A 72,089-nucleotide genomic window follows, 5' to 3' on the forward strand; every position below is an offset into this window, starting at 1 on the left:
TTACAAACTTCACCTTCAAACTTGGTGCATGCATAGTCTCACATGAATATTACTCTACCAGGATTATCACAATCATGCTCCCTTCTCCATGCAGACACTTAAATGCATACTGAAAATGTGAAATGGGCTGAAACGAGAAATTTTGCATATGTGTATGCATTGAAGGTTTCATTTTTAAAACAAGCTTATTCATACACACACACACACACACAAGTTCCCTATTGATTTTAAACTAAACAAAAAAGAAGCACATAGCCCTCCTATCAAGACATCCCAGGAGTATTCTCTCTCATTTGTCTATAAATACTTTAATAAGATGGTGAGCTTGATTCATTTGGAGTAAGAAGGTAGGCTGAATCCCAGCCACATGGCCAAAGTCAGTCTTTGAGCCAAAGGTTGGACAGATGGTGTTAAATGCCTGAATCTCTTAAGATGAATGGAGCAACCAATGTTTCTGAAGTTTGAATGCTGTAATCGTTTCATTGTAGCTATCTTGTATCGAGTAAAACTTAAAAGAAAGCAGAGACATCCGAGTTGTTTCAGTCACAGTACTTTCAAATTCCAGCAACAGTTTTGGGAGGGGGGACCCTTTGCTCTGAATAATTTGGCCCTCTGACCTAACATGTAACATCATATGCTGGAACCATATGTAACAAACAGAGACTGCTGAAGCAATTGACTTAGCAGGAAGATAGGAATAAGCTCCAAGAGAGCGCGGGGAATTGTTGACTAATCTCACCATGAAGAGAGGATCATTCCATGAGTTAGTAATTACACTGTATAATGATATAAAAGATAGAGGAGATATTTGAGCCATCACCAGCCCTGCTCTGATCTTGCCCACTCGCGTCCATGCCTTGTTTCATTGAATTACTCCATCTGTAATGTGGTCTTCCTCTTTTCCTACTGTATTCAGTTTTACATTGCTTGATCATCTGCTCTAATAAGTCACGTTGTGTTCAAAGTACAACATCAGTTAAGTCATTCTGGCTTCTAGTAAGAGTTTGTTCATGCTTAATCAAGACCCCCCCCCCCCCCCACATATATCCTGATCTGTCGAACTATCCTCCCGTACCACATTTCAAATGAACTGCTTTTCTTCCTGTCAGTTTTCCTCACATTCAGCTTTCACAATCGTTCTATGAGATGGATGATTATGACTTTAGTATTTAATGATTCATCTTTTACACTTGAGGATCTTGTTTAGCTTCTGCATAGCTGCTCTAGTTAATATGATTTCTTAACTAAAGTTGTTTTTGGTTGCTAACTGAGCCAAGGCGTACAAAATATATATATTTTTTAAATATAATCTTTATTGAAGTTTTACAAATACAATAGCTAAAACAACTGTGGTAGGTATCTAGGGGGATTGGGGGGAGGGGTGAGGGGGGGCTGCTAGAAGTTGGAGGTGGGAGAGGTAGTAGGAAAAGGTACATGGGGTAAGGAGAGGAGGGGGGAGGGGATGATGGTCTTCCTTTATCTTTCATATCGGGTATTAAAGTCATCTATTTAACATTATTCTTTCTATCTTTATTGTGACATATAATTTCTAAGCTTCTCCCAGTTTGTATGCTTGATTCCTTTTCCTCTGGACTCTTTTAACAAGAAAGTTAGATTGTCCATTTCTTGTATTTCCATCAGTTTCTGAAGCCAAATTTCCTTCGATGGAATTTCAGCCATTTTCCAATATTTTGCGAAGACTATTCTTGCAGCTGTGGAGCTATACATAAATAAAATGTCATCATTTTTATCGAATTGTAAGTCTGTGTCTGTTATTCCCAATAGGTAATATTCTGGTTTAATTGGGGATTTTCTCTTTAAAATAATTTGTGTCTCTGCGTGGATCATCTTCCAATATCTTTTGGTTTTCTCGCAAGACCACCAGATATGGTAGAATGAGCCTTCTTGTATTTTACATTTCCAGCAGGTATTATTATAGGATTTGTACATCTGTCCGAGTTTTTTGGGAGACATATACCATCGGTGGAAGATTTTGAGCCAATTCTCTTTTAGTTCCGTTGCATAGGTGTATTTCAGTTTTTTATTCCATATCCGTTCCCAATCCTCTAGCATGATTGGATGTCCGATATTCCTGGCCCAGTTAACCATACAACTTTTAATTGCTATCGTTTCTGTTGACCATTCTAGTAATATATCGTAGATTTTGGAGATAGCCTTCTTTTCAGTTAGCATAATTCTGTCCCACACGGAGTTGGGGTCACTGAAGCCAATTTGAGCATCCTTAATGTATTGTTCCTTGATGACGGCATATTGGAACCAGGACATATTTTTGAATTTTTCCTTTAGCCTTTCTTGTGGTTTCAAGTCATAAGTCCCGTTGCTTTTCACCAATAAATCTTTATAGCGTGGCCAGACTGACCATTGCAAGATGCGACTTTGAGATGATTCAAGAGAAGAGATCCATAGAGGGGTTTTATTATAAAACCTCTTTTTGTATTTTTCCCACACTTTTATTAAAGCAGCTCTGATGAAATGGTTGCCAAAGTTCTTTTCGACCTTTCTTTTGTCGTAGCCCACATACGCGTGCCATCCTCGTCGGAGGTCAAAGCCTTCTAAAGTCAATATGTTGTTATCCTCTAAAGTTGTCCAATCTCTCACCCAATTTAGAACACAGGCCTCGTAGTAGAGTTTTATATTTGGTAAGCCGAAACCCCCTCTTTTTGTTGCATCAGTCATGGTACTATATTTTATTCTCGGCCTTTTGCCTTTCCACACAAACTTTGTGATATCTTTATTCCATTCCTGAAATAATTTTTGTGTCCTTAAGATGGGTAAATTTTGGAATAGATACATTAGTTTCGGGAGCACATTCATTTTAATGACCGCTATTCTTCCTAAGAGGGAAATGTTTAAATTTTGCCAATTCTGTAAATCGGTTTTGATTTCCTTCCATTTACTTTGATAGTTGTTTTTTAATAACTGGGCATTTTTTGCAGTGATCCAAATTCCAAGGTATTTAATTTTCGCAACCGTCTTAAATCCTGTGGAATCCTCCAATTTCCATTGATTTTCCTGTGATATGTTTTTGGTCAGAATTTTTGTTTTTTCCTTGTTTATGAAAAAAACCCGCTACTTTGCCGAATTTTTCCATATTGTTAATCCATTTTGTTATATGTCTGCGGGGATCTTCAATAAAACAAACAATGTCATCAGCAAAGGCGCGGATTTTGTATTCTTGGTTTCTAATTTTAGTGCCTTTTAATTGGTCATCCTTCCGTATGTTCCTAATCAAGATTTCTAAAGCAAATATAAAAATGAGGGGAGAAAGGGGGCAGCCCTGTCTTGTTCCTTTTTCAATTTGGATGGGTTTGGAGTGCTGTCCATTAATTAACAGTTTTGCTTCTTGGTTAGTATAAATCGCCTCAATTGCATTTATAAAGTAATAGCCCATATCCAGTTCTCTTAGTAGCAATTTAAAAAATTCCCAATTTAAATTATCAAAGGCTTTTTCAGCGTCAATAGTTATTAGGGCCAATTCTTTTTGATGAAATGTTTCATAATATTCAATGATATCCAGTACGCACCTGACATTATCTTTCATGTGTCTATTTGGCAAAAAGCCTTTTTGTTCAATCCCTATCCAATTATTCAAAAATACTTTGAATCTATTTGCAAGAATTGTTGAGAAGATTTTATAGTCCGTATTCAGTAATGATATCGGTCTAAAATTTCTTACATCTGTAGTATTTGTATTGCTTTTTGGAATCACTATTATGTCCGCTTGCCTCCAAGAGTTCGGGATTATTTTATCATTAAGTGCCGTATTCATTATTCGATTTAGGTAAGGCATGATGTCATCTGCCAAAGTTTTATAAAAATTCAGTGTGAACCCATCAGGACCTGGCGCAGAACTGGGTCTCATCTGTTTTAGGGCCTTTTTAATTTCCTCATTAGATATAGCTTTATTTAACTGCTCCCTTTGATTTTCTGTTATCTTTTGTAAGCCTTGATTACTCAAGAATTGTGAAATTTCATCCGGGTCGATGGGATTTTTTTGATAGAATTGTTTAAAGAACTCCTGGAATTCTAGCATTATATCCTCATCTGTTATTAATGTCTTCCCTTCTTTTCTAATCACTGTTATCTGTTGTTTCTGCGATTTTTGCCTAATTTTCCGTGCTAACCAAGCACCTGGCTTGTTAGCATTTTCAAAGTGATGTTGCTTAATAAATTTTAGTTGCTTCGCTATTTGTTCCATTTCCAGGTTCCTTTTGTTATTTTTCAGTCCCATCAATTGCTTTGCTAGTGCTGTTTCTTGGGGCTTCTCTTTCATTTTTTTTCTAATTGGGTTATTTCTCTATTTATTGTATCTATTTTTAAATTTTTTAATTTGTTTCTTATCGCCTTTTGCTGGATGAAGTGACCCCTTAAAACTGCCTTGAATGTGTCCCATACAATGTGATCTTTTGTTTCTGGTATCCAATTGAATTTGAAATATTCTTGTGTTAATTTTTTGCATTTATCTATGTCCTCTTCCTTTTTAAGAAGGTTTTCATCTAGTCTCCATTTATTCCCCGATTTCCTTTGATTTAGATACATTTCTAGTGGGCAGTGATCCGATTTGTCTCTGGGTAAGATTTTGATGTGATCTACCTTAGTACAGAGAGAATTTGATAACCAAATCATATCTAATCTTGACCACGACATATGTCTGTGGGAATAAAAGGTGAAGTCTTTGGTTTCCGAATTGTGTAATCTCCAAATGTCCTGAAGTTGAAATTCTACCTTTAATTTTCTAAAATTTTGTGAAATCAGTCTTGTGTTGGCATATTTCTTATTCAGTATTTTTTTACTTGTATCTAATTTTGTATCCATTATACTGTTAAAGTCTCCTAATATGATCAGATGATCAAAGTCCGAATTATTTATTTGTTTTCTTAATTCTCTAATAAAGTGACCTTGGGGGCCATTTGGGGCGTATATATTGCAAATGAGAATTTTTTGCCTATCTAAATTTATAAGGACTGCCACGTATCTTCCTTCATTATCTTTGAACTGTAATGTGGCTGGTAAATTTTCATTAACATAAAGTACGACTCCCCTTTTTTTCTTTTTATCTGATGAACAGAATTCTTTTCCAATTTTCCTGTTAACTAATAGGGCCTCATGTTTAGAAGTGATGTGTGTCTCTTGCAGGGCAACGAAATCATACTTTCCTTTAATTAATTGGTTAAATAGAATTCTCCTTTTATTTGAAATGTTAATTCCGTTAATATTATTAGAGTAAAACTTCAGCTGACGTTTCAGGTTACATACATTCTTGGACATGTTCAACATTTGCTTCTTTCTTCTTGTTCTCTTCCCTGGTGGTTATGTCTTCTTCCTCTGTTATTAGTTCTTCTTCTGTTATATTAGTTTCGTCTTCTTCATCTTCTCCGCCTACGTCCGACGTTTCTGAGGCCTGTGAAGGTTTACTTGGTTTACTTGGTTTAGAACCTACATCTTGTGGCGAGTGGTGTCTCGCTCTTTTTGGTTTTTTTCTCTTTGATGAAGGGGGGGGGGGTTGTATCTGCAGGGTGTTTTCCTTTACCTTGTATATGTTTTCTGTAAAAGTCCTTTGCTTTGTCCTCACTTGTAAGCCAATGACGTTCTCCTTTCAACGTGACCATAATGCCTTCATTCCTTTCCCACCGAAATCTGATCTTTTGTTTTTTGAGTTCCTCAGTTAGAAAGAAGTACTTTTTTCTTCTAGTTAGAGTTAGTTGTGGGAACTCTTTCAGTATTATGATCTTTTTCTCTTTGTATGTTAGCGGGTTGTGATTGTTTTTCATCAATACCTCATCACGTATTTTCTTTCTCACAAAATGAACAATCACGTCCCTTGAGACCTTGTTTCTCCTTGAAAAGTTAGTTTGAATCCTATAGACTCTATCTAATTCATATTCTATAAATTCTTCAGATTGAGTTAGCAAATTGGCAAGTAATTTGGTGATGATTTGTCTGATGTCCTCATTGCTGTCCTCCAGGATGTTACGAAACCTCAACTGGAACTCTTTTTCGTACTGTTCAGTTCTTTCCTGTAATCTCTCCAATTTTTCATTTTTGGCTTCTAATCTTTCTATTTTGCATTGTTGATTCTTTTGAATCTTAGCTAACTTCTGATTTTCCATTTTCAGGTCATTAATATCTTTGTGGGATTTAATCATTTCCTCTTTCAAATACCCAATGTCCTCTTTAATATCTTTCTTCATGTCCATCATTTCTTGATAAAATTCTTTTTGTTGTAAGCTATGTTGGTCTAGTTTCATTTGTGCTTGTTTCTGATGTTCTTCTTGTCGTTCCGCTAGTTTCTGTATCTCACGGAGAATGTCTTTTAGGTTGATCTCCTCCGACTGTGAGGGTCTTCTTCCCAGCCCCTTATTCTCCTTAAGGTCTTTATCGAACTTGGTCTTAGGAATTGCCATTGTGTCTCGCGCAATGCACGAAAAAGAAAAGAGAGCGGGAGAGAACACAAAGAAGGGGGACAGAGAAAAAGAGAGGGAGAGAGTACAGATAAAGAGAGAGAGGGGGGAGAGAGAGGAGAAAGAAAGAAAAGAAAAGAGAGAGAGACAGGGACAGTGGCAAAGAGTTTCTTAGAGAAGAGATTAAGAGGTAGAGATGATTAAATTCTAGTCTTTTAGTCCTTTAGGTCCTTTGAGTGACCATTACTTCGTTCCACTTATAAGTATTCCCAATAGGTCAGCTTTTTGTTCGTTTTTGTTCGTTCTCCGCCTTCCTTGTTGGTTTTAATTTTCCCTTGGTGTAGCTGAGAGTGTCACGGTTCGGAGTTATTTCCAATACTGGTTTGATTGTTCCTTGATTATACCTTCCCTGGGGCGATGTGTGGAATGCCCCTCTCCCGTTTCTAATGAGGAGTCTTTCGCTCGCCGCTCGCGTACAAAATATTTAACCATATCTATATCTTTATTATTTTAAATTTATGCCAATCATTTGTGGTCATGATTTTTGTCTTTCATTTAGCTGCAACCCTGCATTTTCACTTTCTTCCTTAGTTTATCTTAAAAGTTGCCCTCTGCCTTTCTTCTGCCAATATGGTATCATTTAAATATCTGAAATTGAGTGTTCTTTATCCAGTTATTACGCCTCCTTCCTTCAAGTCCTATTTTCCATATGTCTCCATATGTTCTGCATATAAATTAAATAGACAGGGTGGCAAAATTACATCTGTCTGACTCCCTCTTGCCAACTGAAAGCCATTCCATCTGCTTTGACATAGGCTTCTTGTCCAGCGTTTCGGTTACATATCAAGACAAAAAAAATGTTATAACACACAAATTTTACATTTTTCATGATTTACAGTCAAATGCTTTGAAGTAATCCACAAGCATGGGCTGGTTATCTTCTGAAGTCCTTGGTACATTCCATCAGTTAATTAATGTTTGCAATAGTATCTCCAGTGCCTCTTCCTTTTTTAAATGCAGCGTGAATGTTTGGCATTTCTTACTCCACATCAGTAAATATCTTTATTGCAAAATCTTGAGTGCTAGCTTGCTTTAATGGGTGATTAGTGAATTGAGAGGATGGTTAATGCAATCCCTGGCAACCTGCTTCTTTAGGATGCAAATGTATTTAAGCATTTGTAGATTTTGAAAATGTATTTTGAGTGTAAAAGTTTTATTAGTAGATTTTTGGTAAAAATTAGGATGGATTCTGTCTCGATAACTTGAACTTGCTCTATTGGTATGCCATCTGTTCCTGATTAATTTCTCCCAAGTGCTTTGACAGCAGTTTCCACGTCACTTTCTAAAATTAACTAATTAAATTAACTCATAATTAATCTATAGACTTTGCTTCTGGGGGATGTAATGATGGCCACCAACTTGGATAATTCTAAAAAGAAATTAGACAAATTCATGGAAGATAAAGGTTATCAATGGTAACTATTAATGGTGACATTTTACTTTCACATTCAGAGGTAGTGTTCTCCTGTATACTTTCTGTCAGAGAATAAGAGCAGGATGTTACCATTGTGCTCATGTTCTGCTTTGAGTGCCTCCCAGAGACATCTGATTTGCAACTCTATGAACAAAATGCTAGATTATATAAACTCTTGATCTGATCCAGTTAAGGCTCTCACATTCTTATTTATTTTCACCAAAACAGATTTTACATGATAGGTTTCTTCATTATCAGTCAAAATACCATACTGATAATCAGAATGAAGGCAACAAAGACACAACCTGCAGCAAAAACAGTTCCACTTTGAAAGCTGAGCTCATTTTAATTTTTCCATTAACATACTAATCTGATTCCAATGCAAAATTCTGATTGCATGGTTTGGCATTTGGTTTCATGGAATTTGCAAGAGAACAACACACAGGCAAAAGCTTGAAGGCTCAACAGTACAGAGTGGCAAGATCCCACTTTTTCTAGAAATGTAGCATGGCCCTAGTGCTCAATGTTCACTTACAAATGACATAAGTTTGAAGGGACCCTCAGGAAACATTAAACTGCTAGAATGACTGTAATTGGACAATTACAACATCTTCAGACCGAATCCTGCCCATCTGATCATACAGCACCTATGATGAACTGAAATGTGTATTTATTTTATAATAATAATAATAATAATAATAATAATAATAATAATAATAATAATAATAATAATAACTTTATTTTTATACCCTGCCCCATCTCCCCGAAGGGACTCGGGGTGGCTTACATGGGGCCTGGCCCGATAAAACAAACAAATAACAGTAACAAAGCAATAAAACAATTATCCCAGTAAAAAACACCAACATCAATAAAAACAATCATCAAAATCAACAAGCAGGATACAGTGTTAAAAACAGGAGACTAATTACATGCTGTAGTGGTTCTGGGTGTTATTTTTTCCACAAGAAATACACTTAAAAACCATGCCCAGATCCAAGCACACAATACAAATTGCAATGTAAGTTACAGTGTAAAAGAATTGGGAACTCTTTAGGCACAACTGTAATATAAAATTATTATTACTGTTATTATTCATAATAGCCTTTGCTTTCAGAGCTTAGCTCTCCTCTCCCACTTGGCTTCCAGCATTGTGTGTTTTACGCAGCCTTTGTGGATTTCGTACAAGAATGATTCAGAAGCAAATTGCTCCACAGGTTTAGAAAGAAGTCCTGGGATCTCTCTGCTCAGCCCTCTCAGCTGCATGAAATATCTCATAGCTCCCCTGCTTGTCTCTTCATTGTGAAGCTCATTTATTAATCCATCAGGATAGTTAGCAAAACCTGGGGCCTTACAGTGAGATTTCCCCCCCCTTCAAATCCCAAGCTGGTCTATTCTCTTTCTTCCCTCCTGCCACATCTAATCCTCAGATCCCTCTGCTTCTTTATGTGTTCATTAAAGCTTCGATAAAAGTGTGATAAAAATGTCTTTTTCTGTGGTTAATTGTGCTTCCCAGTTTAGTATTCCTTTCTTAGTGAAGATGATAACTGATTAAAAACAGAGAGCAGAAATTGCTTCCTTACACCTGTTTTTAAGGTGCTGATGGTCCGGTTCAAGGTGGCCTGAGCAGTCTATGTATTTTGCTTACTTGGAGGTGCATTTTTACACAACAATGACAAAGCAATGGCAACAACAATAAGCCAACTGAAGGAGTTACCAATTGGCTATTATGAAGAAGCAAAAGAGATATTAGAAGATTGATTCAAGCATATAATGAGAACATCAAGGAAGTGGAAAATGTATATGTTTTTTTATTGTTACGTGCCTTGAAATTGACTCTGACTTATGGTGACCCTATCCTAGAGTTTTCTTGGGAAGATCTATTCAGAAGAGATTTGCCTGTGCTTTCCTCTGAGACTAAGGGCACATTTAGACTGTCAAATTAATGCAGCTTGACATCACTTTAACTGCTATGGCTCAATACTATGGAATCATGGGAGCTGCAGTTTTTAAGGGTTTTAGCCTTCTTTTCCAAAGAGTTATGATGTCTCACCAACCTACAAATCCCAGAATTCCATAGCATTATGCCCTGGCAGTTAAAGTGGTGTAAAACTGAATTAATTCTACCGTGTAGGTGAATCCTAAAAGAATGTGATTTGCCCAAGGTCACCCAGTTGGCTTCCATGACTAAGAACAGATTTGAGCCCTGTTCTCCCAGAGTCTGAGTCTTAGATTTCAAACCACTACACCTCTTTTATCCTATTAAGGAGGCACAAAATGGTTGCACAATTTCTTAATAAGTATTGTGGAAATGTATTAACACATGCAGGATAGGAAACAAAATATTCTTGAAAGAAAATCACTATCTATCTGTCTATCTATCTATCTATCTATATATATATCAAGCTTGAAATGTAGAAAATCTGATGCAGACCTGTTGCTAGAGGTTAATAGCAAGGTGGCCATACTTGGTGATAACACTAAATTGTTTAGAGTGGTTATAACAAAAATAGATTGCGAAAAGCTTCGAAAGGATCTTTCTAAACAGCGTGAATGGGCATAATAAGACAACTTAAAATTCAAACTAATCAAATCAAATATAAAGTGATAAAATTTGGAGTGAAAATTTCCAACTTCATGTCTATACTGATGGGATCTGAGATTGCAGTGACTGATAAAGAAAAGGTTGGCGGTGGCTCAGTGGAAATGGTGACTCAGTGTACAGCTGTGATAAGCAGATCCATATTAGAAATCAGGAGAAAATGATCATCATACTTCCTTATAGAAATCCATGGTGTGACCAATCTGAAAATTCAGCCTTGTTCTCCAAATAGCTTTTTCTTGCTGTCTATTGACTTGATAACATGACCCTCAAACCACTGGCTGGTCATCCACACTCGATACTCCAGATCTACATTTCACATGGGAAAATCCCTCTGCTTCTCATTAACAGTGGCTGAAACTGTTGTGTACTATTCAAAGGTTCACAAGTGGAGGACGTACAGCTAGGTATTTCATATCTTTTCAGTGAATAGGTTCTCCTGAACCCCACTGCCATCTATTTCTTTCTTTCTTTCTTTATTACATGCATTTATACCCTGCCCTTCTCCCCGAGGGGACTCAGAGCGGCTTACATTCTGCCACGAGGGCCAGCAACAAGTATACTATAAAACAAAACAATTAAAACATGATAAAAAGTATACAAAAATTAAAATGCTGAAAGGCAGCGATATTGCACCATCCTCAGTCATTCAATACTTGGCTTATTTCTACTAAAAATGACATATATGAAGACAGTAGTTAGTTGTACCTAGTTTAAAGATATGAGGGTGGTGTTAGGAAATAACAGAAAGACATAATACTTTTTTGTTCTTCTCACAGAGCAAAAAAAAAAAAGGTGCTGAACTACAATTTTCACTATCTGCAGGAAACTGGAAATGCTGTGTACATTTGGAGGATGTTAGGCTAAGGAAGGCTTTGCTATGGAGTGCTGGAGTGAGAAGCCCAACAGCAATCAAAGTCCATGGTTTGATTAAGGCATAATGCAAAAAAGCCACTCTGTGGTACTGGTACAAAAATCCTGCTGAATGTGAGTGAAAGAAGAGGCCCAGAAATCACACCTGACACAAGTGATTCTATTAAAATATCAAGCTTCCTAAGTGGTGAAAGAACACTTTGTTTTAATGCCGCTGTTAATGTACAACTCGATTTCATTTACTCACTGATGGAAGCCAATCAGAGAAACAGACAAAAGGAATGGAGGAATGGGCTTACTGCTCAAGAAAGGAAAAGTGATTGAGCACAGGGCCACAAACAAAAGCTGTGTTACCTGGATATATTATATACGGATAATCAATTCTGGGATATCCTACTCCCTGTGGAAAAGGGTTTTTTAAGTATCTTAGTTTCTATGCCCACTGTATTTTGGGCAGCCTCCCCTCCTCCGAAAGTGGTCCCAAATGATGTTCACCCATAACAATATGGGACGCTATGGGGCTTCTCAGGAGAGGGATTATCAAAAAGACTTTGTAACAAGTGAACCAATGACACAGGACAGAATGCTAACAAAGTAATACTGGAAAGAGCAAACAACAAGGTGATATGTGAACCGATGGGAACACCACATCAGACAGAATCAAGATAACCTGCAGTCATAGCTATCAATCACACTGTGCTACTGAATCACTTCACTATTGTACCAGAACATTGCTTTCAAGAATATAGACTCTGAAGTAACATCAGGTTATCAGCATCACAGCAACGTTAGACAACAAGTATAACCAAAAGGCCAGTTCTGGAACAAAAAAGCTCTCAAATCTAGTTATTAAATGCTGCAGTGCGCACTCAACATTACATCAGATTTAACTAGCATGAGCTACATGTTAGAGAAAAGAAAAAAAAACATTGTTTCCTTTCCATAATTAAGTCTAATTTTCATAATAAACCAAAGCTATGAAAAAATCCGATGCAAGATTTGGCATACCTTTGCTCTGGATGCCAGCTACGGTGGTGTATTACTATATTGTTCTTCTACTGTATCACAATCTATCACAGTCAGCATCCCCAGAGCAGAAGAAATCAAAACATCATGAATAAAGTGCAACTTTAAAACTGCTCTCATCTGACAGAGTCTGAGCAGAACCTCCTAACATGCAGTTCTTTTATTGATGCTCTCGTCTAACAAAGTCGATGCTGGCCTAGCTTCCATGCATACAGCACATTTGCTCAATTAGAAGGGAACAAATAAGGCAACAAGCCAACATGGTCTAGATAAACACTGTGGAAAGCAAGTCAGGCTTGCTGCAGCCAAAAAAGATAGCTGCAGCATCTACATTTGAAGTAGTGTTGTTTCTCTAGGTATTTGAGTGACCATGCTGGGCAAAAGGCTACTTCCCTGTAACCTTCTAATTTCTACTTTTATCTGTTTTCTGCGTCCTCCCCAAACTAGGAAACTACAATTAAGCATACCTTTAGAAAACATCACTCCATGCAGTCATACTGGCCACATGACCTAAAAGGCATCTACGGACAACATCGGCTCTTGGGCTTAGAAATGGAGATGAGCACTATGCCCCAGTGTTGGACTCGACTTGATTTAATTTCTGGGAGAAAACATCCTGGTTTAAAATTGGCACTTGATCCTGATTTGTTTGGGAGCAGCTAACCATGGTCCCATTTACTGTGGGTTCCTGGTATGTTAACCTCCTTACACTAACAAAAGAGCAAAGTTGGAATAAATAGGGGGCATCCACTCATGTCTAGCTTCTGCAAATTGTGGTTCGATAACTGAGGACTCGTGGCTTGCTACGACATGTAATCATCATACACGGGGCCACTGAAAAAGATGAATACTCTGGCCTGTTATGGAATCTGGTGTATTTAAGACACCAGAACACCTCAATGCCATGAGTTCACAGTAAAGGCTGAGGAATGAAAACAGAATGAAAACATCTAGGGCCCTGTATGGGGAGGAGCCTTATAACATGAACCAGCTCAGACTGGAAGACCTGGAGGCTGGGCGGAAGAACTTTTAGGAGTTGAGGGGTGGGGGGGTTTTTTGGGTGTTGAATTCAGAAAATGCCCCCATTTTCTTCATTTGTAACTTTGCTGTATAGTAGTAACCTAGCATTAAAGACATTTCCAAGGTTTTCTTTTGAGTGAATTTAACTGCTACTAAAGGTCTGGAATCCAAACATCTATCAATGGTCTTTCATCTCTCCTCCAAACCACTCCACATGGCTACTCTCTCAGAAGTGGTGTTGCACCCCAAGGCAGCAAGAGCACTCGAAAACCAGACAAAAGCCAATATAACACACTATATCTTTATTAAGGCAATTATAAATCCAAAGGAAGTTAGGTATAGAGTCTGAGTAAGGAATAGTTCTTTTTAGAAAGTCAATGGTGGTTCCAAATGGGTCAAAGGAAAGGTCCGATATTATAATCCACAATGAGAACTCGATAGCTCTCCAAAGAAATCAAAGTGTCCATGAGCTGAAACAGAGAAACAAGGCTGGCAGAAACAGAGTTCAATCCACTGGAAATACTTCGTAGCAATCAAGACAGCAAGGTTGTCAAGGCTGAGGCAAACTTGAAACAGGAACAAAGAATAACACCTGAAGTAAGTCAAGGTCTATTCGAGAGTTGTGGCACGGCCGGACTGGAACTGGAAAACTTGGCTTGGAAACAAACAGGAGCTGGAGACGAATAAAACCTCTCTCCAAGAAAGCAACGTTGACACCGCAAGAAAATCTACTGAGCGAAACACTTTTGACAGATTTTGGATTGTTCAGAATTTAAAGAGTACAAACTCCCAAAACTTTCCCAAGGGAACACTAACCATTATCGCATCTATTTGCCAGTCTGTGGCTCCGGCGGACCCCTTGTTTTGCACTGCTCTCTCTGGTTACAAAATCTCTACAATTAAAAACCCCATTCCCAGGCGTCTCAGCAACATCTGGCTCTATCTGCGAGGGAGGAATTGAAGAATCTTCCCCAATTAGTAAGTCTCCAGAGCCAATATCTTCGGGCACCTGCAGCTGCAAAGGCTCCTCCGTGGAAGGTGAAATGTCAGTATAATCCTCAGCATTATCTGTGTCAAAGTGCAAGTCCTGAAACACTGCAGGCCCTGGTGCCCTGGCTGGCTGGGATCTAACAAGGGGAAGGGCATTCCCTCATGTACCACTAATAATCACAATTGAACAAACCACACTGGAAGGGACAGTACAATACTGTTACCTCTGATCACTATATGGAAATAACAATAGGATGCCAACCAGGAAGGTATGCTGGAAAGAAGATATTAGTCTATTAACTTCAATCCAGGGTCAAAGACAATAGGATGACTACTTTAGGTTTTGCCTGTCATCTCCAATGGAGAAATGATTTTCTTCATGCAGTGAGAATCATAGAACCCCATGTTACTATATGCACAGAGAAAGTGAAAAGGGTATTTGGAGCCATATGACCACAAGGAGACGTGAGAAGGAGCTTAGTGTGGAATCTTGCCCCCTGCCACCATCCTACCCACCAGACTGATAGGGGGAGGGGAGGGGTAAACACACTATGTAGGGCACATTAATAAACCAGTCTCAGACCCAAGTAAATTAAAGGATGGATAATATTGTAATCCATGAAGAATATTGAAGAAAATTTCTGAAGAGAAAATGCCCCGGAATGGTTAAACTGCCCCATTGGCACCACAACACAATAATTATGTAAGGGAGGCTGGAGGAAAGAGACAAAGCTACCTTGTGATTTAGGATTGGAAATGAGGAAGACAGATTTTCTACATTCAGGGGCCCATTAATCAGCACAAGAGAGAAGAGACCTGCCTGTTTACGAGACACAGGCAGAATGTTGATAAAAGCAGAGCAGGACCCATCTTCCAAAAAGCTTGATTTTAGATAAGGTAGATGTAGATCTGACAGTTTCAGAGAAATCTCTTTTCTGCAAGCAGACACAGTTGGTTCTCTGTTTTACAAATGGTTTCACAATAGGAGCTGCAATATTGATTTGGACTCCATTTCCAAATGGTGGAGTCAGAACCCCCATTCCTTAGCACAGACACTGGAGTTACTCTGGGATCAGAACTGCCACTGTTCACTGAACCAGAAATTGCATCTGCAGCTTTATTAACAGGTTTAAGACAGCAAGACGTTATTCAGAGAACAGTAGCTTCTCACCCCTATGACTGCAGTGGCCCATTTATTTGCACTCTTCCCCAGTGTCGAATGAAAGTTCTGCCTTTGATGGCATGCCAGGATGGGCTTCCAGATGAAGGGCTCTCAACACTCCTAATCAGAAGATTCTCTGCTGCCATTCTGTCCATCTCTTGCTCTCACTCCATGTGTACGTATATGCACAGAAAGATGAAGGATCCATGGGAAGGCTTGGGCTGGTTACAAGTGGAAGGCAATGAATGATTCCTGAACATTCCACTACAGGTAATCTTCAAGAGAGCCTCATCTCAGGAAAGACTCTGGGGTTGAGAAAAACACACATCCTAGTGGTCCTAGGAATGAGCGACAGCTTCTGACAAATATTTCACTGCCCTGATGTGGCAAAACCCAAACCCACAGGTGACAGAAACAGCAAGTCTACCTAAGACTCTGAATAGTTAAGACCTTTCTGTTGGGTTAAGAGCAGGAGCGGTTCAAGCTATACGCCGACTATGCAATTGCATAAGGTGCAATCCTCTGCAATCCTGTAGAGGGCGCAGTTGAGGTGCCTCCGAGAGAGCCATTAGCCTGTCTCAAAGCTGGCCTGCTTGCCTCCGCTTCCATCTCTGCCGGGCTTCCTGCCCTCCCACTACCCCTCCAAAGCCGGGAGGGGAGGGGGGAAGAGCAAAGGAGAACTCATTCCTGTGCCGCAAGGCCCCGCAGCCGCTTCTGTTGTTTTCCCGAGCCGCGGACTCACCCTTCACTGCCTCACGGGAGCGCCTCCCCATCAGGCCGCCGCTGTCCCTACCACCACTGACTCACCTCTATGACCAACTGAGCCTCAGCTTGCCACCACTGCTATAGCTGCTCGGCCTCCCCACGGCCAGTTACCCCTTGCTTCTCTCTTGGCCGCTTCACGTGGTAACAGAACAGTGGAACTCGCGGCGTGGGAAAATGGGGCCTCGCAGCACAGGGATGGGTGCTCCTTTGCTCTCCCCCCCCTTTCCTGGCTTTGAAGGGGCGGTGGGAGCCTCCCACCACCCATCCAAAACTGGGAGGGGGGGGAGGAAAGAGTGAAGGAGCACCCATCCCTGTGCTGTGAGGCCCTGCAGCCGCTTCTGTTGTTTTCCCGCACCGCGGCCTCGCGGCACGGGGATGGGTGCTCCTTCACTCTCGCGTCCTCACACCACCCCTCCAAAATCAGGAGGGGGGTGGTGGAAAGAGTGAAGGAGGCTGCGGTGCAGGAAAAAAACAGAAGCGCCTGTGACTCCCTCACCCTCCCACTGCCCCTCCAAAGCCAGGAGGGAAGGGGGGAAGAGCAAAGAAGCACCTATCCCTGTGCTGCAAGGCCGTTTTCCCACACTGCGAGTTCCACTGTTCTGTTACCACGTGAAGCGGCTGAGAGAGAAGCAAGGGGTAACTGGCCACAGGGAGGCTGAGCGGCCGTAGCAGCAGTCCCAAGCTGAGGCTCAGTTGGTCGCAGATGCGCGTCAGTGGAGGAATGGACAGTGGTGGCCTGGTGGGGAGGCGCTCCCATGAGGCAGTGAAGGGAGGCCAAGAGTAGAAGCCAGGAGAGGAGCGCAGGCTGCCATGCCATCGGTCAGCCACCTGCCGAAGAGAACGTGCTCTTCAAGCATATCCTGGTGAGTGGGAATTTCTCACCTCCAAAGCAGACCCTCAAGAGGTCGTTTGAAAAGGAGGGGGGTTCTGCTACTACCTGGTGAAGACCTCTCCTGCACCCACCGGCTGGATGGATGCTCCTTCACTCTTTCCCCTCCCAGCTTTGGAGGGGTGGTGGGCGGGCGAGGAAGCCCGGGCAGAGAGAGAAGCGGAGGCAAGCAGGCTGGGAGGCGGGGAAAGAGCAAAGGAGCACTTGGTTGGGGGGGGGAATACTGTTTGCTTACACTTGAAAATTACCTAGGGCCAGCCCTGGTTGAGCGCACTGGGTGGTACGGTACTAAGTTGTATTGCTCTCTTAAGGATCAAGTTGGAGGAGGATGGGTCAGGAGTTTGAAGAAAGAGAGAGGGTCAAGATGTCTATCTGCTTACGGGTGAAAGCTTATACATGCAAAGCTTGTAAAGAAACACTTCATTCCTTCTATTTATGTAGACAGAAGTTATTTGCTCATTAGATTCTCACACACTTCCTACTATCCTTACAACTTGCTGTAAAATGAAGGATTAAAAAACATTCAAATATTTTTAGAACAAAACTTTACTTGAATTCCAACAAATAAATAATGCTGTCTTCTTGACAGCAAAGAAAATCCTTCCCCATATGCCACAAACTAGCAATGAGACACAGCTACATTTTCATTTGCGCAAGTTGGTGACAAAAATGAGTGTTAAGTAAAGTATGAAAATAAAAGAATGCCAGGACGGGGGGGGGGGGGGACCTATGATTTGAGGGTCTTAGCCAGGGGCTGAATCTGACCTGCCAATGTCTTTTCCCCAGAACCTGCTATTACCACTATGTGTGCATGCATGCATGCGGGCGGGGGGGGGGGGGCTACACATGCATGGCACATACACACGTGGCAGCAAGTGTGTGTGTGTGTGTGTGTGTGTGTGTGTGTGTGTGGTAAGGCAGTTGACTGTGAGAAGCAGTGTGTGTGTGTGTGTGTGTGCTGGCAACAGTGACAGGTGCCTGTCTGGTGTTGGTGGCATCAGAGGTGCGGTGAGGGAAAATGTGAGCAGTGGTGGTAGCAGTGACGGCAGGTGTATGGCATGGCTGACACACACCCAACATATGCCTGCACTAATGCCCGACCTCACACACAAATAAAGTCTGCCCCCTGCAACAGTCTGAGGGACCATGAACCGGCCCTTCATTTTAGTTTGAGGACCCCAACTCTAAGCAGAAGCTTGTTCCTAATTGTATTATTGCCTCCGCCATCCTAAATCCTGGACTATGTCCCTCCCATTAACCCTGCTAGACCTACCTACAGGATCACAGAACTGCACAGTCATCCCAGTTCTTGTTTGTGTTAGCAGGACAGTTTTTCCCAGCTATGCAAAGCTGTGTCAAACTGCAACTGTTTCCAGTCATAGTCTGTCATGGCCCAGTGGCTTCTTCTACAGCACACCATCTCCCCCCTCCTTACTTGACAATATAATCCGAGAGAGGAAAGGAAATCCCTTCTTCCTTACAACAGCACTTCAGGCTTTCACAGTTGTCTCTTTTTAGATAAACTAAGATCTGCTTTCCCTTGCTTTCTTCCCTCCCTCCTCAACCCCTGGAGGTTTCCAAGCAAGACATTCCTTACATCCCAGTGAGTCCCACTGGAGTTATTTAATTTGCAGGCTCCTCTCTAGTGGTATCTATCTCTGGCTGCTGCAGCAATAATAATATGTTTGCATCATTACCACAGCAGTGCAGAGCAAGGGGTGGGGTGCACAAGGATTGTTCCCACAGTCCCTCCATGACCATGATATCAGGGATACATCAGCTTATGGCTCCCACACCGAACCAGCACTTTAGTACATCTCTCTCTCTCTCTCTCTCTCTCTCTCTCTCTCTCTCTCTCTCTCTCTCTCTCTCTCTCTCTCTCTCTCTCTCTCAAGCTATTGCCCGAGAGGTTAATATTCTGCTGTGAACAAACCGACTCAATTAAATTAACACTGGCCCCAGCGTCCCCTGCCTCGTGCCTGTTTGCTCAATTATCTCACCCCAGATGAGCAAGCGAGACTGCAGTGCTGCTGATGGAGAGATGGAGACGGGTGAGGTGCCTCGAAAAAGGAGCTGGTGGGGCAAGCGAAGTATTTGCCTTTCATGATGGGCCTTCACCAGAGGGGATACCCTATCACACTTCCCGCTTCTCATATTCCTGAGACAGGAAAGAATAAGTCCCAATATTCCATTGGGATGGCCCTCTTTGTTTCATCCTTTAAAAAATAAAATAAAAGTCCCATAGCTCCTGCAGTAGAAATTTCTATGGAGAACCTCACGTCATTTACTTTAAAGCAGGGGTCCCCAAACTTTTTAAACAGGGGGCCAGTTCACAATCCTTCGGACCATTGGAGGGCTGGACTATAGTTGGCCACCGAGCAATAATAATAATAATAATAATAATAATAATAATAATAATAATAATAATAATAAAAAAAAATAACAGCAATAATAATAAAAAGAGGGTTGGAAGAGACCATTTGGGCCATTGAGTCCAATCCCCTTCTGCCTTTGTGCACCGAAAGCACAAGCAAAGCACCCCTGATAGATGGCCACCCAGCCTCAATGTTAATAATAATAATAATAATAATAATAATAATAATAATAATAATAATAATAACAGCAATAATAATAAAAAGAGGGTTGGAATAGACCCTTTGGGCCATTGAGTCCAATCCCCTTCTGCCTTTGTGCACCGAAAGCACAAGCAAAGCACCCCTGACAGGTGGCCACCCAGCCTCAATGTTAATAATAATAATAATAAAGAAGGTTGGAAGAGACCCTTTGGGCCATTTTGTCCAACCCCCTTCTGCCTCTGTGGACCAAAAGCACAAGCAAGCACCCCTGACAGATGGCCACCCAGCCTTAATGTTAATAATAATAATAATAATAATAATAATAATAATAATAATAATAACAACAACAACAACAACAATAATGGTTGTAAGAGAAGAAGATAACCCTTGGGTCATTTAGCCCAACCCCCTTCAGCCCTTGTGCCGTGGGGGCCGGATAAATGGCTTCGGTGGGCCGCATCCGGCCCCCGGGCCTTAGTTTGGGGACCCCTGCTTTAAAGTGTCACATAATTCCTGTTATATTGTCAATCCAACAGATTGCCCACCTAAATTACATACCTGAGCAACCTGCTGAATTTAAGAAATTCCCAGGTTCCCGTAACAAATGGTCAATTATCGGCTGTTTTAGATTTGGAAATCCCACAGCAGACGGCAGTTGGATAAGATGATGCTTGAGGTCCCTTCAAACTTTCCAGTTGTATAGGCCTGTTCAATCCCCTAAACAGTCCTGTGTCTTTCCCATCATGTTAATGAGGAAAAAATCCCATTGTGCTAGGATTCAAGCCACGCATTGATCTAAAACGCTTGGGTATAGCAACTGTAACCAGGTTGTGGTCCATATAGGTGAAATAAGCACATGCCCTTTCTCCTCTTTTACACCTACCCACAGTGTGCTGAATTTGAAGTTGTTGGGGCCGGGAGCTACATGAGAAACACCCCCTTCAAAATTGTCTCTTTGTACTTTGGAGAATGCCATGCACCTTGGGGATATTATATGAATAAAATGGGAGATGGCACCAGAAGGTCCTACTCCAATGAGAGGGGCCTCTGGTGTTACTGTCTCTTTCATAGCAAAAAGATTGCCAAAGAGAGAGATCTGTAACAATTGACACTTGTTCCAGTCTCAGAAGCTCCTTGTAGAATATGAGAGATGGCCCAGATCTCAAAGGGAGTTTACTTTGTCACTGTCAATGGAGACAGAAATTTTATCACTTGGCTTTTACTGCCTTTGTCATCAGTCCTCACTTGGTGTGTGTGTGTGTGTGTGTTGCCAGTATCAACCCTCCATCTAAACCTCCTTAAATACCATCTTAAGCAAACTGCCCAAACAAGATACAGGTCCATTGTTTCTACTTTTGTATGATTGTGTATGATTTCACTTAAGAAGAAGCCAATTAGTTTTGAACGCTAGCATAATTTATTTTGCACTTTCTAGCTGGCCTAAAAAAAGTTATCACCGCAGTGTGTATTTTATTTATTTATTTACATTATTTATATTCCGCCCTTCTCACCCCGAAGGGAACGCAGGGCGGATCACTAGGTATATATATATGGCAGACATTCAATGTAATTAGACAAACAACACACAGACAGACACAGAGGCTATTTAACTTTCAGCTTCTGGCTTTGTGAGGGTATGCTCGATTCCAGCCACAGGACGAGCTGCTGTTTCATCATCCACTGTGAAAATGAGTCCTTTTGAAGGAGTACTTCCTCTTCCGGCACACACGCTACTGGACGTTTTTATGGTATTGTAAATTAGTTAAATTAGCCTCCCTGCATAAGTAGTGCCCAAATTTTCCTACTTGACAGATGCAACTATCTTTCGGGTTACTTAGGTAAACTACGAGCTGGGGCTATTTAACAGTCAGGCACTCAATCCGACTCGGGCTTTGAACTCACGACCTCTCGGTCAGTAGTGGTTTATTGCAGCAGGCTGCACCACAGCTGTGCCACAGCCTGGATTTTATTGTATTTTTGGATAGGTATCACAGCTGCCCATGAATATTTTTGTTTTTTACAGAATAAAGAAGTACATGATCAGTTCATTCCACCCTCTTTCAAACTGTGAAACTGGGAGGAGGCATTTGCTCCATAAGGCTGCTGCATGATAGCACGAGAGCCACTTGGGTAATTTGTCCATTTCCTTGTTTAAGAGATATCTGGAGGGATCTTCACAGTAACTCCCTTGTGCTCCATGTAGCCCAAGAGAGTCACTACACCAAGTTATCCTGCAGAGTGGGAGAAGAGCATTGGAAAACTTTCCCAGAGGAGGATTCTGCAAGAACAACAAGCTCTCGATTCCAGTTGGGAGGAAACGCCTGGAAAAAATCAGGGCAGAAAGGCTTCTGTGGGCTTTTCAGCTTCATGGCACTGGAGCTTCAGTTAAAGAGTACTCCTCCCACAGCTGCAAATGAGAAAGCTTCTAAGTCTCCCCCTCGAAAAGACCCTAATGGTCACATTTCAAGGGAGATGGGGAAATGATGTTGGAAAAGGATGCTGAAAAAAATGAAGTCCCTTATGAAGCTTCTCTTGTGCCATCAGATGTGGGGAGGGCAGGGGAGGAAAGGCAGTGATCTCTAAAAAAAGGGTACATGGACTAGATGAGATTGTGTTTATGGCCATACAATGGAGATGCAAGTGATAAATACGTTTGTGGATCTGTGTATGTGTGTCTGCCTCTGTCTATAAATTTGAGTAAAAGAAGGAAAAGTGGTCCAGAACTGAAGTGGGGAAAGTAAACTGCAGTGTGGGGCAGTGAAGAAAGTGTGGGGCTTGTGGTGAAAAAGTGGAGCAAACATGAAAAAGTTGTACATGAAGCACAGGTATAGCTATGGTGTAAAATGAGAGGATGCACCTCCCCATGAAATTTTCATTCAGTACCCAAATCTCTAGCATTGCTGCAACTTAAACTTTCAAAGAAAAGGTTAAGGCAAAGTGACCAAGGGAATCATCAGCAAACACAAGAGCTCTAGGGGTGAATTATTTTCAGTGTTTCACTTTCTGCAATGCTATAAATTTGGGAATGGAAGGAAAATTTCAAGCAAGAAGAGTTGTATGATTTGGGGGCTGCAATGCTCTCATTTTATCCCTCACATACTATAATTTGGGAATCTGTGGGTACCAGCACCCAAGGGCACCTGATCTCTGACCACAATTCACAGGCTGGTTGATAATCAGGGTCAAAAATGGCAGTCACTTCAGGAGTTAACCTAAACAGCAGTAGACCAACCAAGTCAGCTCTGCAGATGTGTATACTGTAGCACTATTGCCAAACATCTTTACAGTATGAATGAAATTTTTGAGGACAAAATGTCTGAGGGAAGTGAAAACACACACATGATAAGGAGATAGCTATGTGTGTGTAAAAATCTGTGGGAACAACACAACCAAGAAGTGACCTGAGATGCAACAATATTGTGTGCACCAGAACCATTGAGTGAATATCATCATCAAGGCTCTCTGCTCTTGACCAGCAACAGCTTACATGGCCACACTATGTACAATTTTAATGCTGACCTCTTCTCTTTCTCCACCTTACCCCGATTACAGGCACACTCAGACCAGCAAAAGCACCTGAAACACAGAGTCTTCATCAGTATTTCAGCACCTTCCTGTAATTATATCTTCCAGCAGTATCTCCAGACTATAGCTTCACATGAGCTGCAAATAAAAGAAGGAAACTCAGGAACTGCTTACTACAGCTTCTGCCAGCATGTAGGGAAGGAGTAGAGAGGTTCCGTGGTCTTCCCTGGATTATCAACTTTCCTCAAACGAGGCCCATTATAAACAGTTTGTTGCAAAATACCCAATGGTTAATTTACTACTTATGTACACACTACCTGCAATTGCATATGAGTGCTTTACCTTTACCACCAACTCTCTTTCCCCAGTTCAATAATCCTGTGAGCGATTTTAGGATTAAAGGTGGTGAACTGGGCCTAAACCACATGGTTTCTAGGAATTCTCCTTTCACCTTTCCTTTCATTTATGGAAAGTCTCTTTACCTTGTTTAATAGTCATAGAGCACTGATTCGAATCTGGCCAGCAGATCACAGATGGCCCAGTAAGGGTCATTAGAGCTTGGTTAGGGAGTTGAGGGGTGTGGAGAATATGATAACAGAAATGTCCACTTTATCCCACCCTGCCAATTATCACAGTACTGAGATTCAGTTGCACCAAGCACAATGCTTCCTTAATCAAGAGATTTGAGCTTTCAAGACACATCAGTTCTTTGAGCCCCTTGATGAGTGAGGGGGAAGGCGGGAGTAAGAGAGATGAGGCATCATGGTTTGAAATTATCTTTCCATCACATCTTCTGTTCTCTCCCCCCTCCCCCCCAAAATCTACTTTTAAAAATCTGCTTCTTTCCAGACACAGCACTTTCTATTCTTCCTGGCTCCAAGAGCCCTCCCCACTTTGCTTCACCCCTCCCTTCCCTCACCTCCTGGCCCCTTTAATCCCCTCACCATCCTTTAAAGCTCCCCACTCCCGCATCCCTGAGTCAGTCTCGGTTCCTGGGAAAGGAGCAGGGCACCAGTACAGCAGAAGGATTTAATTGTGTGTCAAAATTAAATCTCTTTTGATGAAGAACAATTCAACTCCGGCTCTGTCTAATCAAATTAACAAAGTCTTTTTTGATTTTCAATTATCTCTTTCACTGGAACACTTTATCCCATGCTCCTGCGATGCCGCTGACAAGCCCCGACTAACAATTAAGGGACTAACAATTAAGGCAACGGCACTGGCCCCTTCCCACTTCGCTGCACAGCTTCAGAGGGGCAGGGTTCTTGCTCATGCCGTACTCCAAGTTCTCCTGGCCTTTTTTGGAGTCTACACACAGCAATAACCCAAGGACCAAATCCAGTGCTCAACATCTCTGTATTCTCATTGCCCACCAACTGGCTACAAGATGTCCCAGCCATGTTGTTCCTGAATCCCTTGGCACAGGATTTAGGGCTACTTCGTTGAGATTGCTTCCAAGGGCTCTAGCCACAGAGAATTACTTTTCCTGTCAAATAACCAGCCAGTCTCTGACAAAAGCCTGCTCAGCACCTGCAAACATTGCCAAGGCCAACAAGATTAATGCTGCCAAATGCTGGGGGAGGATAGGAAAAGAGCCTGCTTTAGAGATAAAAGCCAACCTAGTCGCTGGGGCAGAAGTGGCATGAACCATTTTGCAAGAAAGCACTTTGCACAAGCCATTTTGCAAGAAACAAGATCCTTCCAAATTAAATGTTCCAAGTATCAACAAAGCTGACTAGTGTTGTGGTGAGTAGGTGGGCATGCTAGACGGCTACACGTGAAGCCTGGACTCTAGTCCTCATTGTGGTACTGTGGTCAGTTCAGTGACAACAGCAGAAGAATGCTTCCTAGTGTCTTTTTATTGCTTCTCAAGCACATAAAGAGAAAAGGGAAGAAATATTTCCTGATAAAGCAAATTGCCTAAAAAACAGTACCTTAGCAGAAATTTTTTGCATCATGGTGCTAGGTAAGGTACTGTAGTATTTGGTGCTCTCTGCTCTTCTCAGTCTTAGGTTATCTCTTTCTAAAACCTAGTATTGCTGAACTGAAACTTTGTTTATGAGAACACTTTGGCTTCAATTTCTGAGGAGAGTGAGGGCAACCCTTCCTTCTATTTTGTTGTGTGTGGTGACAATTTTATGTAAATTTTGAAGCAAGTACTTATTGTGCAGAAGCAGTAGCTTTTCCATTTCTTTTACAAATATGCCCGACTGCTGTGAAGCGAAATTTCCATCAATGGCCATCATTTCCTTACACAATGCTCCCCACTTTGCCCAATGCCAAAAACAATTTCAGTGCTGAGAACCCTCTAGCCACCAGAAGACACACAAAGACAGACCTACAGACCAAAGAAGTAGAATAAGATTATTTTCTGCTGAACACTAACAAAAGCCCTTGGGTTTTCTTAAAGTTGCAAGCAAACACTGTGAAAACTTTGTGCCTGATCCATGATGAAAGTGATTTGTAAGCGGAAGAGTTAGTAGTTAAGCTATTCTTTCTTACTTATTCATTTTGCATGAAGTGCTCCATGCAGCACAAAATCTTGTGCAAATAACAAGTATCACCACCTCTGTTTTGAATCGTCCTTCCCTTGGAGATGAAGATTGCCAGCTTACTGTACTCCCCAGGTTCTTTACATTCCTCCCCTTCTTTTGTGGCTCATTCCATGTTGGCCCTTGTTGATAGAATAATCTCTCTCACACAAGCCAACACAGCTTACCTTCAAATCCCTCTTTAAGAGGCATGTTTTCCCAAGAAGCTTTTCTTGACTATCAGACAATGGGTAATATTAACTGGTTTTATTCATGCTCTTCCCAAACCCAGTCCCCAAAATGCCAACTCTTCCCTTCCGTGCATTGGCATTTTGCATTGTTTGGTTTCAGATGTATAATACATCTTGCACATACACTGCTTAATAAAATGGCAATTAAGAACTCTACCAAACAGCTCTAAAAGTAGGTCAATGACCATACCAGAATATTTCATAAGAGTACAACGATGTGCAACAGCTCCCTTATTATGTTGGGTTAAAATCAAATCACTGATCTGTACAGATTAAGGGTGAATGCCTTAGCACAAGCATTTGTCACTTAGGAAGCAAGATCTCCAGAGGCACCCAAGGAAGGCAATGCAGGGTAGGTACAGGTTCCTCCCCTTGGAATCTGCTGAAATTTGGTTCCAAGACCCCCTGCAGATACCAAAAACCATGGATACTCAAGTCCCATTATATCCAATGGTGTAGTAAAACAGTGTTCCTTTTTAAAGATCTTTGGTTGGGGTTGGGTCTTTTCAAGTCGCAGAGAGTTAAGTCCATGGATGCAGAATTTGTGGATATGGAGAGCTGTCTGTTCTCATACTGCTCTCATTCTCTTTTGTATTGTTGTGTATTGGCATCGAATTCTGCCAGTTTTGTAAGCCGCCCTGAGTCCCTTCGGGTGAGAAGCGCAGGATAGAAATGATGAAAATAAATAAATAAATAAATAAAGCAATGTGAACTTTAGCAAACTGATCCCCCCCCCCCCCCCCACACACACACACTATTACCTCTGCACATTCCTAATCACAAATGGCTTAGAACTGAAGGGAATAATAGCCTTTCCTATATTCATGTGAGGTCACTCACCTTATTTTCCTAGGGTCCTCTTACAAGGGACTTTGTGATGTGAATCCCAGGAGAGCCACTTGGGGAAATGCATGGGTAGTGGAAGGCATTCTTTTCCTTTCCACGTTTGCATCATGACATGCAGGACTATTCCTCAGGAATATAGGTTATTCCCAGAGAACCCACTGGTTTCACATGCAGAACAATTATGGTTATACAATCACAACATAATATGAAGAAGTAAATGACAGTATTAAGGAACAAAAATGTCACACAAAAAATTTGCTTGAAATAAAAAGAAAGTGGGATGTCATAGAAGCAGAGTTGGAAGAGACCACAAGGGCCATCCAGTTAAATCCCCTGCCATGCAGTAACATACAATCAAAACGCTCCCAACAAATGATCATTGCATCTTTGTTTAAAAACCTCCAGAGAACTTTTGGGACTGAATTCATGGATTTCTTCATATGTGTAAACATTTTTGATATACAAAGCTACTCCTCTTCCTTTCCTATTTTATCTATAGGGGTATAGGTTATACCCCTTTATTACTACATGACAGTTATGAGACTCATCCCACCAGGTTTCAGAGATGCCTATATCATATTTGCTTTGCTGTATTTAGAGTTCAAGTTCATTTTCCATAGTCTGTGCACTGTTGTAGAGACACCGAAGCCATGGGTCATTCTCCTTATTTGCTGAGAAACCCTTCCCCCCCAAAAAGACTGTTAGGTTCTTGTATTATTCTGCCAGTTTTGTCTATAACATTTAGACTATTATCTCCAGCACTTGATGAACTTCTGTCCTCAAGAATACTGTTTCCCTCCCCCACATAACTCAGTTTAAAGCCCTCCTAATTAGGCTTGTGAGACTCTTAACAAAAATGTTCCTGCCAACCACTGAGAGGTGCAACTCATCCCTTGCCAGAAGTCCAGCTTCATTAAACCTCAGACCATGGTCCAAGAAGCCAAATCATTCCCGACGGCATCATTTGCGGAGTTGGATGTTCACCTCCACTATTCTTCTCTCCCTGAGAGAAGAAGTACAAAACCAATCACAGGAAGAAGAAATGTTCATAAAATACCCTTAAAGCTCCTTTCTTCTTCCTCCACCAATCCTTCCCGTTCCTCCTAAGAAATATCAAAAAGTGTATTCTCATCTCACAGATACTTCTCCGTCTGCATCCCTGTCCTATATACAAAATACACATGAAATGCAACTGAGGAAGAATACTGCCATTTCTCTGACAAAGAAGAGCGTGTGAGACAGAGAGAAAATTCAGAGAAAGATGGAAACATTTTCCGAGATTTCTGCCACTGCCAGGTCAGAAGCCAAAGGTATCAGTAGTTCTGCATTAAATCTGAGAGGCGTCTACAGAATTACTGGGACCACAAGAAGCAGCATCTAGTCCAACTTCTCCCCTATGCATGAATACACATCTAAAACCCTGAAATATGTCTATCCACTATCTTCCAAAATCAGCAATGGAAATACAAAACAGAATCATAATGCTGTAATTGTGTTGTATTCAAAGAGACCTGTGTCTTAAACATTAGAGCTCTATAACAGTAACACTCCCTCTTCTTTCTTTCTTTCTTTTTTTTAAAACAAGTTGAAGCTTAATCCAGACAAGACAGAGGCCCTCCTGGTCAGTCGTGGGACCAATCGGGGTATTGGGTGGCAACCTGTGCTCGACGGTGTTGCACTCCCCCTGAAGGCGCAGGTCCGCAGTCTGGGGGTCCTCCTGGATTCATCTCTGGCGCTTGATGCCCAGGTGTTGGCGGTGGCCGGGAGGGCCTTTGCACATTTAAAACTTGTGCGCCAGCTGCGACCATACCTCGAGAAGTCTGATTTGGCCACGGTGGTCCATGCCTTAGTTACATCCAGACTGGATTACTTCAATGCTCTCTATGTGGGGCTGCCCCTGAAGATGGCCCGGAAACTCCAACTGGTTCAAAGATCGGCAGCCAGATTTCTAACGGGAGCCAGCTATAGGGAGCACACAATGCCCCTATTAAAGCAGCTCCACTGGCTGCCGATAAACTGCCGGGCCCAATTCAAGGTGCAGGTTTTGACCTATAAAGCCCTACACGGTTCGGGTCCTACCTATCTCCGTGATCACATCTCCTCCTATGAGCCAGTGCGGACCTTGAGATCTTCCGGGGAGGCTCTTCTCGCGCTCCCACCACCGTCTCAAGTGCGGCTGGTGGGGACGAGGGAACGAGCCTTCTCGGCAGTGGCCCCCTGGCTCTGGAGTGCATTGCCAAAAGAGATCAGGCAATCCCCTACATTATCCAATTTCCGTAAGGAACTGAAGACCTGGTGGTGTCGGCAGGTTTTTGAGTAATTATATTGGACTACCGCCGATTTCTGAGCCTGAATATATTGCATTTCCCTAGCCTAAAATGATGCATTTTAATATATTGGGTTTATGGTTCCCGTCCCCTTGATCTGGTCATGTAAGTGTGATTTATTGTTATAATTGTATTATTTTACTTTGTTTAATAATGTGTATTATGTTGTTATGTAATGTTTGTGATGCTTTTATGACTGTAAACTGCCCTGAGTCCCATCCGGGAGATAGGGCGGTATATAAATAAAGTTTTATTATTATTATTATTAATGTGAAATCATAACTCAGCTGAAGTCAGATGTCTTTTTCAATAGGGATACCATGAGAGGTCTCCAGTCTTCTTCCCCCATCCTACTCCCTCTTTTTACACTCTTTGGCTGGCTTTCTCTTGATAAATTTCAACTAGATTAGACACTTTTTATCCATCATTGAATAGTGAGTCAACACATGGGTAACTATATACATCTAATGGGTCTACTATAATTAGGAGTAACAACAGGATATTGTCAGTTTGCCCTGTCCTTGCAAGAATTCGGGGGGGGGGGGGGGTGGCTATGGCATTGCACGCACTATCTGGAGATTGATGGAGGTATCATTCAGAGCATTGACCTGGACCATTTAAAGCAGTGGTTTTCAACCTGTGGGTCCCCAGATGTTTTGGCCTTCAGCTCCCAGAAATCCTAACAGCTGGTAACCTGGCTGAGATTTCTGGGAGTTGTAGGCCAAAACACCTGGGGACCCACAGGTCGAGAACCACTGATTCAGGTCATTATGCTACCACCTAACACTCTGAATGTCATCTGGAAGAAATGAGAATAGAAGAAGTTGTACATTAAGTAGCACAGCCCCACCTCCATCAAAACGATAAAGAAGAAAAAGGAAGAAGCATTCTATCCCTCAAAAGGCCTTGAGAATGATCAGTGTTAATTGGCTAGGGAAACATATCTGTGTGAACTGACTAAAACCACTAATGGAATATCAAAACTGAGCCAAGAACTCTATTAAGAAGAACAGCTTCTGAGCATGGCCAGAGTGCACGGTGTACTCACAGCATCAGCCTTTTAAACATTCCATTAGAACAAAAGAACTTTCCAAGAGGAATGAATGTTCTTCTCACTTATTCTCTCACTTTTTTTTAAAGGAAGAAACCATCAGAAGATTTTTTTTCCAAGCTTGTACATTCCTATAGCTAATGCGTGTCACTAGTTGCAACCGAGGGACTCCTGAGAGATCAAATCCAGTTTATTACAGCAGCACTTGAAGTCTGAACATTGCCTCAGGTAAATTTGAAAGATCTTGGGAGGTCTGGAAATGGCACAAACCACAAACATAGTCCTGTAGATTCTATTATCTCGTATGTCCACAATTTAGTCCATTTTCCTCCCTCTGTCATCAGTGTGTGCTCCTGCAATCTTTGCCTCACTTCACCTGACAAAAGCACAACTGTTCCTTAGATCATCACCCTTGTAGAAACTGAAGCAAGCGGACGATGTCTAAACACACAGCAGTAAAAATTCAATACTTCGGCTGGATCCTATGAAATGACAGTGCAACCCTCTTAGGTATCATAGGATATATGTGAATAGAAGAACTAACATTAGCCCCAGAACAAGGTTTGTGCATATGAATATACATATGCTCCTCCAAACACACAGTGCTGGCCCTGCCATTAGGTACCATGTCCAGCAGCAGATGGTGAGTGTATCACAGAAAAGATGGCAATTTTTAGCTAATTGATTTTCTATTGTTGTATTTTTACTAGCAGTGTGCAATTTGTAGGATTTTCTGCATCTAATGCCACAACAACTTGATTGGACCTGAGTGCTAGGCATTACAACCTGGCAGGCTCTGCCTCAGGTAGCACAATGTTTGGTTATTGGAAAACCAATAACCAAAGAACAGAAGAAGCTTGTGAGTGGGTTCTCAGTTTGACCACCTCTGAATTAGGCCACACCCTCAGAACGTAGGACTTTGCTATAAGTGAGTGTGTGTATCCCATCATTGATAAGCAGGTGATATGGCTGCAAAGGAATGGAAATGCTGTCATTCTTGTATGCATTAAAGTCATCTCTAATAATGATTCTAAGGTGAACATATAATGGGGTCTCTTGGTTAGATTTTCATGGCAAAGGGGGTTTCCCATTGTCCTCCTTTGAGGTTGGGAGAGAGTGACTTGCTGAAGGCCACCCAGTGAGTTTCCATGGCTGAGGGAAAATTTGAATCCTGATTTCCAAGAGTCCTAGTGCAACCCTTAGACCACTAGGTCATGCTGGCTCTAGGAGAAAGTGTGTGTGTACAAGCCTTCAAGACACATGTCACCTTATGGCGGAATTTCATCTAGTTGAAAAGAATAAAAAGAAATATGAACAGAGGATTACACAAGGACTACTCTGACTGGGCTTTGAAACTTGTGAACACTATAGTTAGGTTGCTTAGTTTACCAAAAGGACTAAGTATTAAAGGACAGTGAGCTTAAGTGGGAATTCCCTCCTCTCTTTCTGCTTTGCTTCTGCTGCTTCTACTTTTCTTCTCTCTCACACAACCCCGTTTTCTGGCATAGCCTTCAATCTCTTGGTTGTTGTTGTTTTTTTGCTTCCACCGAATAGCATTAAATACTAATACCATTAAAGTGCTGGATCCAAAAGGGGAAAGAAACAGGCATCACAAAGCTCTTAGTCAAGAGCTTTTTAAACCCAAAGGAATAAAAAGTCAACATGTTGATTCAAATATAATAAAAAGCCCATGTTCAAACTAGTGAACATACACAATATGCACCCCCCCCCCCCCAGCATCCAGACATTTAAATGAAAATCCCCTGTGTGTATTGAAGCAGTATACAGCTTGCAGCAATAGAGCTGTGCACACAGCCATCGAATAGGAAATGGGAAAGACTGGGCCACATATTACATATAGTTCCCAAGAGTGGTTTTGGAGCCCCTATCCATGCAGATGCCCATTCCTGCATCTCTCCAATGCCCCCCCCCCCAAACAAACAAAAATACAAAAGGAATGAGTGAACTTCTAGACATTCAGTCTTTTTTTTTTAAACCCAGTGTTTGTGCATGTCTAGGTCTGGTACATATCTAATGGTTTCCAGGGGATGGGCACATTCAAACCACGTGAAGAAGCCCATAAAACTTGTTTGGGCCCTCAGCTAAATATTTTGAGGCCAAGAACCATGGCTGAGGACACAATTCTGATGATCTGATGATCACAGGCATCCAAACGTTTTTGCAGATGCTAGCCTGCACAGGGATCTCCATCTCCACCTCTGGCCACCTTAGACCTTAGTCCGTGCACAGGAGCAGTCCTTCTGCTTTCTTTCATAGGTGAAGTTGGTGAATACATGTCTGTCTTCGAGAAGAGGTAGAATCAGAGCTTGAATTTGTGGAATCTTGAAGCAGGGCCTGCTGCATCACTCCCTATTTGTATCTAGTTCACACACCCCATCTGTTGCTACCTAGGGGATGCCCTTATTACCCCGATAAATACCAAGGAAATCGCCTGCACTTTTTTTCCTGAGCTGCCAATGGGAGAAAAGAAGTCAGTTTCATTGCTGTTCCCTTGTCAGTTTCCACTCAATTTCCTTTGCTGGTTCTCAGGCATTAGCTCAATACTGCAGAGTTCGTTCAGGCTGCAAACCCTGCAGGAGAAAACATTGCTTGTTGGTTGGTTGTTTTTTTGTGTGAGTGTGTTTTTTGGTTGGTTGGTGTTGTTGTTACTGCTGCTGTTTCTGCTTTGTTTTAAAGCACTGGAAATTAGTTTTAATTCCTATTGATCTTCAGTTCAGACAATGCCACGAAGCTCAGAATGCTGCCTACAACCCTCAACCATGCCAACAGCTACATTTAAAAACAGGGTGCATGTAATTTACGCAAACAGAAGCTCTGCCAGTACTCCCTGCTGGGGAAAACCAGTGCTGAGCTTTGAGCAAACCATTGATTTATTGTAAAAGCTTCCAATGCTCTGCTAAGCTACAGCACACTCTAGTGGATTCCTCATGGTCTGCAGACAGCCACACAGCCGCAGTGGCAAGGGAGGAAAGGGGAGTAATTCAGACCTCCCCCCTCCCATCCTCCTCAAGTGTGCTACTTAAGATGTCCAGAAAGAAAAGCATAATGTGGACAGAATCCACATCAAGATCTGTATGGGTCCCAATTCATGTTTAGTCTCAAGGGATCAAGAATGTATTAAGTTCATACTGGAATAAGAACTGAATTAATTTGTCACCCATCCCTAACAAAAGTTGCATCTAATGATATGTGAGTGGTGGCTTTGCGTCACCATTTTTGCCACGGCTTCCATGTAAACTAGTTTCCCTTTCCCTATTAAATACCCAAAATAAAGACAGGCAAAATGAGTCAGAAGTATAAAACATGTCAACTGTGATAACTACTCTGCTGTGTGATGGAAAGAAGGAAGACTTTGGTCTGCAAAAATTATATGCACTACTGGTACAGCCTTATCTGAAATGCTGGCACCCAAAGTCTTTTGGAATCCCCCCCCCCACCGCACTCAGATTTTGGAGTATTTGTATTTACAAATACAGTAGAGTCTCACTTATCCAACACTCACTTATCCAATGTTCTGGATTATCCAACACATTTTTGTAGTCAATGTTTTCAATACATCGTGATATTTTGGTGCTAAATTCATAAATACAGTAATTACTACATAGCATTACTCCATATTGAACTACTTTTTCTGTCAAATTTGTTGTATAACATGATGTTTTGGTGCTTAATTTATAAAATCATAACCTAATTTGATGTTTAATAGGCTTTTCCTTAATCCCTCCTTATTATCCAACATATTAGCTTATCTAACATTCTGCCAGCCTGTTTATGTTGGATAAGTGAGACTCTACTGTACATACATAATGAGAAATCTTTGGGACCCAAGTCTAACCTAAAAAGTCATTTATATTTCATATATACCTTATATGCATAGCCTGAAGATAAATTTAGAAATAAATGTTTAAAGAATGTTTGTGTTAAACAAAGTGTGTATACATTGAACATTCAGAAAGGAGAAGTGCCACTATTTTAGCCACTCATCTGGGCAAATTCGGAATTTGGAGGATTGTAGATTTCACAATTCTGGATAAGGAATATTCAACCTATAAAAACACAGTTATCTTTTCATTTGGAGTATGCAGAAACATGAACAAAAGTGGCCTTATCAGCCCTGTATCCTTTAGCTTCTGTGCAGAAAACTGCAGGCGATCTTGCTGAGGTCTATTCACTAGAGATGGCCCTACCACTGCAACAGAGCAAAGGACTGAGCATACTACTGATGCCATCTGCTGGGGAAGTGGTGCAGTTGAATGGGAGAATTCCTCTGCTGTTGCTTTTCTTCCTTTGCTCCCAGCCCTACATGCATGAGAGGCAGGCACCACTACAAATTATTACAAACTAGGTACCTGGCTACCATTTTTAGGGGGGAAAGATCTAGGATGGCTATCAAAGCAAATTCCAAAGGGATAGCAGTGTAAAGTCTGCTACATTAAACACAAAACAGTCTTCCAGCCCCTTGAAGTTTAACAATTTAATTAGCTTTTGTGCAGATGATATGCTAATCTGCTGCACTGATAGTGATAAAACTACAATTGACCCTTCATATTTGTGAGTGAAGCATCCACGGATTTGATTATTTGTGGATTTCTGTATTTTCCAACACCTCCACTTCTGCTCTATACATTGTCAAAAATATATTCTCTTTTGACATTTCACGGTCTTCCAGCATGATTCTATGGTCACATTGGAGGACCTAGAAATGCCTGGGAAAGTGTTCTCCTGGGGAAAAAAACAGTGTTCACAATTGTTATATATTTTATTCACATTTCCCCTCCTTTGCAGAAATCTTGTGCTCCTAATCCTGCTAAAGTTGAGGGCCAACTGTATCACTAAACCACATCTGGTATCTGCAACAAAACTGAAATTAAAAGAAATCCCACAGGCTGTAATTGCAGCTATAAGATTTTCTTGAGACAAAACAAAAGTAGCAGGGGGGAGAAAGAAGTAATTGGAACTTTGAACCAGAATGCTAACTGTGGCCTGGATGGTTACCATTTAGCAAACCATGGAGGCAAAAGACCTCCCTCCAACATTTCCCAGATGAAGATGAGGAAATGTGTGGTCAAAAGAAGATGGCCAGGAAGCAAGAGGGCAAAAGTTATTTATAATACAAGAAGCTACTATCTTCCAAGGTTTACTATTTTAAATCTTGTAACTTGTGTATGGATATTAAGAAAGTCTGATATATATCAGTGAATGAAATACTCTGCATGTGTGATTACAGAATGGTTAACAATAAACATTATGTAACATTCCCACCAATGGTACTAGCTTTCCACTGTGATGGAACTGTGTGTGAGGCAAGAGGCTATGTTTACAATAGCAATACTGCTAGTAGGCTCTCATGTATCAGATAGGCTTTTGCTGAGAAGCCAGACTACAGGCAAGATTGTGTAGATATGTGTGTGACAGTGGTGGAAGGTCTCTTAGAAACATGATGGCAGTACCACAGTTAACACTTCTTAATACTATGCAGAAGGAGGCATGGTCAACCTTGTTTGGATGTCTTTACTATGAAAACCCAATTTGAGACAATCAACATTTAAATAAGAGATAATGCAAGAATATGAAACTTTCAGGTGAGATGGCTACTGGGATACAGCAGAGGACAACTACAAGTAGCAGTGTGGCTAATAATGCAATTGGACTCTAGTCAAAACTACGTTCACCTATTGAAATGCTCAGAGGCGAAAGTAAAGTTTGACACTAAACAACACATATTACAGAGGTGACTTCAGGAAAAAAGCATCGATATATCCATAATCCAGGCAGAAGAGGGAAAGATTTCATTCTGAAGTCAGGGAAAAAATTGATCATACACCAAAGGAAGACTTTTAGTTAATTATACACAACTGGAATGCAAAGAAGCCAAAACAGATTCAAAAACCATAATAAAGTTTGGCCTAAGGTCATGAAACAAATTCTTCAAGCAACCAAAGACATGACCATATACAGGGACATCACCTGATGGGCAGGATAGAAGTCAGACTACATAATTGGAAGCAGGCAATTGAGAAGCTCTTTTATTGTTTAAGTACAGTAGAGTCTCACTTATCCAACACTTGCTTATCCAACATTCTGGATTATCCAACGCATTTTTGTAGTCAGTGTTTTCAATACATTGTGATATTTTGGTGCTAAATTCATAAATACAGTAATTACAACATAACATTACTGCGTATTGAACTACTTTTTCTGTCAAATTTGTTGTTAAACATGATGTTTTGGTGCTTAATTTGTAAAATCATAACCTAATTTGATGTTTAATAGGCTTTTCCTTAATCCCTCCTTATTATCCAACATATTCGCTTATTCAACATTCTGCCGGCCCATTTATGTTGGATAAGTGAGACTCTACTGTATTATCAAAATCACACTGTACTAAAACTGGCAGAAAGGACATGAGTGCCTCTACTTAACTTACACTGTGGAACAGAGAAGTTTGATTCCAGAGACACAAAGGAAAATACAAAGGCTGTGCTGCTAATTCAGACCTGCCCTGTAACACACAATCTGCCCTGGAATGTTTCTCCAACATTTCTTGTTTACCTGAGACACAGAGTTGAAAATTCGCATACACTGCATTAGCTGAAATATCATAAACATGAAGGAGAGGCAGCATGCTAACTCAGAGCCCTGCCTCACACCCTCCATTACTTCAGGATGAGGAAACTGTCAGGGGCTGGAGGCTACTCGGCTCCACCCAAGAGACCTCACAGGTCTGTACAGAGTTAGACATCTCTGTAAAAAAAAATAGTCTCCAAATGTCACCTATATGGCAGCTGTGGACAGTGCTCAAGCTTATTGCACTTATTATATCCAGAATCAGCATGCATAAATAAGGTATGCACTCTGATTAAGACTGGAAGAAGTTTCCTTGGGGACTATCACGCCCCATATCAAATGAGAATGGTTGAGGATCACCTTGTCTGGGAATTGTGGCCTCCAATCTTTTTTTTTTTAATGAAATACGCTCCAGATTCTAGCTCAATATTTTCTTGTAGATTCTTCAAACATATCAGTTTGCATTCAGAATACTTCCTCATGTTGAATAATTCTTTTTGGACAGTGCTCTTCAAATAGCAGTCTCTTTCTCTCTGTGTCTCTCACACACCCTTCCTTTTGGCATTTATAGTTTGCAGGTTCTCAAGGTCAGAATGTTTGGGCAAGAATGTGCAAGCTCAGCTTTAAAACTTGTAATTTATGTCATGATGTTCACTGATTAAGCCTCTCTCTCTCTCTCTCTCTCTCTCTCTCTCTCTCTCTCTCTCTCTCTCTCTCTCTCAGACTAGCCCACCACATTGGATTGTTATTAGAATAAAATTGCAGAGGAGAAAGAAAATCACACTTGAGTTTCTTTTGACAAACAGGATATATTTGTAGCCAATACATAAAATAGGGACAAGCTGTTGTGATCTCTGGTTCTGAATGTCAACTTTCAGATCCAAGATTCTTGATGGTTCAGTACAGAACCAGTTCATATTTTTAAGGTCTATGTCAACAACCACTATGATTCTCTTCTACTTACTTGCTCGTATTTTTCTTTAAAGAAAGGTTTTGTTGCCACTAGAGGTCTCCCTCAGAGAGCATTTTGTTCATTAGACTGAGCAAAGTGTGGAGGAGAGGGATTGCTTCAGTGTCTCCCCTAATTTCCCCTAGAAAGGTTAGAGACACTGAAGAATCTGAATAACTGACTATTTATTAATCCCAACCCTGCAATTAATTACTTAATTAATTATTTAATATTGGTATTTATATCCCATCTTTCTCCCACTATGGCACACACAAAATGACTTACAGTATGTTCCAGACAAAAAACGAACTAAAATGTGTGATTCAAAAAAATCTTAAAAGGTACTGAGACAGCATTGTTAAAACTGTATTTTTAAAATTAATTGAAAAGCAAGAATAAAACAGGAAGATCCAGAAACAACATTACTGAATAAGTAAATAGTGGGTGCTTTTGAAAGAAACTCTTTCCAGTACTCCATACTGGACCTCATCCTCATTTGGGCAGACATGAGGCAAAACTTGTATAGACCCATTCCTCCGAGTGGTCTGCTGCATATCACTACTGCTTCAGTTTATCCAAGCTCTCGTGGAAAGGTGGAAAGTATTCTGCCAATAATATGAGAACTCTGGCCCTCCAGACTGGGTTCAACTACAACTCCCATAATCTCTTACATTTGGCCCATGTTGCCTGGAGCTAATGGGAGATTAAGCCCAAACCAGTTGGAAAAGCAACATTTCACCAGCCTTGAATCATAATGGGTCAAGATGTGGCACAAGAACTGACACTGTGAGGAACAGCTTGCCTTTTGGCAATAGCGACAGCATTTGTGTACAGGCAACACTCACAGTGAAAACAGGACCTTGCACAAATTTAGTACAGCACCACAGTGTGCACTTTCAGGTCAAGAAGCCACATTTTCTTTCCAATGTCATGAAGCCCAGATCATTTTTCCAATTAATTTTAGTCCCTGGGGATTCAGTGGTGCTAATGACTAGATGCTAGAAATGCTAGAAATTCCAAGGCCATTGTGATTTGGACTGCCAACTAATTGGCAACATCTTCTGGATAGTAGTCAGAAAGACATGAGCACAGGACCCTTCTGTGAGCGCATATTGTGCTGCTGTACTAAATTTGTAGCAATGTACAGGTGCCATGGATACAGCAGAATGTCCATTTTGCCAAACGGTTGTTTTCCAAAACCCCGCAAGGCTGTTCTAAGTATTTGGCAGCTACTGTTTATACATATGCTTTGCCTTCAAAATATTTGGAGCAATGAGGCAATGCTGGATGTACAAAATAAGACTTCAAATGTGTTGATTTCTCAGTCAAAAATACAGGCACACACATGCTGTGCCTCCACAGCTGCAAGATGCTCCACACAATGCTCATAAAATAGTGTGCTTGATCTAGCCAAAGGGGAAGAAAAAGTTACAAGGAAAATTACTCTGTGTCTTTGAACAGTAGGGGAATATGATACAACTTTATAGCTATGTAGGAAGGGGAACTGCTTTTGAGCACCCAGGCTGAATGACAGAGAGGGAGAAAACACCACTAGGAATACAGAAACATACTGGGGGGGATCCAAAATAGTTCCAAGAATGATGGGACACACCAAAGATGAATCATTAATAGAAGAAGACATAAATAAATTTTAGTTATGCTTCAACAACACTTTCCTCAAATAACATTAGAATAGTTGCAGCATAAATGCAACCTGCAGAGATATGCTGTATTTAGTAATGCCTGGGCTGGCAAAAAGAAATGTCTTCAATGAATAATACAAAGGCATTATGTCCAAAACAGTTTGAAGTTTATTTCCAAATGGTCTCTAACTGGTAGTTTTTATCCTTTAATTGCAGTGTGTGTGTATATATACAGGGAGAGACACAGAGAACTTCTAACTTGCTGTTAAATGTCTATCACCCATTCAAGCTGTTCTCATTCAAGATGTTTAGGATCGAAATTTATGAAGAGGTGCCTTTTTTATACCAGCCTATCTGCAGCTTAAGGTCTTCCACTTCCTTAAGTGCTTTCCATGTTGGAAGATAAGGCTTGTTTGCTCCAAGGAAAGAACTTTTGTGTGCTAGCACCATAACTGTGGACCCCCCACCCCGCCACTTCCAAACAGAAGTGCACTGCAGTTTTTTTAATCAACAGGAAAAATTAATGCTTTTCTTAATTGACAAGGCAGTTTGATGGTAATATTGCCTATGCTTGCTCTGTAAGTCTAAGTTTTATTTTCATCTTTTCTGTTCTACTGAGTGCATATGGGTTGTTAGTATATTTATTAATGTACATTGCCTGAAATCTACATGATTTAAGTATCATTTTTGAACTAGTTATAGAACCTACCATTGCTCAGGAGAATCGTTAACCATTATTGAAGTTTGTTCAGTTTCAACTGCTATGGATGATGACACTCTAACTCTGTTTGCTCAAACATTCCTTATGTTGCACATTACTCTCAGCTGACCTTAAAAGCTGAATATACAATCTCATAACTGTGGGGAATTCACATTTGTGGTGAATGACTGAATATGGCTGTCTAAGCCCACATTTTCAACCTAGTATGATCTTATCTGAATAGTTTTCAAGGAGCTACAAATCAGGTCACTGACATCGGCAGCATTCTAGATGGCGTGCATTGAGAAAAGCAGTTGTGGCAAGACCTGAGGGATCTTTCCAGTTGTCTGTTCTTGATGTGTCCTGCACCCAAGAGATTGCTTCAGGTGTCATTTCCCAGCACCCAGACCTGCAATGCCCTAGAAACCTTCAGTTGGAGCACTACAGGACAAAAGGGTACAGTTTTGAGGGGTGGCACTGTCAGATGTAACTGCAATTAAAGATCTTTGTCAACAGTGATGTCTGATCTTGGCCAACAACAACAACGTCAAAGTATTTGCAAGGAAATGTAATGTATAATACCTAGTCTACATGTTACATGAGAACATCCTTAAACTTTCAGAGCAAATCACTCCAGCTATTAACACATGATTAATAACAAACAGACAAAATACTAATGTTGCTTATATATTTATTGCAAAACAAGAAAAAAGATTATTTGAACTGATTTAATTGAAATCTCTTAAATGATGTGCCAAACTATCCTCTTTGAATAAAAATTAGTGTGATGCCCCAAAGGGCTCCATCAAAGTAAACTCCATTCGCCTACATGTTAAATCAGATAATCTCAAACATACTATCGAAATATGATGGAAGCACAACAAAAAACAATTGGGTGCCCCATGCTCTACCAGTGCTGTGTAATGATACATTGATCATGGTGGTCTCATGTCATCTCTAGCTGTGGAGAGTGCCACCTTCTGTCTGAGTTTTGAGTTTTGATTTAATCTCATTTAATCCGCATAACAAATGATAGATCAAAAGTTAGAATGAGACACATAATGCTCACACAATGAGTTTCACAGCCATCTATCAAGCCTATAGCATATGCTGGGTGTAGAGCAAGACATAAAGAGGGGTTGTATGTATGGCACATATGGAGGTAAATCTCTGCATCAGTTAGTTTCACTAGGCTGATAGTATATTACTTAGCAAGGTGTTTGGGCCTTGTCTACAGGCAGGGTCAGGTTGAGAAAAGTTGATTATTTGGACTGCAACTCCCATAATTCCCCATACATCATAGTTACTGAGAATTGGTTTTTTAAAGTGCCACCTTCTTCCAAGCTCTATATATGAAAAGGCAAGAAGGATTTCTAACTCTAATCCCTTTTCTCGTTTCCATTTCCACAGTCATGGGAGAAAACTAAAAGCTTGCAAAGAATGAAGCAGGAAGTCTTCCTTACTTCTGTTGCCCCTCACTTGCTGTTTTACATGATTACAAACAGACCATTTTATTCCAAAAGCCAAGCGAGAATTCATTTATTGCCTCCTTAAAGATGAGATTGTCAAGGAAAACAGAAACAGCAGCACAGAATTGGGAATATATGTGGAGAATGCAAGTTTTCCATTATGAGTTTCCTGTTAAATGAAGATGAGTTTAGAAAAGAAACAATTGTGGTTTGCACCATACAGGAGGATTCCACTGCTAGCTCTCGCTCCTTATTTACAAACAAAGAATATTCATAAAACCCAAGAGCAATTTTAAATCCACCTGTTTCCATGTATGGACCTCTGGGTGTTCATTCTCTCTCTTCCTGCATCTGCTCAGCTTAATTTAGGCCCTTGAAGTTGTTATTCTTGCGACTAAAATCTCCTCACACTGTTTCAGTGTTCATGCTCATTAAAAAGTTCTTGTAACACTGACTCTAGCAGAATTCTGTACCAAGAAAGACCAAAGTATTTTACACTCCACTTTGATTGTAGAGAAAATGGTTTTTCTTAGCATAGAAACCGGACATTGAAAGACTTGACAAGACTAAAGGAGATAACTGGGCATAAAAGGACGTGCACTGCTCTCTTAGTAGGGACATTAAATGCATTTAAATGTTCCTGTGGGAACATATGGTGATATAGTGTGCATTAAATTATGACATTGCTTTCATTTACCTAAGCTTATTTTCAATTGCCAGATCTGAAGAATTTACTGACAAATTTAAATGGTAACCCTTAACAATATAAAAAGTGTAAACTGCAGCAGCAAAACAGGAAATCTCACAGAACCCTTGGCACATATAAACATGAATACGTATGAAAAAACCAAGTTTGTACCAACTGGACACATTTTTAAACTTGCTACTGTCATGGGAGATGCTATCTTCCTGTCCTGACACCTTTCCACAGAAATGTAAATAAGGCAAATACTTTTGGTTCTGGATGAAGTGGTGGTTGCCCACACCAGTTTCTGCCTGCTATACTCACTGAATGAGGCAGAAATGTTCACATATTTGAGTATCCATGAGAAGCAACAGAGCCACTTTGGGGAATAGAGACTCTCCTCTTCCACTCCCATCCTCCATCACTTTCCCTTTGCTCAGATTGGAAACTTTCTAGTTCTCATTCTCCACTTCTGGAATTCAGGACAAAATACCTATAAAACTCAGGTTCAGTAGCCCATGACCATCTAGGAGGCTCCAGCTGTCTATCACAGTCCCATGTCATTGCTTAAAACCAGCCTTAAAACCAGACAGAATAGTTTAGCCCTCCACATTTATGTTGGGTGGAGTCAGGTAAATCCATGGGGGAAAGGATGCTGCTATTCTCACCTGGGTATGCCTGTCACTGTGGCAACAGGGAAGGTGATGCTGCTGGACAGAGGTAGCTTGGAGGATGAAAAGTGAACGCAGGCCAGCTGGCACAGAAATGGAGATCAGCAGGAGGTTAAGCAGTGCCCTGCACCCAACTCTGTCTCCATAATCCAGTGCATGGGGGTCCCCTGTTTCTCCTGCTGTGCTCCTTAAGCTTGGCCTTGTCACCTTCCAGCTACAGCTTGTACTCCCAGCAAGTTGGTGTGCAAAGTTTCCTGCAACTATTTCACAAATGAACTACTTTCCTAGCTCCCAGATGATTGCAACAAAGCGACATGCTCTTCTGTTCATGCTCTTGTCTTAAAATACATCTTTGATGATATAACATGTGTTTTTAGCCATGGTTTGTTCCTAAACTTAAGCTGATTCAGAAAAAAAGCCTATGTCCCAGTTGCGTTTTTGTTGCTCTGTTTCTCTCATCATTAAAGCCAATCTCTTCAGTTTTTAATAATGTGCAATTCGGCAAAAGGTTAATATGTTTTCGGTTCAGCAGAAGGGCAGATAATTAGCTAATGGCCTCCCCCAGCCTCCTCCCCCCCCATCCCAATCTTGATTCCTTTCAACATCAACATGAGTAAAGTGATCACTGCAATTACCTGCTCCCCAAAGCCATTATGCTGCTACTGAGAATTATCCAGAGCAGGTGAGAAAAAGTTCTCTCCTATTAAACCATAAATAGGAGGACCAACGAGCAAGTCCTACCACCCTGAGGCAAGGGAAGAAGAGAATGATGGTTTGGGGGCAAACTTGTGCATTTCTGCCTGCATGTTGCCTAAAAATAGACGAGGCAACATTTGTCCCACACTGTGATGATGATATTATTATTATTATTATTATTATTATTATTATTATTATTATTATTATTATTATTATTATTATTATTATGAACATGAATCCATGAATCCATGAATAGAATGTGTGTGTGTGCATTTGTGCTTTCAAGTTGCCTGTCAACTTATGACAACCCCATAGATTTTATTGCAGTGGTTCCCAACCTGTGGGCCATGGCCCATTGGTAGGCCACGAGACCTAAACTAAGTTCCGCAAGACATGCGGGGAAAATCAGCTCTAGATGATTAAATATGGGTTTCTGTGTGCGAGCAGATGGCAACTACTGGATGGCATATGTTCTGTATCAGAAACTAGAGTTGGTCTGGTCTATCCAATGCAATTTTCTGAATCAGAACCCCAGATAACCAAACTGAAACGAAAGTTGACCAAAAACGAATTCATAATCCTTTTGGTACTGTAGTTTTGCCAGTTTCTTCCTCCAAAATGTAGCCTGTATCACCTGGAATTTATTGACAGTCTCCCTTCCAAGTAATAACCACAGTTGGTTTTGTTTCCAAGATCAGATGGGATCAGATGCCTTTAGGGTATTTATGCTAACATTTCTGAGAACAGGACTGCAAAATACAAGCAGATAAAAATGTGACCATAAATGTGGCTATCACAAATTGTATCTTTTAAAAAAGGTTTTAATCTCAGTTAAATTCAAGGGAAGGGCTGATGTCCTGACTCAGATAGATACCCATGTCTTGAGCCTAGAGGTAACAAGTAACAAATGATACTTACTTGCAATCAAATCCCCCAATAACAATTTATGTCTACAATTTATTTTCAAATGAAGTTTGAGGAAAAAATTTAAAACTCAAATCCAATAGCCAATTCAGAAGTAATTAAAAATTTCTGGTTTAGTCCCGTTAAGCTTAGTTTGAGTATGTTCTTCAATTAAACCTATCTTGTATACATGCCAGTGTGCGTACGTATTGTTTAAAAGACAGGGAAACTTCATTTACATTGAAATGCAAATTACATGAATATCCTGGGGTGAAACCTAATTTAAAGCCATAAACAAATTTAGACAGTGACAAGTTATTTATGTACCTTTGTTGCTCCATGGAACAAGACTGTTGGGGACAAATTTGATATTCTGATTGATAATGATGATGGCAATGGTGACAATACATTGAACAGATATGTGACTGCCATCTCACCAGTTCTGGCAGACTGGCACAAGCCTGCCCAGCATGAGATGCCAGGCTCTGGCCAGTGAGCTGTAAAGTGCTCTTCTGGAACTGATCCCCTAGTTGATATTCCCCCAAAGGTACAGCCACCTGCTGCTCCAGCTGTGAAACAACCGAGAAAGAGATTGGCATCTGATGCAGTTGGCAGATATGGCATTAATCTCAGCAAGGCACAGGAAGATGGAGAGCAACTGAGATGGAAGGAGACAGGGAGAGGAGGTCCATATGCCCCCAGCTGAGTTTATGAATCTGATGAGTCAAAGACCAGTCCTTGGTAGGGGGTTAATCCTACGAGTTTTTGCAAAGCTCGTCTAATCTCAAAAATAGAAGTGAATCTAAGAGGTCAAGAAAGAGCTAGGCAGATGTTTTCGCAGTTGCTGCCTTGCTTCAGGTGGTACTTTTAGCAGCTTGGTTTCCCAAGCTCCTCCAACTCCTTTAGTGTTTGATGGCCCTTGTCTCATGGGCAATGCCCCCACCTTTCCAACCCCGAGAGATTATCCAAGGCAAGTGGGGAATATCCTTTATGCTCCATTTTCTCTTAGGAGTGTTTCTTAAAATAAGGAATCAGAATGGCCTCCTTGAGCAGGATGAAATTTACTGTAAGCAAAATCTTCTGTTGCTGTGGAAACTATTAAAAATAGATTCTCCCGTGTTCCCTCAACCCCTACACATGCACACGCAAGCATATGCGCGTGCGCATGCACACACACACATACACAAAGAGAGCGAGAGAGAATGTGTTACAGCTGGGTTCCTTCATTCTATGTTATTATTGCTTTTTAATTATGAATAATTTCCTCCCTTGCATGGGAAGATGGATTTCTAAAAAAGCACAAAAACTTTCCAAACTGAGTCCCTTCAGGATACATATCAATATGCAAATGAAGGCCGGCATGAATTTCAAATTGTTTATGCCACAGGGTAAACACAACAACAAATCAGTCTGTATTAACTCTTTCAATGCCAACAACCTTACTCTGTTAGAAAATATTTACTGCTGCTCTGATCATCTGGGGTGTGGAGACCAGGAGGGTTTTTGCTACGGGTCAAGAACTTTTGTAAGTCTACTAATGTACTGCAAAATATTAGTATGCAGTTATGCCCTTGAGTCACTCTGCTTTCCATCTGTACATGTTCCAGGGCAGAAACTACAGTATTTGGGATTTTACAAGGCAGCTGGCCTGGCTCATAGTGTTAAATGCTAGAAGAAACCAACAATTCATTGAGCCCCCGAGTCTCATGTATGACACTAGCCAATTTGTTATGTGAAAATCGGCAGCAGTTACCTATTCCTCACCATCTTCCACTCATTTTGTTTCATACTCTCCCTCCCCATATTACTGAATAAACATAAACCTATAATGGGCAACTTTAGGACTTTCAGTATACATGCAGGCCAGTCTTTCATGTTCAATGCACCCCCCCCCCCCAGCTACTTCATGTTGCAATCTAAATGCATATCTCGATATGAATAAAAAAGACAAAAATGTTTTCCCCACCCACAAAGCTGTACATGAATAATTCCCAAACCCAGGTCTTCTGATTTGGAGCCCATATCTCAAAAGTCTCCAGCCTGTCCAGTTGAACATCAGGGATTCTGAAGTGCAAAATTATCCAGTGACCTGAAACTGGGAATGTTCTCCTCCTAGATACTCTGAGTATAACCAAGTAAAACAGAACCTCATCTTCCTTGCCACAAGCCATTGGAAGGCTGTTCATTCTATGAATCTTTTTAATCTTCCCTCAAGTATAGCTATCAAAATATTGACCGATCATGTTCAATCACGCACAGTCATTCCAATCATTGTAATCACTCTGCAAACCCAGAGCAGTAGCTTCCTAGCTTTACACTGCAATTAGAGGCATCTCTGTTATAGAAAATATTCAAAACCATACTCTTCCCCAAGAGAAATTGTCACAAATATGTCTACGCTTACTTCACCACTTACCCGCACAAAAAACCTCAAGTAACTCTGTCCACCACAAATGTGATTGAAGGTAAAATTTACTTGGCAGCGTTTTTTCTCCATATAGCTACAGCCAGGGCCGTAGCCAGAAAAAAAATTCGGGAGGGGTTTTGAAAATTTCAGGGGGGGGGGGGGTTGAACCCCTAGCACATACCCCTCCCCGCTACAAACCTGTCAATATCTGCTTGAGATAGTGCCTGGAGGGACTCTCATAGACTTAGCATGGGGATTTGGTTAACCAGTTAAAATTCATGAGTAAATGAGATTTTTTTTATAACTTGAAAAATTTCGGGGGGGGGGGGGTTGAACCCCTAACCCCCCCCCCCCTCGCTACAGGCCTGGCTACAGCACCCAAACAACTCATACAATGATTTAAGAATTATTAAGGCACCCTCCTCTTAGTTTTGAGCATCTTGGTGCTAGTAATTCAAGACAGATCCTGGCTCCTTCCAGGAACTGGGCCACAGATTCCTCTCTAGCCCAAGAAAACAAGGAACCTATTGGCATGAATGTCACAAAGTGTTGGAAAACATCAAGAATGATGGGTTGTTGTGCATTTTCTGGTCTGTATGGCCATGTTCCAGAAGCATTCTCTCCTGACATTTTGCCCACATCTTAGTCAGGCATCCTCAGAGGTTGAGGGGTTTACTGGAAACTATTTATCTGTGGAATGTTCACAGTGGGGGAAAGAACTCTTGAATGCTTGAGGTAGGTGTGAATGTTGCAATTAGACACCTTGATTAGCATTTTAGTGTACAATTTTAAGGCTAAAGGGGTTCCATTTCAAAACTAGCGAAGTTACTACACTTTCTCTCTTTTTTAATCTTCCTGTGACTGAGGTCTTGCCTTTCTTCCATACCTAAACACCCTCCCACCCACCTCATCTCTCTTGTCCTCACTGTATGTGTGTCTTCAGCCACATGCTGCTGTTAATGTCACTCCTGTCACTTCATCTCCAGGCAGAGACGGCGCTACCAGGGGAACCCTCTTGGTGTCAGAGCAGAGGTTTCAGGCTCTAAATCACCAGTGGGATGAGTCAAGCAACTATGGAAGGGAAACCTGGAAGCCATGAAGTTCCCTGTTCAGTGGTTTGCATAATAATGTCTCTAGCAATTGCTATCCAGACGTGGACCCCAGAAGACATCTCTACTGGCCTGATATATTGCTCCAGGAGATGGAGTGAGTGGCATTATGTGAAGCAAATATGGTTGAAAACTGCATAGTTGAATTGACTGATCATTAGATTCACAGAACAGTATACCTTTTTTTATTTACTTCTAGCAAGAAAGAAGAAGAGTGAAAAAGGTGGGCAGTGTTTTGCAAAGAACAATAAAGATGGATGACATTATTAGGATACATGAAAGGAAAGAGAAGAGCAAATAATAGTTTGCATATTGCTCATCTTTGTATCTTGCTATTGTTGTTGTTATCATTATCATTATCATCATTTTGTATGAGGAATTAATGATTACAAAGGAGTACTCCAAAATAAACAAGATGGAGATAGAAACCACTATGCACATGACCATAGTTCTCTTAAAACCTCTTTTGTATCCAATCCCATTAAGAATGTGGAAAATTACACAACCAAAAATTATACTGTAACCTGCAATGGTGTAGCAGCTGTGGAGTTGGAAAAGGAGAGTGGGGTAAAGGGGTTACATTTCAAGAAAAATGCAAAGACTGAGAACAATTATTATTTTTGTGCACTCTTGGTATAATTAGTAATGTTTTCTAATCATTGGCTAATTGCCATTAAATGCATTTTAGGGGCATTTTGAGCAAAGGTTTTCTCATTTTATGTTTGTTCTTATCATACAAGGAAACATCACAACAACACAAACAATGTAATGACTAAACAAATAATTGTAAAATAACATTTGGGCTCTTAGGGATTTCAAAATCTCTGTTCTGTTCTGAGGTTGAATTAATTTCTTCCTGCATTACTTCATTTTATTTACATCAGGTAATATTTCAGCATTATCCCACAATCTGCACAAGCCCTATTTCAGAAATGATATTTTTCTGTAAAATCTCCCAGCGTTCATCCCAGAAAAAAAAAAACCTCTTCCCTTCAGATTTGTGGCAAAAGTGCCTTTTTGCTAATAAAAGCAGCAACGAGGAGGTGGAAAGCTCTTTGGGTACTCTGATGCAATGTTTCTGACATACTATGACACTTCAGGCAGACCAATGCAATTATGCAGCCAGAGGTAGGGCAAATTTCTGAAGAAGACTTGTGTGTATGAGTTCATAAAATCAACTTTGGTTGAAGATTATTTTTCTCTGTCTTTCATGGACTTGGCCCCACTGATTAAATCAAGTCTTTCAGTCAAAATGGAAATGAAAATGCACACCAAATGAAAAACTACAGAATCTTGTATTTATTTCATGCTTGCTCCACTGCCTTGTATGGCAAAACTAAGTCAAAGTCACTACCTAATAGTGAATACAGCGGCGTCACATCCCCAGACTTCATGGATTATGGGAAAGGCATTTGTGTCTGCAAATTGTGACAAATTTTGATCATTTCTACATTCAGAAAATAATTTACACAAAGTATATTCAAGACTATGCCATCTGCAGTCCTGGAAAGAGATTCAGGAGGATTCCTCATCAGGTGCAACTATGCCATGTGTTGAGGGTGGTGGGGGGGGGGTGCAAATAGATAGGTGTGCTTTATTTTACATGTCTTTTATCAAAATAACATATTTGTTTTTATCATTCAAATTCTACGAAAAAAATCTCTAGCAAATCCAATGAACTTCGTTGATTCTATCATTTGTCAGATCTGCTTCCTCAGGTTATAGAAAAAGTGGATAACTTCTGAACAGCTTTCATTGCTGCCATTTGCTGAGCTGACAAAGGCACAATATTTTAATACAGTGGTTCTCAACCTGGGTTGCCCAGATGCTTTTGGCCTATAACTCCCAGAAATCCCCACCAGTTTACCAGCTCTTAGGATTTCTGGGAGTTAAAGGCTAAAAACATCTGGGCACCCGAGGTTGAGAACCACTAATATATCATAAAGGTTTTCATATTAGAGCTGACCATTTTTGAAAAATAGCCAAGAAACACACTCGCACACCTTTGCAGTACATGTCCAACTGGAATATTTCAAGTCAGCCTCAGTACTGGAAAGATGGCAATCCAAATGAGAAAAGTCACAAGGAAAGCTATCTTTACAAAATTCTCCACCATAGCTTGGGAAAGTTGTTTTTTAAACTACTGGGCCCAGTGCCCCCCAAGGCCCATACAAAACCAAAAATGTACAAAACCTCTCAATTTTGAGATCCCTGGCCTATAATCTTAATCATTCCATTAGCCTTGCTGTGGGCAATCCTCTCCTGTTCAAGAAGCCATTCATGGACCATGCACTGGGGGTTTGAGGAGAAGGATTTAATCTTCCCTAAGACTAGGCTGGAGGGGGTGGGGGGTGACCCCACCTGTAAAATTATCAGCCCCCCCCCCCCCACCACCACCACCAAAACTCCTTTGTAGTTGAATCTCTTCTGGAAGTACGAATGAGAAATGTACTAAAACACTAAACACTACATAATATTAAGGCAGCAATTATTATTGAGCCTTCCCAGGAATCCTATGTATGTATATTGTTTAATGTATTTGTGCTGTTACTTTTGTAATGTTGTGAGCCGCCCCGAGTCCCCATGGGGAGATGGTGGCGGGGTATAAATAAAGTTTATTATTATTATTATTATTATTATTATTATTATTATTATTATTATGTGTCCTTACTTCAAAGTAAGTTACACTGAACATATTTAAGGCTCTCTGAATAATAGTGTATAGTGGAAGTAGTTGCAAAATAACAATGTGCTCCCCCCCCCCTCGTACACATAGACATCTTAAAAGCAATTCTGGTGACCCTGAAACCAGCTTTTGTGCAAGAGGAAGAGAAGGACATTTAGAAACAAATGTGGTCATTGCTAATAGTCAACACGGATTTATCAAAAACAAGTCATGCCAGACTAATCTGATCTCTTCTTTCAACAGATTTACAAGTTGGGTTGATACAGGGAACGCCATGGATGTAGTATACCTGGATTTCAGTAAGGCCTTCGACAAGGCCTTCTGGCAAACAAAGTTTGTCTGGTTAGGTGGATCTGTAATTGGCTAAGCGAACGAACCCAAAGGGTGCTCACCAATGCGTCTTCTTCATCCTGGAAAGAAGTGACAAGTGGAGTGCCACAGGGTTCCGTCCTGGGCCTGGTTTTGTTCAACATCTTTATTAACGACTTGGACAGAGGCGGTCCAACAATGAGGCGAATTAGGCAGTCTCCTGTGGCACAAAACATACGGGGGGTGCAGTCGAGACTGCTTTTTCTGTTGATTTGTTGTAAAACATGATGTTTTGGTGCTTAGTTTGTAAAATCTTAATGTAATTTGATGTTTAATAGGCTTTCCCTTAATCGCTCCTTATTATCCAACATTTTCGCTTATCCAACGCTTTTATTTTTCAGTGATTGGTTTGGGGGGGGGGGCACCAAAATTCTGTTCTCCTACACTTGAAAAATACCTAGGGCCGGCTCTGGACTTGGACGAAGGGTTAGAAGGCAGTATCATCAAGTTTGCAGATGACACCAAACTGGGAGGGATAGCTAATACTCCAGAGACAGGAGCAGAATTCAAAACCATCTTAACAGTCTAGATAGATGGTCTGAAACTAACAAAATTAAGTTCAACAGAGACAAATGCAAGATTCTCCACTTAGGCAGAAAAAAATGAAATGCAAAGATACAGAATGGGGAATGCCTGGCTCAACAGCAGTATGTGTGAAAAAGACCTTGGAGTCCTTGTGGACGACAAGTTAAACATGAGCCAACAATGTGATTCGGTGGCAAAAAAGGCCAACGGGATTTTGGCCTGCATCAATAGGAGTATAGTGTCTAGATCCAGGGAACTCATGCTACCCCTCTATTCTGACTTTGTCAGACCATACCTGGAATCACACTGTGTCCAATTCTGGGCACTGCAATTGAAGGGAGATGTTGACAAGCTGGAATATGTCCAGAGGAGGGCAACTAAAATGATCAAGGGTCTGGAGAACAAGCCCTATGAGGAGTAGCTTAAAGAACTAGGCATGTTTAGCCTGCAGAAGAGAAGGCTGGGAGGAGACATGATAGCCATGTATAAATATGTGAGGGGAAGTCATAGGGAGGAGGGAGCAAGCTTGTTTTCTGCTGCCCTGGAGACTAGGACGCAGAACAATGGCTTTAAACTACAGGAAAGGAGATTTCACCTGAACATCAGGAAAAACTTCCTCACTATGAGAGCTGTTCGGCAGTGGAACTCTCTCCCCCGGGCTGTGGTGGAGGCTCCTTCTTTGGAGGCTTTTAAGCAGAAGCTGGATGGCCATCTGTTGGGGGTGTTTTGAATGCGATTTCCTGCTTCTTGGCAGGGGGTTGGACTGGATGGCCCATGAGGTCTCTTCCAACTCTATTATTCTATGATTCTATGTTTCTATGATTCTAAGGGATGCAGCTCTGAAAACCTTGTGCCTGCAGATGTAAGGCCACATCAGAAGCCTTCAGCCCAGTGTCTTTGAAAGTCCGTGGAGTTAGCACTTTTTGCCCTAGAATGAACAGAAGCCCCTTAGAGGCCACCCTTCGTGTATCCTTGTCCACAAATTGTCAAATCTTCCTGCAATTGAGATTCCACAATTGGTGATGGGAAAGCTTGCTCTCCCACCCACAGCAGCCAACCCAAGATAATGATAAATAAGAGAAACAGAATGAAAATGGCACATTTTTCAAAACAATCTGTCAAAGTGAAACCATGTAATCTAGTTTCATTAAGCGCTGTTGTCCCAGAGATGACTGTGTCATCAAATTGCAAGTAGAGGAATCTCTCTCCAAGTCATTTGCCTGTCTTCTACCCTACCATCACCAGGAATCTTAAAACTGAAGGAGATTCATATCAAGAGAGGAACAATATTTCAGACAGTCAGGAACCAAGCTGCAGAAAGTTCATAACCAATAATTTGAATTCCTCCTGGAAATGGAGCAGTAACCATTGGAGATGTTTCAACAAGTAGCCATATGCGATCAATAAAAAAAAGTTTCAAAAGTCATTACGAAAACGGGGGGGGGGGGTGAGTGTTTTGTTTCTAAAGTGTTTCTAAAGTATCATTAGTAAAAATTTTGTTACTATAACAAGAGTAACAGAATGGCTTGGGATGGGGAGAAGACCTCTGGCCACTGCACCTCACAAAGACATACCCAGGATGGCCAGGGGTGGAGTGGTTGGCTGGCCACTCCGCTCCCCAAAGGGCCAGTCAGTCTTCCAAAGAAGGAAAGGGGAGGAGAGGGAGGAAGAGAGCTCCTGGCCACGGACCTGCAGGATGGCCGGGGGCAGAGTGGTTAGCTGGCCACCCTATAAAGGGCTAGTCAGTCTCCTAAAGAAGAAAGGGGAGGAGGAGGGGAGGAAAGCCCCTGGTCACGGGCCCCCAGGACAGCCAGGGGTCAGGAGTGGTGTGGTTAGTTGGCCACTCTGCCCCAAAACGAGGCATTGTCTTGTGTGGTGGGTGCTGTCTTTGGTGCTGAAGGAGCCCTTTGGAGGACTGAGGGGACCAGTACAATTTCTGACCAAACGTCTGGAGCCAGTCTTCATTTTCTGGATGCACAAGATCCCTCCCAAAGCAGGGAGCAAAGAACTTGTGGACGGCTTCTGGGGGATGGAGTGGGTTGGCGTAGTCTCCCAGCTGTCTACTCCACCAGTCCAAACAGCGGCCAGCTATGGTACTAGCAAGGTTAGTTATCCTGGCATGAAATACTACTTCGGCCTTCTTTAGGAGATTGACTTACTCCTTCTCACCCACTCATCTGTTGCGGAATCCAAGATATCCCCCCTCCAGAAAATTTGTGCTATTTATTTTAAAACACAGTGGATTTAGAATTTGTCTTCTTCCATTGAAAATCATTGAAATTTGACCCAGAACAGGAGGAGACACTAGCCTGCTGCCCTGTCCTCCACTGAAAGGAGGGGTGGAAGAGAAGAAAAAGAGGAAAACTCCAAAGTCAGTGGATGCAATGCAAGGGGAAAGTGGCAGCCAGAGACAGCAGCAGTGCAGCAAAGACCAACAACAATGTGCTTAGGATAGGAATGGAAACCCTCAATGGGATTCCCTGACCACCTCAAAACACACACAATTGAAGACAAACCACTTTCCCTCTGGCCAGGATGTTGGCCTACAGGAAGACGGCTCAAGGAGTACTTGATTTACCAGCTTTATGCCTGAAGTTTTTCGCTATCTTTCTCAGCCAGAATTTTGTGAAATATGGCCAAGGGGTTGATCGACAGGAGGGTATAGAGGGTGGCTTGCCCTTTCCGCAGAGCACTGGATCAATGAGAGCTGGGCTGAGAAGTGGTGGAAGGAGGAGCCGGTGCCGGCAAATTAAGACCAATAAATTCTCTATGGGATTCCCCCAAGGACCCAAAAAACCAAACTACGAGGGGTAGTTGGTTGAACTCCTGATGGAAGAGTAGTATAGGATGATAATGATGATGATGATGATGATGATGATGATACTTTATTTATATTCCATCCTCCCTCCTCGAGGGGACTCAAGGCAGATTCCAACATGGCCTTCTGAAGGAGGAGCACTCCTGGCTGCATGACACTGGTCCTTGGAATTATATGGAAAAAGATATAGCACTAGATTTCATCAACATCTTTGTGACACACAACCCCAAGACTCCAAATAACTTCTCCCCATGGTTTCATATAGATATTGAACAATATGGAAGACAAAACTAAGGAACCCCCACAAGACAATGGCAGTCTATTAGCAGGTCAATGGCCTAGAGCAGGGGTCCTCAAACTTTTTAAGCCGAGGGCCGGTCCACAATCCTTCAGACTGTTGAGGGGCCGGATTATCATTTGAAAAAAAAATACAAACAAATTCCGATGCACACTGCACATGTCTTATTTGTAGTGCAAAAACAACAACAACAACAACAACAACAATGAAAGAACAATACAATATTTAAAAATAAAAACAATTTTAACCAACATACATTTATCAGGATTTCAATGGGAAATGTGGTCCTGCTTCTGGCCAATGATATAGTCAAGTTAATTAGGGTTGTTATTGTTGTTTTGTGCCTTCAAGTCATTTCAGATTTGGGCGAGCCTAAGTCTAAAATGTATTTATTTATTATTTATTTATTTACTGCATTGATTTACTACATTTGTATCACACCCTTCTTCTTTTTTTAAAAAATCTTTTATTTATAATTTTAATATGTACATAAAATAAGAAAAACATAAGAAGAACATATTGGAAAAAAAGTGAAAATGAAAGAGAAAAAGAAAAAAAAGAAAAAAAAAGGAAGGAAATGAGACGAGCAAAACCCATTACCACTTCCAGCTCCTCTGCATTGTATCATAAATAAACCTTAGAACATTTGTTATTTTTGGCGTACCGTTCTATGTAACCTGAAGTCTAAGAATTCCTGTGTCATCTCAGTTCTGTATCTGTATCACTTCCTGACAAATATTGACTTAATTTGTTCCAATCCGTCCCTTGCCTTGGCGAGATATTCTGTGATACTTTCTGTGTTAATAAATCCATATTTTTGATGTCAATTAGCTTCAGTATCCATTTTTCTATTGTGGGAATTTCTTGTGTTTTCCATACTTTGGCAATGCATATCCTGGCCGCTGTTACCATGTATGTAAAAAGTTTTTCCGTGTTGGAGTCCATATGAAAGTCAACCATGCCTAATAGAAAATATTCTGGTTTTGTATTCAATTTAATTTGCAATATTTTCTCAATTTCTTTCCTTATTTCCAGCCAGAACTTTTTTATTTTTTTACATCTCCACCACATATGCATGAAGTCTCCGTTATGTTTCTGGCATTTCCAGCACCTCCCGTCTCCTTTACCCTTACTAAACTTTGCAAGTCGTTCTGGAGTGAGATACCATCTATAGAAGACCTTAAACCAGTTTTCCCTAATTTCAGTTGCATATGTAAGCTTTTGATTCTTTTTCCATATCTTTTCCCAGTCTGAAAACATAATCGTATGGCCTAATTCTCTTGCCCATTTTATCATTACCGTTTTTACCTGGTTTTCTTCTGTATCCCTTCTCACCACTAAGGGGACTCAGAGTGGCTTACAAATTATATGTACATACAATATATTATATTATCAGCATAGCACAATATTAGCATTATATATTACTATATTGAACTATACCACTATACTGTAATATTATTAGTAATATTATATGTAATATAGAATATATAATTAATATTATTATATGGTATTATTATTAGTGTTATATTGTATTACATTATAATATTATTATCAATATTATATGTATATACAATATATTATATTATAAAACTGAGGGCGGGGGCCAGGTAAATGACCTTGGAGGGCCGCATCCGGCCCCCGGGCCTTAGTTTGGGGACCTCTGGCCTAGAGGCTGGAATGAAATCCTACAGCAACAACACCACCTTTTCAGTTCCAAATAGGGCTGAAACCATTGCAAAAAAGTGCCCTCAGGCTTCCATCCTAAAGAGGCATCCAAACTGATGCTCAATTGCATGAAAAACATCTCAACAACAGCTTTAAATTCCAACTAAAGCAAGATTCTCACCACCACCACTACTACAAACGCAGTGTTTAGGGGCAGAAATAATATGAAGTCACAGCATTGTGTGTGTGCTCTTTTGATTGCTTCATCCAATAGCAGAAGATCTTTAGCTTGTAGCAGCAATCAGCCATCTCACATACCCAACTTTAAAAATTGCTCTTGTTGCCTTCCCCCTATACAGCTGGTGGATCCATAGTGGTGCAGTGGGTTAAACCCTTGTGCCAGCTGAACTGCTGACCTGAAGGTTGGGTTGCTGACCTGATGGATGCTGGTTCAAATCCGTGAGATTGGGTGAGCTACCGTCTGTCAGCTCTATCTTGCGGGGACATGAGAGAAGCCTCCCAGCAGGATGGCAACATATCCAGGCGTCACCTGGGTAACGTCTTTGTAGACGGCCAATTCTCTCACACCAGAAGCTACTTGCAGTGTGTTCTCAAGTCGCTTCTGACATGATAAAAAAAATGCAGGGTTGTTGTATGTCTTTCGGGCTGTGTGGCCATGTTCCAGAAGCATTCTCTCCTGATGTTTCGCCCACATCTATGGCAGGCATCCTCAGAGGTTGTGAGGTATGGAGAAAACTAAGCAAAGAGGTTAATATATATCTGTGGAAAGTCTAGGGTGAGAGAGGTCAGTGTGAATGTTGTGTAGTTAATCACTTTAATTAGCATTGAAAAGCTTATCTGCTGTCTTCTTCCTGCCTTTCTATGTTCAGTACTTTAAGTCTGACCATTTTTTTGCCTTTTCCTATGCTTTTTAGTGCAGTGCTTAACTTCCTCTACTTTTTTCTTCTTTCTCTCTGTGTGAGAGAGAACATGAAACAGAGCTACATATAGAGACAATTACTTTCTTACAAGCAGAAAAAATACATCACATAAACAACCTGAAATGGCAGAATGAAATTCACAGCGGATAATATGTGCTCTTTGTGGGCAAACTTAAAAGATGACTAACACAAAAACCGCTGCAGTTACTTGACTTCATATTGGCAGCTACCTTCTCAGAACAGGTAATGGGATCCCAGGTTTCCAGATTTCATGTATTTGTGGTCAATTGATTTCCCAATGCAAATCAATAGGACAGCCAGACTTACATTTCCAAAGCTCTATTTAGATTGGATTTGAATCAAACTGAATCAAGAAACAGTTGGTATCACTGAACTGAGCTTCAAACTTATCTGAACTGAGAATTAACACTGCATGCTTCAAAAGACTTATTAAAAACCTGATGTACATCGTTGCTACCCATAAATGTAATTCATATAGGAAAATAACTGTACTATAAAATCTGGGCTGGAGAATGCCTCCGTCCACACAGCAGTCATGTTGCTCTAGATCAGTGGTTCTCAACCTGTAGGTCTCCAGATGTTTTGGCCTTCAACTCCCAAAAATCCTAACAGCTGGTAAGTTTACTGGGACTTACCAGTTGGCTGGGATTTCTGGGAGTTGTAGGTCAAAACACCTGGGGATGCACAGGCTGAGAACCACTGCTCTAGATTCAGTAGAACCAGAACATAAAACACTTGTGAAAGAATCCATGTCAATTACCACAGGGATACATGCATTTATTATCTTTGTGCAGGAGAAAAAAAAGTTACATTTAAGAAATGGTCCCAAGTCTCTTATTGAGGAGGTCCTAAATGCTTCACCAATAAGGTGTCTGGAAGCTTCAGAAGGAAATGGGAGGCAGTTGATAGCAAAACTTTCCTTACTTGCCCTGTGTGCCTAAGCACAAGTGCTGAACTGATTTCCTTTTACAATTCACAGCAACAGAAAAAAGGGGAAATTGTTTGTGTGTGTTAAGAGAGGAGAACTTAAAATTCATGAAGAGGTCAATTGGTGAAGTATGTCAAGAAAACTTAATTGCTAATTTCTAGGCATGAGTGGTGAACCCCTGCTTGCAGATATACTACATCTATGTAGCATGGCACTCCAAACAAGGGCTCTTTTTTGTTTAGATGTTTAGTGCTAGGAAGAAAACAGAGGAAATGAAAGGGTAGAGGAATACACATGCACATGCTTTACACCATCTAACACAGCAGAACAGCCAAGGCACAAGGAATGCAGCTGAAAAGAAAATTTCTCTTCAGGGCTAGATGGTTGTTTGAAGTCCAGGAGCGTACTAACCCTCTAGCTTCCCTTTTGGGCAGAGTACCTGGCATCAATGGTGCATGGTGACAAGGCTGGCCTGTGAACAGGGACATGGAAGGGTCTCTTGACAGAAACTCACCTCCTTCTCCTCCTTGTACTCCCTCCCACCTCATGCAGCCTTGTCAGGCTCTATTGGGAGTTTAGTTTCCTTTGGGCCTTCTAATAATGGCACTTCTAATAAGCTGCTTAAGAGCTTCAATGGTTGTGTATGCCCAGGGAGAGTTGCCAGAGGAGGTATGTAGTGTGCATCATTAAAATAATTAGTTTAACGTCTACAGGACAGCAAAGAAAGGAAGTGAAAGCACATGCCCCTCACTATGTACCAGTCACCTAAGTCCTTAGTATCAGGCCCGTCTCAGGATCATACTGGACAGATTTATTAATGCATACTCCCCTTGAATCATATAATCTTAAGTGCACCATGTGTCCTGCCTGCTGTCCTTTTCTCTGTATACTTCTACTTTTGAAAACATTCAACCAACTGTTCCATTTCTGGGCAATCACCTGGATTATTGCAGCAAATGGGATGTGGAAAATATCATTTAGGAATTATGTCTTCATTTATACAATCTGCATGTCACTGATTCTTGTATATGTAGAGATAGAAAGCTCAAGATGGTTTAAAACTGGGGGGAAACATGGTGTTTACAATTTTCAGAGCTTTGGTCCTTCTAGGGGGTTCTTATGGCTAAAGCTAATTAATCTCATTTGCTACTTTCGACAAGCCTGAATGCCAAGGCAGTTTCATATCATTGGTCAGCCATCTAAGCCTTTCTTCTAATGCCATATAAATACATCATGCCAATGTTATCTGCTGGCTTAGAAGACTCCACCATGTTTAAATGACAGCTGTCTGTCTATATACCTTTCAAGCAGAGGATATTCCGTTTCTTTTTCCCACTCCCCAACGTCAAACCAGTCCTGCCTCTGCTCCAGAAATATAGGGGCTGATAAATAAATAATGCTTGGTAGGAAGGGCAGCTGAGGGACAGGAAACCCTGAAGCTCCTGCAAGCAGCAGCTGCCAATCAGTGTCACTCTCAATAATGTGTATACCGGACTCTAGCTTAGTACACAGTTCCAAGGATGCTGGAGGGAGGGAGGGAGGAAGGGAGGGAGGGAGGGAGGGAGGGAGGGAGGAAGGAAGGAAGGAAGGAAGGAAGGAAGGAAGGAAGGAAGGAAGGAAGGAAGGAAGGAAGGAAGGAAGGAAGGAAGGAAGGGAAAACTAATAATTTTCCTGCATTAAAGTTTGGTGTGATGAATTTAAAGTGAAAAGGCAATGCAGGACTACTTTCTTCCTGCACAGTACAGTGCTTAGAGTAATTGATACACAAAATGTGTGTGATCCACAGGGCTGCAGGAGTTTCAGTTCCTGCAGTGGAAAAAATACTGGGGAATGGAGGCAGAATCCAGCCAGGTAACTCATGCAACTGCTAACACTCCTGTAACAGTCTCCTTTATCACAGGAACATTACTGTTCTGTCTGCTACATACAAATACAGAATGGAAAGCAGATGTCCCACAGTTCAAGAAGTATTTAGAAATAAGATATGACTTCTAAAATGTAGTGATGATGGAAGCCAGGGCAGCAGTGATTGAGAGAGAGAGAAGTAAACACCACACACTCAGATGGGATCCTAACTTTCTTTCTCCACTGAACAAATGTGTTTGTTTTTATACATGTGGGCACAGACATCAAGAAATCCCCACAGATTACTGTCCTTAATCGAACAGGGGCCTGCTTGGGACCCATGTTTTGGCAGCTCTATCAGATACACTCTACCTCACCATGCCTTCCCAATGAACTGAGAAAGATCTAGGAAAGCATCCAGATCACTGAAGATAATTTGAGTAGCAAGACAATGACCCCATATGTCCTTGCTTTTACCTACTTATTTTCAGGGACTTGACTTAGAGAATTTCAAACTTGATGAGCTAGGAAAGTCACTGGGTTGCCTTAGGTTCAGGTAAGCCCTGTCTAGACACTATGCATTTGTAATGCTCACTCACCCTAATAAACTGAAACCATGGACTGATTTTGTCTGCTTATGCAACTTGCGGCAGTAGTCTTTGTAAATGTTTGGGTGGCTAAGTTAAGAAAGAAAGCATGAATCCAGGGGGAATGGGGTATGTATGTGGGAGGATGTGAAATTTATTTCAGAAGGACAAAAAAGTGTGGGTGGAAGGACATTTGGTTGAAAATTAGTTTTCTTTTTACTTTAAAAAATTATCTGTAGAAAAAGAGTGAGCAGAGGGTTGGCAAATATGCCAAAATGTTACAAGTCACCCTTTACTGGAGGATATAAAGGGTATAGTAACAGATTTAAAAACACATACCATGAGCACATGAATTTGCAGCTAATTAGATTTCCATCTCCATACATATGAGTAGCTCCTGGTCCCTTTCTACCCCCTCATGTCTTCCTTTTTAGTCCATAAATGAGATGCCTCCTCTCTTAATGAAAAGAACAGAGCTCAGTACCATTGTTCCTGAGTTTTCTCACTACCCCTCAATGCCTCAGCTGCTGCTGCTACGCCATTATTCTCACATTGCTGAGGCCATGGCCATTTCCTTTTCCCACTTGCTCTCTCCCCAAAGATTCAGAGAATGACAAGGTAGAAGTTCAGCCTGATGAAGTGTCCCCGTGGTGGCGAGGCAAGGCGCCTGGAGTGATCTATGACAGGGATAAAGCCAAGAGAAGGGCGAGGCAGCAATTGGCAGGGGCTGGTTATAAATCCTAGAGCTGACAGGGCCACAGATGAGCTGCTTAGTTGGGGGAAGGGGAGAGAAAAGGAGAAGTCAAAATCTGACTCTGACTCAGCCCTGCCAAAAGGTATGAGGGCTCCACTGAGAAGGAAAGCAAAAGCTAGTCAGACAACAGCATATCCAACCCATTAACTGGTTGAAAATGGGCAGGTATAGACTAATGCACTCTCCACTCCACACTCAGTATTTTGTCTATCCTCAGGCAGCTGTAAGGGAAGTGGCTAAATTTCTCTTCCTAGGGTTCCACAGGCACTACACAAAAAACTATTCATGTTCACAAGGAGTCCAGTAATCCCTGTCATGCCATAATGAAAAAGATGAGAATATGCCTTTTTGGGAACATTTTTAGGGAAGAGAGCTTTAATCCCGAAGAAGACCAGGTCATGATAGATGGTTCTGGCCAAGGCCATGGACAGATTACTGGAGCAAGGGCAATATAGCCACATTTCTGTCTACAGGGATGATTCCTTTCTTCATTTGCAACTCCCACGGAATTGGTAACTCCCACCTTGTAAGCGAGACAGAATGCACAGACAAGGGTCACAACAAATGGCCAGTAACAGCTTCAGAAAAACACACAACGGCCATTAGACCAGGCTAAATTTTTGGTCTTCTTTCTTCCCTTCTGTCCCAGTTTTAGCATCATGGTATCTTATGAAGAGTTCTGGGAAAATTTAAAGATATGTCATGTTTATTATATTTTTGTGATCCAATGACGATATTATGCAGCCCCTCAACTGTATTTCTGGACATAACAGAATAGTTTTTTTCCTCCTGTTTACACCAGAAGTAGTTATTTTGTATAGCTCTTTGTTGTTTTTTAAATTTTTTATCATAATTCAATACATTTGTTATACATCATTTCTAGTTATAAAGTTTGCTTATTTCCTTTCAAGTACAGACAGTTCCCGGGTTACAAACATTCAACTTAACATATGACTCATCATCAAGAACAGAGGTGAGACAACAGGCAGTGAGAGAAATCTAACCCTAGGAAGGGAAATTCACTCCTAAAAGAGTTATCATGGATGGGGAAAATGTGTCTCCACTGAAACTTTCTCACCAATCCTTGTTTACACAGCTAGTCAAATTTTTCGAAATCCAATTATTACAGGGACAGAAAGTGAAGAGAAATCTTCTGAACAGGGGCACAGACAGAAAAACAACACCACAGGAGTGTTAACCCTTCCCTATGTTGTCCAAAACGTTCTGTCTGAATGTCTGTCTATCTGTCTGTCTGTCTATCATCTATCTATATCCGGAGTTACACTTAACAACTGTAGCTGTTCTGACTTATACACAAATTGAACTTGAGAACCTATCTTGTTCAAGAATTCAAGCAAACTAACCTTCCTAGATGCAGACAAGTCAGCATCTGAGGAAATTGATGAGGAAAGAATATTTTTCCATGCTCTTGACCCAAACATTTTTTCCTAAATATAGAAAAATAGGATATAATTAAGACATTTTGCCATGAAGAGGCCTCATAAACAGGGCACTTTGGAATAATTTTTTATCAATCATTCCATCAGATGTTTTGAAGCAGGTGTGTACTTGTATATCTCTCTATGCACTTGCACAGGCAGGCAGGGAGGCACGCACACACCTTGACCTTACTAACACAGATTGTCCATATTCACAAAAACAAATATGCTCTACAAGTCACATACCAATGTGTTTTCTTTCCATTCTGTTCCAAGAATTTTGGAGACTTTCTTGGCCATCACAAAATGAAATTACAGCAACCCTGACAATGGTACTGTGAGTTTAGGGGGCCCTGCTTAGTGATCCTCATCCCTACAGCATCTCCCTTGAAGCAACGTATGGTTAGTCTTGCATATGCAGACCATTTCCAATGAGTTTCAGCCATTCACAATATTTATCAGCCTGTAAAATCTAGGTCAAAGGCTGAAAGGAAAGGAGAAGCAGAGAGCTGAGGAAGAGAGTAGTGTGAAGAAACATCAACACAGCCTGTCCAGGGAGAGCAGGAGCTTTTGCATTTTTCAGGACCAGAAAGCAGAGGAATGAAGAATGCAAAACTGAGAAAAGCCAATAGTAGATTTGAAAGTTTTCTTTACCTAGGAGAGAAAAGCAGAAGAAGAGAAGAAGGCACTTTAAAGCATTTAAATACCAAATAGGCACCCTTGGTTAGTACTTGGATAGGAGACTGCTGTTAATACCAGGTACTAGTGGCTTTATTTCAAAGTAAGAAGCTGTCTAAACAACCTCTGAATATTCCTTGCCAAAGAAAACCCTATGATATTCATGCGGCCACCACAGGTTAATAGGCAACTTGAAGGTACATACATGCCTACTTTGATGAAACAGAAAGAAATAACCTCAAGAGGGAGCAGGAGGCTGAGAATGAGGGCCTCCTACGGCAGCCTTTCCCAACCAGGCACCCTTCACATCAGCAGATATACAATTTTATTGACTGTGCAACCTCATTCAAATTGGAATTGTGATAGATCCGTAGGACACCAGAGAAGGCAGTTCCAGGAAAAAAGGGAGAGAACTGGAGTAGATAAAGTTGGGGGTGAGGAAAGGTAAACAGAAAGTAATTGTTCATTTGTACCTATAAGATTGCAAAAGACTAGCTCTCCCTTATTATGCTGGTGCATGCTCTGGCAAACTCACACCTTTTCTGATTCTACCTTCTCATTGACAATCTCTTTCAGCCATGATGACTCTGAGATTTGTAGTCCAAAAAGGAATTGCTCTAAACTCTGCTGCTCTATACGAAGCATGGCAGAAAATCAGGTCTGTTGCAGTTACTACTACACATAAGGTGAGGGATAAATTCATAAACAAGCCTGTTACATAATGAAGAAATGCAGGGAGGTTTGGAAGGAGTCATCCTACACTGGCAGCACAGCTTCAGGAGCTGAAAAAGTACAAATAATTTCAAATAAATGAGTACAGAAAATAAGAAGTCACACATTTTCCTGGCCCAGTAATTATTCTGCTGTGGGAAGAGATTGCCTGTATATTTGAAGATATCCTATTCTTAACTTCTAGTAGCACCAACACAAAAGGGATGTGCCAAAGCAAGACTAATGATCAAATTTTCTAACAACAATACTCAAAGTTTAAGATCAGTTTTACAGACCCAGCTGTCTTTCCAGCAATTATGTAAGATCAAATTAAGCAATGTAAGAGACAGGGGCATTTCAGGTGGTAACACAACTATTTTAAGTTTTATCAACCAATTGTGTGTTGATAAATTGCCTCCTCCTCCTCCTGTTGCCGTTTGGGCTCCTTTTCTCTCCCTTCGGCTTCTCCTTCTTCCCTTCCTTAGGCTGTAAATTGTAATTTTTTATGATTTATAATATTCTTTTGGAGTTTATTGAAAACCGTGAAATAGCAAACCCACGAAAAGTGAACCGTGAAGTAGTGAGGGAACACTGTATTTAAAATGTTCTTTTTAATTCACAAACACTCACTGTGTCATAGCTGAGTGCATTGAGGAATGGTCCTGTATTTAATCAATATGCTATAGTTGTGTTAATTACCATCTTACACTCTTTACCTGTATTTTGTTTGTATGCTTTATTTCTCAGTTTATTTCATTTAACCCCATTAAAAGTGTATAAATAACAGGCAGAAGAGCAACGAGAAGTGCGGGGAGAGGAAAGGTCAACAGCAGCAATGCCACAGATTCCGCAGAAATGTTCACTGGTGTAACAGAGCAGATCTAACTTCTCTCCCAGAACGCCACTTTGACAAGCCAAATCATCTCTGTAGCTTTCAAAACAAAGAAAGAAATATTTGCTATTTTTGCAACATATATACAGGAAGTCCCCAAGTTATGAACAAGGTAGGTTCTGTAGGTTTGTTCTAAAGTTGAATTTGTATGTAAGTAACTCTACTCAAATAGATAGATAGCTTTGGATAGCATAGGGAAGGGTTAACACCCCTGTGTGTTAACCCTTCCCTTCTGAGGGGTAGATTTCTCTCACCTTCTGTTATCTCACTTCCTGTTGGTTTTTAAATAACAGTCATTTGTAACTTGGGAACTGCCTGTTTCCATTCTCCTTCTCTCTCTTATTTTATCTTCATAAGGAACCTTTCAGATAGGTTAGGCCAGGAAAGAGAGGGCCACTGTCCTTCAAGACTATGGTACTTCGGACCTCATTACATTGAGGTCCAATTTATGGGAGAATTTGCTATGCATCATGGCAAATCTGGTGGGTAGCGGGGCAACCTGTTGCCCCGTGGCCCACATTGCCTATATCATCCACTTACTAATCCCATAGGGGAAGCGTCACTGCCCGGCTTCCCCCTGCACTAACTCCATTCTTTTCTATGAGAACACGGGAAGCCTCCCGTGTTCTCTTTTCAGTGCCCTAGGACACTTGCAGTGCACTAGAAGGACAAAGCCCTGCCAGAAGTATATGTGTGTTGTCTGATGGCATTGGGCAGGTTCCGTTCTCCCAACATGCTGCAAGCCTCCTAGGACACTGAAATCAGTAATTTGATAGGGTCATACGTGAATTTCATGGCAAATTGGATATCTGAAACAGGAGTCCAGGAGATTATTACACATTGAGATATAAAAAAACCACTTGAGATGAGAAGTGTTTTCGATTTTGGAATATTTGCATACATGTACATAATGAGATATCTTGGAGATAGGACCCAAGTCACATAACATTCACTTACATATCATATACACCTTATATGCATAGCCTGAAGATAATTTTAATACTTTTGTGCATGAATAAAAGTTTATGAAGCATTAGAAAGCAATGTTTAGTGTCACTATCTCAGTCACCCATGTAGACAATTTCATATTTTGGGGTATTTTGGTACTAATTTTTAATACATTTCTATTCATTCAGTTAAAGAAAAACCTTTACAATTCATATAATTAATTCTTTTCCTTCCCCCAGTGTGCTACCTATTGTGGGTATTTTGGATTTTAGAATTCTGGATAAGCAATATCCAACCTGTACTATTGCCCAACTGGCTCTTAATGGTGGGGGAATCCAAGTACACATTGACCAAGTAACTTCTATATACATACATATCAATATTTAAGGAGCAATTATCTTGCCTGTGGAAAACTAATGATGGGAAAAGAATTTGAATGTCTTCTCACTCCAGAAATCCTGAACCAGAACACAGAGAAAGGGGACTCCACTGCTATACCAGAAATCATTAAGGTTTTCCTTAGATATGTTCCCTGCCAAGTTGGGCACTGGCAAAAAGTAAGCGGGGAATCTCCAGGTTGTGCAGGACTGCCTATCACCATCAAACAGCCCACATTATCGTTTAAGAGATGCACATAGGTGCAAAAGGTACATTCATAGTATTAACATAAGCTGTACTAAGCCTGTAAGGCTCAGAAAGATCTGCACAGTGGATCAACCATTTCAAAATGGCTCATGGGCTCTACACATGTGACCTATGCATACAACTCTTGCCATCCCACTCGCATGGAATAGAGATGAAAGCAAGGCATGAAGACAGGTGCACACATGCACAGAAATACCTTCTCCCCTTCATATATCTTATGTCACAAATGAAAAGCTTGATCAAGTATTAAAGCAGTGATGAAAACTTCCCAAAAGGTGTTATATTTCAACTCCCATGAACCCTATCCAGCATAGCCCATGAAGAAGAATATTGGGACTTGCAATCCAACTTCAGGAGGGTCATACAATTTTACTTTCTAATAGAGTAAGAACTGACATTTGTAGAGAACTTTCCCTTGTATTATAAGGGAATAAAACAAAAGATCCATGCCTCTGCTCAAATGTTTAGGTTTGTAATGACAGCATCTGGGAAGGTGAAGGTGGGCCTTTCCTTCCAAGCATTAGCATCAATAGTAGCAAGAGCAGGCTTGGGTGCCTGGAGATGGGCCCTGGCTTCAAGCTGACGTGCTGGTAATGATGGCAAGGAAGAGAAAAAGTGCAGAGGAGGCAATGGAAAGGTTCCAAAAGGGACAGAATGTAGCCCAAGTTGCCTGTAAGGATGCTGACTAGTGCTGTGGACTCTGTATGTGTGTGTGTGAGTGTGCGCACATGCGTGCTCATTGCCCACACCTCCCCCATTGATGTGTCACAATGATCGAGTACAGGATGCATGCACTGTAATGGTTTCATCAACTTAGCTCCTTTTTATGAGAAATTTGTTCCGATCGCCCTGCTCTCCCCGGCTGCTGTCACTGTAACGGATGCCAGAGCAGAAAGAATAATCATCGCTGTAAGAAAACTTCCAAGCAGAGAAAGAGGCTCCCTTGGGAGAGCTGAGCAATAGAAGAATGCAAGGGAGAACAAGCACAAGATTAAACTGCTCTTGCAGCAATCTCAGGGCTCCCCTCAATCCAGATACCCAGCTGCTCTGCGGCTAGGCTCCACCGGGTTAAAAAGAGAGAAGGAATGGGGAGACAAACACCAGTCTTTTCACCTCAGCCTAATAAGCCTGTGCTCAGAAAGTAAGTCAAATTGCCTATAACACCCTACAACATTGTTGCTGCCCCAACAAGGTAAAGGTAAAGGTTTTCCCCTGACATTAAGTCTAGTCATATCCGACTCTGGGAGATGGTGCTCATCTCCATTTCTAAGCCAAAGAGCTGGTGTTGTGCCTAGACACATGCAAGGTCATGTGGTCAGCATGACTGCATGGAGTGCCGTTACCTTCCCACTCGAGTGGTATCTATTGATCTACTCACATTTGCATGTTTGCGAACTGCTAGGTTAGAAGAAGCTGGGGCTAACAGCAGGAGCTCACCCTGCTCCCTTGGTTCAAACTACTGACCTTTCAGTTAGCAAGTTCAGCAGCTCATGGTTTAACCCATTGCACCACCAGGGGCACTAACAAAGTAATAGAAAAATCCTGTCAAGAATCAGATAACAACCTTGATAGTTTGCCATCTGTTTGCTTTTCTAGTGCTTTTCAATGGCTACACTACAGCATGCAGTTCACCTCTCCTTGCAAATCATGATGGCCTTTCATCTAGAGTGGTGAACCTTTGGCAGAGCAGATATTTTGGACTTCAGCTTCTAGAAGCAATAGCTAGCATGGTCAATGGTACAGAGTGCAGGAGTTGTAGTCCAAATCTTCTGGAGGGTTGGATTTCCTCTGCTTGCATCTCTCTGCCTAGCAAGTTCTGACCTAGGTTTGCCAGGTATTTAGCATAGTAAAGACTGAGATTCACAAGGTGTGGCTTGATGATGTTACACATTTGTCTGCCTACTTTTAGGAGGTAAAAGTTTGGTCATCAGGCCAGATGCTTTTATTTATCCTATTTTTATTTTTAGCAGTTGCTATAAGAAAATAAATACATGTACAATAGTTTACTTTTATTATGTGTATTTTAGGTTAGTATTTTATACATTTTTAAATTTAAATTTTATAAAGAGTGATATACAACTTATTTAAGAAGAGAAAGGAAAATTATTCTATACAGCTAGTACAGCTATCCACAAGTTCTATACCATCAAGGTATAGACACATTAATATTATGCATCAGGTCCGGACAGCTCAATCTAACATATTCCAAACTCAATGTGTGTAACAAGCATAAAGCAAGAAATAAAAGGAGGCAACTTAAAATAAATGAATTCAACAACAAGACAAGCAAATCATTTCGGAGAATGAGCCCACTCATCCATAGGCTCTCATGCACACCCAAAGCACATACATACACCCTGAAGCAACCCTCCAGTACCATACATGTTCATTGCCAAAAGGGGAGAAAACAAAATGTCCAAATATCACCGACATCTTTAGTTAAGAACTGAAAATGAACAAGAATGAGGATGCAGCATTATGGGACAAGCCTTCAGCACTTCTGCTCCAGTGCCATTTCCTACCATCCAGATTATTCTACTAAAATCACAGTGGGGCAAATTATAGCTTCGGGACAGGTGAAATAATGAAGTGAGAGAGGATTAAAAAAACCTAAATACCATTACCTTGAACTCAATTGACCCAGCCTGTGTTGCTTATCACTAAAAAGGGCACATCAGGAGATGCCGTCTTTCAAGATCTTTTCACACAACTCCTTCTCCAATTCACCATCAGCCTTTATTGATTGCAGAGCTGGTTCCTTCTGGCTCAACAGTGCTGTACTGCCGCTACAACTACTATGGCCTTCAAGCTCTGCAGCACCACAAATAGCCGCAAAGTGTTTGGTTGACTGGACAGCTGCACATAGGCAATCCCAACATGACACAACCCCATGGACTACCTGGAGTCCAACATTAATGAGAGCACACACCACATGCTGCCATGATTTCAAACTGCATTATATGACAGTGTAGATGGAGCCAGAGATAGTAACTGACATAAGGTCATTTTTTGTGTCCAAGTAGGAATTTGAACTGGGGCCTTTTCAGTCGTAGTCCAGCACTCTAACCACGATATTGCACCTGATTTCCTGTTTAATCAGGTCAAGGACCAGAGTATATTTAGCTTCTGTGTGGATTGTAGCTACCTGTGAGATCTAGCATAGTAAAAAAAACATGGATCCAACCAGTCCATACTCCAGGAAATAATGCCCAGCTGCTCACTGGAAGGAAGGATATTAGAGGCAAAGATGAAAGACTTTGGCCACATAATGAGAAGACAGGAAAGCTTGGAGAATGATGCTGGAGAAAATGGAAGGAAAAAGGATGACGGGCCAACAAAGGGCAAGATGAATGGATGTTATCCTTGAAGTGACTGGCTTGACCTTGAAGGATCTGGGGTGGCGACGCCAACAGGAAACTCTGGCATGGGCTGGCCCATGAGGTCAGGAAGAGTCGGAAGTGACTGAACGAATAAACAACAGCAGCAGCAACAACAAAATATGTTCAAACCTACTTCCACTGTTCAGATGTGGCTTTAACATTCTGCTCTATGCCAGCTTTGCAGTGCTTATGTAGCCATGGCATCTTTAGAACCCCGGACATTTTCCAGGATAAGGAACTTTGTTTAGGGGCTTGTGCATTTTCAGAAGGACCAGAATCAAAAGGAGCAATTTTTTTAAAATCACATCCCTTCTGGGTAGCATCTGATACCTTGACATAACCTACCAATTTCATTGCTTTCAGTGAGTATGTATTTATTTCTGCTAGCAAAATGTAAAGCAGAACAACAATGCATGTGGCAAGGGAGAGAAAGAAGTAACCCCTATAGCACTGGGCTGTTTGCATTTTTCATGCTACATTTCACACTTCTTTACCGGTATCAGATGTTGCAGGCATGCATCCGTATGTATCCTGGCTGCCCTTCACTTGCTTGCTTTTCTGGTTCAGGGACCAGTAACCTCCTCAGCGAAGAGGAACAACAAGGGGAAAATACTGGAATAGTTCTCTAAACTAGATGAGAATTACAGAACATTGACTGAAGTAGAGAGTTGCTTTATTTCTATATATTTGTGGTGCCACAGGTATGGGGAACCTGTAGCCCCTAGAACTGTGTGTCAGGCCACACCAGTATGTCCAAGTACATGAGAAGTGACATCGTGCCATTTTCAGTCTGATTTTGGTTGATAAGGTGGATAGGGGTGGACAGCTAAACTGCTGCTTATAATTCTGATTTAGGGGCATTTTCAGATGTAAATCAGCTCTGTGTTACTATCAATGGCGAAAATGCAGTACAAATTAGGTCTGAGGGCAACATGTGCTAAACATGTGAGGCTTGATGTTAACATTCCCCCACTGCTTCAGCATGCAGTCTGGAAATACAGTTTTGCTATGAAGGGAAGTAATAATGATAGACAGGAGGACATTGGTGAGAAGACATGCACACACACACAGTTAGTTATACATACAAAAGGGATGTGCATTTGTACAGCAGGGCTCCAAGTCTTCTGAAGTGATATGACAAGTTGTAATGGAGTGATCAAAAATGGCTAAAGCAACTGAGGGATAGCTTCATATCATCAGCTGCTCATATGAAATAGCTCCCACTCAATTTTTATGTAACACTCAGCCCTTTGTAGTGAATCAGGTACATCATGATCCAGAGATGCTGCCTCTGTAAGCACATCTCAGAAAAGATGGAACATTCTCAAGATCAGATACCATCATAATATTCTTAAATATAAAAAGATAACAAAAATGTACAACAAAGGACAAAGACAGGTTCTAAAAGAAGCCTGAAGGTGCTCTTTCCAGGTACGGATCCAAAAAACACCAGTCCTTCATTTTTACTGGGTTGACTATATAAAAGTATCTGGAGAATTCCACAGAGTACTTCCTGATTCCATGATTATATCAGAACCATACTCAGTTCAACTGCGTATAATACTTGCAATGGTAGACCAGGCCCAATTATATTATGGGCTATTGGCAAAAACTTGCTGACCGATGGTGGTATAAGTAGCTGTGCTGAAATATCCCCTATCTCTATGTGGTTCCTAGAGATGTGGTCCCTAGTTTAGGTAAGATCAGACACCCCCCCCCCCCCCCCCGCTCCTCTTAAAACAGTGGTTCTCAACCTTCCCAATGCCACGACTCCTTAGTACAGTTCCTCATGTTGTGGTGACCCCAACCATA

The sequence above is a fragment of the Anolis carolinensis genome, chromosome 2 (assembly GCF_035594765.1).
Source record: "Anolis carolinensis isolate JA03-04 chromosome 2, rAnoCar3.1.pri, whole genome shotgun sequence".
Classification (NCBI taxonomy): Eukaryota; Metazoa; Chordata; class Lepidosauria; order Squamata; family Dactyloidae; genus Anolis; species Anolis carolinensis.